Here is a 72089-nt window from a genome sequence, read left to right on the forward strand (position 1 = left end):
GCCGATCGTGATAAAAACAATCTGAGCACTTCTAGCTGATTCATTACACAGGGGATATTAAGTATGAAAGTGGTTTATTTGTAACAATTGTAATACAAGGACTGTACAATTTCAATATTCATCTCTCCGGTCTTAAGCTCATTATATACAATGCATGCACCATTAGCTTGAAGAAAAATAAAAGATTATTGGCTAGGTATCGGCCTATGAGCGGACACACACACACACACACACACACACACACACACACACACACACACACACACACACACACACACACACACACACACACACACACACACACACACACACACACACACACACACACACACACACACACACACACACACACACACACACACACACACACACACACACACACACACACACACACACACACACACACACACACACACACACACACACACCCCTGAGCATTCGAATACCAGTTGAGAACAATGATGTAAACAACAAAGTGCTAAATAGCACCCTGTAAGACAAGCCCCATAGTGTATAGGCTACATTAAGTTCCCTTCACACCCAAAACATGCTTTGAAATATATATATATATATATATCTTTAATTTTTTACCAAAAACCCAGCTACAACCACAACACTTAATATACCGGTATGCTTAATAACGTGAGCTTAGCTTTTGCGGTGGTGGAAAAGTACTTAATAAGTATCAATACTGCAATATAGAAATCCTCTGTTACAAGTAAAAGTCCTCAATTCAAAATGTACTTGAGTAAAAGTACAAGTATTGGCATCAAAATGTACTTAAAGTACCAAAAGTAAAAGTATTCATTATGCAGAATGTCCCATTTCAAGTTTTCAAATGTTTAAAAATATTTTGAAAATAGCAGATAGCAGCTATTTTCAAATGGCCAAAATGTATGTAGGGTTGAAGTTGTAAATGCATGTTTTGTAATAATATTCAATCAAAAAGTACAAGTACAATATTTGGAACTGAGGTTCTAGAACTTCTAGTGGAGTAGAAGTAAAAGTATTGGAAATTGGAAATACTCAAGTAAAGTACAAATACCAAATGGTACTTAAGTACAATACTTAAGTAAATGTTCTTAGTTGTTTTCCACCACTGCTCTTTTGGCACCAGGATGGAGCCTCATATGTCGTCTCTCCCTTCTTGTCCGTCTTCTGTAAGCTATCCGTCCGGTTAGGAGCAGAGGTGTAAGTAAGCTATCCGTCTGTTTAGCAGCGGAGGTGTAAGCTATCCGTCCATATAGCAGCGGAGGTGTAAGTAAGCTATCCGTCCTGTTAGCAGCGGTGGTGTAAGTAAGCTATCCCTCTGGTCAGCAGCGGAGGTGTAAGTAAGCTATCCGTCCGGTTAGCAGCGGAGGTGTAAGTAAGCTATCCGTCTGGTTAGCAGCGGTGGTGTAAGCTATCCGTCTGGTTAGCAGCGGAGGTGTAAGTAAGCTATCCGTCTGGTTAGCAGCGGAGGTGTAAGAAAGCTATCCGTCCTGTTAGCAGCGGAGGTGTAAGTAAGCTATCCGTCCTGTTAGCAGCGGAGGTGTAAGAAAGCTATCCGTCCGGTTAGCAGCGGAGGTGTAAGTAAGCTATCCGTCCGGTTAGCAGCGGAGGTGTAAGTACGCTATCTGTCCTGTTAGCAGCAGTGGTATAAGTAAGCTATCCGTCCTGTTAGCAGCGGTGGTGTAAGTAAGCTATCCGTCTGGTTAGTAGTGGCGGTGAAGGCCAGATGAGGTAGAGGTGGCGCTAGGTCGCCCTGCAGAAGGACCCTCCTCTATTTTAACAGGGACGACATTCGACACTTCATGTCACCAAACCACCTACCATTCACTCTCGGTCTCACTTATGTTCCCTATTTCCAGTGGCTCTGAATTCCTTGACGGGGTTCCAAATGGACCCTTTGGGGAGGGGTCCTTGAAAAAAAAAAAAAAAAAGAAAAAACCCACCTGTGTGAAGTGAGGGGTGCTCTCATCACCACACGTCATCATACGTCATCATACATCATAGTGTGAAGTGAGGGGTGCCCACTGAGGCTTGTTTAACTGCTGTAAACAGACATTAACTCTTCCACCGTTAAATGGCATTAGCAATAGTTAGCACAGGCCACCATAGATTTGTTCTATTTTTTAGAACGAGTTGTAAGATGTGTCTTAAATCATAATTGTAATGTTATCAATTTAAGCCCCTTTAAAAAGAAATTAAAAACGTCTTTGGCCTGGAGGCACTTTGTGAAAAAGAAGTCAAATCAGTACTTGACCTAGAATTTGTTAAAAGTCCATAGACTTGGCTGCCACATGACGTCCTGTTTAGTGCCCTAAACAAGTCCATAGACTTGGCTGCTACTCTATGTTTCTCAAAAATGCTCTAAACAAACATTAAAAGTCTATAGTCTTGGCTGCCATATGACGTCATTCCGAATGCCAGACATCGGAGGGGTAGCGGCGCACCTCATAATGTTTGAAAACCACTGCCCTATTCTACTCGTCCCTCCCCCGAATAATCCTGACTATCCACATTGCGTCACCGAGCCTACGGCGTTACGTTTCCCAGAAGGTCAGGCGTCAGGTAACCCTCTGGCGTGGGCATGGCTTTTGGCGCAATCTCCCGCTGAGGGGGGCCAGGGGTCAGGTTGGGTGTCAGCAGGAGACTGTTGTGCGTGTTCACACCCTCCACCACAGTGTAGACGGGGGCAGGGGGGGGAAGCGGGGGGCGCGCGGAGGCCTGACTCGAGTCCAGATAAGGAGGCTGGTAGTCCCCGAAGGCTTGAGACGCCGCCGCCACCAAGCTCGCGTCTTCTCCTCTCTGAAAGGGTTCGCCGCCGGGGTCAACCGACGCGGACAGTCTGGCGTTCATCTTGCCCACGTCCAGCTCTGAGGTGTAACCCGACGCATTCATACTGTTGACCCGCTGAACAAACCCTTTCTTTACGCGTTCTTTCTCCGTCTCCATCTTGATCTTCCCTCTGTCGGCGGCGGCAGCGTCCGCCATGCTCTCTTCCTCGCGTGCGAGCAGCAGCTCGCCGGACGCTCTCACCTCGCTCACCTGCAGTGTCGACATTTTGACAGCGCATTTTGATTACGTTTTAGTTAGTCTTTTGAGTAAAATTCCATTTAGTTTTAGCTTGTTGTGAGCTTGAAGATCGGCTATTTCGACTATAGAGAATGACACCTGCACACAACCAAACGATTTGCTGACGAAATTGTCAGTTTATTTAGTCATAGTTTTAGCTTAGCTTAGCTTTTGTTTTCGTCAGTGAAAAATAGGCAGTCGACTCGACTTTTTCGCCCCTAGTTTTTAGTCGACGAAATTGACACTGCTCACCTGGGTGTAAAGTTCCTCTCTTCCGCCAAGAATTGCCACCAGAGGCCACTCCCACGCAGAGGCAGGGTTCTGTGCCAGGGAGGGGCTGGACGGGTCTGCGGTGAGCGCCGAGGTTTCCTGGCTGGACATGCGACGTGAGAGAAGTGAGTGAAAGGGCAAGGTTTCCGCATCGCAGCAGGGCATGTCCGGGTCGCAGCAGCTGGCGTGGCCCGAGTCGTCGTCCCTGAAACCAATGGACAGGGGCGAGCCGTCAGAGGACGGCGAGCAGTCCACGAGACAGTCGGTATCCACATCCGACGTGAGATGGTCGTTGGGCTCCTCGATGTCCAACTCGATGAACTCCACCCAGTGGTCGTTGTACAGCTCCGGTCTCAAGTCAGGGTGGTCGCCCAAGATCGAGGTCAACTCTAACAACTTGCCTTTCTGTAAGATAAAAAGAAAAAATATTAGTGATGCACGATATAATTGGTAGCGTATCGAAATCAGTGTTCTGAGTCGTTTGATTCCCCCCGGACATATTTACGATGCGCATATACATCAGCCAATGAGAAAACCAGCTGGACTACAGGACTAGAGGACTACTGGACTAGCTTGCACATCGATTATAGACTCGGCTTGCTATTGCATAGCAGCTGGTAAAAAAATATTTGCCTGATGACCGTCTTGAATTGATCCAAGGCTACAAGTCTGTATCAGAAATTACGTTAGAACTTTAGTTAAACTTTCATATTGACGCATTACTTTACCTGGGTTAGCTTCCATCTTGTACTTAAATGTTGACATTATAATCCCTTGGTGTTTCATTAGCGCGGGGTGCCGAAAATGGGAAACACCTCGTTGAGAGAAAAAACACCACGCTTGAAATGCTACGATAAAGATGCAAGGATTTGGCCGTGATGTGACTGTTATGCAACACGGAAGTAGCACAGCAGCAGAAAGAACGCCATTATGAAGGAATCGTCAGTGATGTGATTCCTTGGGCATGTGACGGACTTAACTTGTCTCCGCTGTTGAGAAGCACCTGCAGCTGCAGTCTTGCAGTGCGCTCTGATTAAAGTGTTACCTGTCCGCATTTAGTTCAAATACCGCCCGTCCTCGTACCCGTGAACTTATAAGAGTATATTATTTCACCCATTTTCACCCGTCAAACTCGGGAAAATGCATAGAATGTATAGATAGATAGTCTGTAAAATACCTTGAGAAGTTCTGGGTCAATTCCTCTGATTTTAGGTCCAGGAATCGGAGGCAAAAAAATGATCATCAACCTGGGGAGACAAAGTTATAGCTCATTATGTCTTTAATCACTTTATTACAAAAGCAAATAAACCTATAATATTAATGGAATATGTGTGAGACAACAAAGCTAAGGAGAACTCGCCAGTTTACCAACTCACCGCAATGTGGGAATTTTAGTTTTACATTTAAATTGCATTGAATTGAGAGAGAGATGCTTAGAGTTAACACTAGAGAAAGTAGGAATGCTAAAAGTTTAAACACCAAAGTACTGAAACAATGCAATTCATTAGTAAACAATATCCTGAAATGTTAGGCCTACTTATCATTGGTATTCACATACTCACCTTTTTATCATCATCCAGCTGACCATTTAATTGCACAAAATAATTTGATCACTTTGGAAATGAACTGTAACATCTGTGAGTTTGACATACTACACTGATGAAGACAGCATGTTAACATAACGATGAAGACATTGATGAAGACTTGGTAAACTGGCGAGTTCTCCAGCATCCTTGTGGAGCATCTCTTCTTTGAACATAGGACTGATCTTTTGCCAAGGCTATGACTGAGATGCTATGGTTACGCCAACCATTGGATAATTACATTTTTAATTAAAGAACAATACACTACAGCGCACAAAGAGAAGATCAATAAGCAATTCATAATGTGGTGAATTAACAGTGTGATTTTCTGCAGTTCTGCTATGCTTACCCATTAAGACCTCAGGACACGATTCTACAAAATGTCAGTTTTCTGAAAAACCTATGTTTCTATATCAGTAGTACTCAACCTGTCAAGGACCCCAAATATTATATCGGTATTTGGCTGCCGACCTCCATCTGAAAATATGTTGTTCCAGGGAGTAGGGACCCCCCATAAGCAAAGATTTGAGTTAAAACGTTTTCTGTAAAACAATATATATACAAAGATTTTCACACGACTTTTCAAAAATAGCAGATCTGCACTAGTTTAAAAATAATGGTTAAAAGCTAAGGCGACACGGATGCGTTCCAGGTCTTAATATATATTGTTAGAATCTCATTCTATCCTTATCAGTACTTACACATACTGTAGGTACATTGCGTGGCAACAATAGAAGTTCAAGTGTCTTACTTTTGTTGCTGGGAGACAACGATCAGCATTAGGATGCCTACTAAACACAACCCAGCAAAGACCAGCAAGATCGCCACAGGAAACCTAGAAACTGGGGTTAATAAAACACAACCACACATGCAAAAAAAGGTGCACAGACACACACAGACACACACACAATATTGACAATGGCTTTCACGTTTCCTAGCAACATGTAACATTTTGAAACGAGGCATCTACTACAAAACATTAGAATGGACAATCAGAGAATTCTGACAAACAGTAAAATCCTCAGTGGCGAATTTAAACTCTGACAGTGTACACGCTAGAGCAGTAGAGCTGCTGTAAGTGAAATGTTTTAACTAAATAAACTATTGTTAAGTTAAAGCTCTGTTTTGAAAGTATAATCACTGCTAGACTGTGTTTGTTCAGTAATAGTCACACCTCTTTAGCAAACAGAATATACATTTTCAGGTCAGGATACCACTTTTATCCATTCAGGAAAGAGCACAACACAAAGATAATTTATCAGCTTCAATGTTATAGTGGTCCACTCCTGTTACTGAATAAACAACACTCAATAGTAACTGATTGCTATAGCAACACGATTTATGACAAATTTTAACAAATAATAAAGAAAATACCTTTAAATGAATACTGAGTATTTTGCTGTAATATGCTGTGTGTAGTTCACCTGAAGAAGGCACAGAGATGAATATGGACTCGCTGAAATTTCCAAAGTATCTGTATCCCAGCATCTTGCATCTCACTCTGACCTCGTGGCTTATGTTGGTCTCAAGGCCATAAATCGAACGTTGTGTCGTTTTCTCAAGGTCAGCCTGGGGAGTAGAACATAGAGTTCTCATATATCGCTCTGAGATGACCGCTCGGATGACCAACAACAACAAAGACAAACATTGCATACCAAAATAGGGTAAACAATGCATCCCCTCGCCAGTTGATAAGAAGCGGTCTGCTCACTCCTCACGCAATGGAAGGAAGCATGAGCTCAGTTCGGGGCTCTCCCCAGGTTGGCAAAGGGACAGTAGCGACCCAGGATTATAAGCCTAGGCAATTGGCACTAGGTGAAAAATGTCGTGGGATAAAAATTTAGAAATATCAACACATTCCTCCTTCCCGTGTTTTTCGTGACAAATTATTTTGTTCAAGAATTCTCTGCAAAGGGCAGCTAAACATTTTCCATGTATTTCAAGCTTGATTTGTAAATATTATGATCTGTATGTACAATAATGTGAAGTAAATCGAGTGAATAAAATACACAAGGTTACAATAAAAAGTTGAAAGAAAACAACTCAAACAAACAAGGATTACTGTTGAAACCGACGTGTTAATAAGAATGCTTGCATCTAATTTACCTTTATTTAAGCAATTTAATAAGCATAGTTCTCATTTACATGGTCTAGTAGTGTATAATAATGACCTGGGTTTTCTGCAAACCTACAGCTACGAAAGTTATCTTTACTTTGTACTGAAAAAGAAAAGCAAACAACCTTTATCTTTACCTGGGGCCTGTTTCACGAAACTTGGATTAACTATTCCAGGATTTAGGCCAAAGCTAGGCTTTTTAAATCCTGATCTTTACAGCCTGGTTTATTCCGTTCCACTAAAGCCAAGCGAGGCTCAGAATTGGCGGATTTGGCGAGCCGGGATCAGCAAGCCTGGCTTAATAGACAGTCTGGCTTTTTGTCTCTAGACCCATTATGTGGATCACAGATTTACTGATCCTTCTTCTTCATGGGGTATTAAGGCAGTTTGCATCCTTAATAGTTGCATTACAGCCCCCTTCTGTATATCTCATTATCTTTACTAATCTATTCAAGACTTACTGATACTGATACTGATACAGATACTGATACTGATAAGGACTTAAGCTTCTAAAATAAATACTGCTGCTGTAATTAAAGAGAGAACATACTCTCAATAGTGGATAGACTGAATGATTAACTACCCCAAAAATATAGTTTACATTTTACCACTACTATTAACTTAAAACAGAATTCTTAATATTGTAAGCATAATGATATTGTCGCATTGTGATATTTGGCCATAACTCCCTCCTCTGAGGGAGCTGCCTTTGGGGAAGGGGGTTGTTGTCCAGAGGGTCATGGGTTCATGTAGCATGCCAAAGTTTGTGCTATTGCCATTGAGAATGCATTGGGCGTTTAAGTTAAATAACTCAGAAACTACAAAACATTTCAAAGTAAAAAGTTCCAGCATGTGTCTCCACAGAGTCCACAGTAAGCTGAAGTGTGAATGGAGTTTCTAGGTGAAAGTGATTTTTTGAAGTGCCACTATCTGCCTATAAAATAAATGTCTCAAATTTGAAAGCACTATATTTCTAAAACTATGAAACATTTCAAAGATTCCTTTTCAGGCACACATGTCCACCGTAGGATGAACCTAAATAGGTTTGAATGGGGTTTCTAGGTGTAAGTATGTAGGACTAGTAGTGGGTGAAACGTTACAATAAAATATGTTGTAAAACAATGAGTAATGGTAATATTTAGTGGTTTTCACTTTTACAAAAATAAATAAAAAATAATATAATATAATAATTCTTCTTAACCGTGCACTTGCACGACAGCAAACCTATTCATGGGGAACATTCACCAAAAGCAGCTGATCTACAAGCTCACAAGCTGTCATGATGTTGTGCAGCCTATATATTTTGGTTATTTTATTTGATATAGTGCTTAAATTAGTCCTTTAATGCAGACCGATACAAATAAGGCAACATAAACCCATAATAATTTAATATATCTGGAAAACATCATTGGTTTGTGATGAGTTTGACTGCTTAATGAACAGTAAAGACATTAGGATTAGGTTAAACCTGGCTGTTAGCCTGGTCCGGAGCAGGCTAAATCTAAAGCATTAGTTTCCATGGTAACTAATGTAGCATCACTTTCATGAAACCGAATCAAGCCTCAACATATCCAGGTTAACTGGTTAAGTTAATCTGGCAAGATCAACCAGCTTTCATGAAACCGGTTAATCACTGATCCAGGATATATTAAACCAGGATATGTGTTAAAGCCCGGCTTAATCTCTAATCCAAGTTTCGTGGAACGGGCCCCTGGAAAAAGATAAACAAAATCAAATAAAAGTGAAGCTGTAGTAATGCAGATCTGGGGTTATGTGGGTGTTCTGTGAGGTTGACCTTACTTCATGTATTACATATTGAAGAATTAGGTGGAATAATCCTTGTTCAATAAATATGTTTTAATACATTATTGCGTTGCATGTGGAATTTTTTCAATGAATGATCTTAGAAAAAAAAGAAAGAAAAAAAAAAGGAAAAAGGAAACTATGTTGTTGATTTGTTTTTCTGCACTTGATCCAATGTGGCAATGTCTGATCTTACTTTGAATGTTTAACCAACAGATATGTTTCCTAGATGCAGACTCTGGGTGCCACAGTTTCTTTGGTAGAGGAGACACCAGAGTTTATCTGGGTGGAAAGGAACCAGTCCAAAACAACCTTTTTGACGTTTCACAGAATGTGCGCATATTAACAAATGATACGCATGTCAGGCTGACTCACACACGCTCTGCGTTCTGAGCCACCCCCCTCCCCCACATGAAAAAGGTGCCAGAGCACATGGGCAGTTAAAGCCCTTTTTTATTGCAGCTGTAGAACAACGCTTTAATTGTAATAACTTAATCAGAGTTAGAGACTCTGATGAAAATAGAGAAAATTGTGATCTACAAGTTGTACAAGCTCATAACATGTTGCATACAAGTATCTACGATACAAGCTATTTAGCTCATTTTCGCTGTTTTAATAATCTGAATTCCTTAAAAAAAAAAAGAATAGTTAAACAATATCACAATGTTAGATAATTTCTTTCCCCATTCAATTCCATTCTCTCCACTACATCTCAGAGGCAACTAGAAAAAGTGCCCTTCTGGGCACAGGTCTCCACCAGGAGGATAGGAGTGTATGTGATGTTTGGCCAAATGTAATATAAACATGTTTACGTGTGTGTGTGTGTGTGTGTGTGTGTGTGTGTATGTGTGTGTGAGACGTGGCTTGGCCTGTTGTAGCGCCACCATGAGGCTGATTTGAAAACTGTCAAGTGGCATTTCTTCCTCAGCCTAGTGGGAATATGAATGCACAGTTTCACCGCAATCGGACACTGCATTGAGGAGTTGTGGCGATTTGTACAAAACGGATACAAAGCGGGCTACTCTTGAAAAGTTTAGAAGCCAATTGTAGCCAATGAGGGTGGATTATGAGAAATCAAACAAACCCGTCTTGATCACATGACTATGGAGAGCATGTGTACCGATTTGCGTGAAATTTGGCTAAAATCTAAAGGAGTAATATTAGAAAATGTGTTTTACATATGTTGGCCTCCTGGTGGCGCTATAAAGAGCAGATGTTTTTCCTTGGCCTCTAGGGTGTTGGCATACAAAGTTATCCACAAATCCGTGCAGTTAGAGCCAAATACACTTTTCAAAGCGGCCTCCTGGTGGTGCTATAACAGGCCGTTTTGAAAATTTCGGGGCAGAAGTTCGTTGGCATCCAGGGAGTGTGTGCAAAATTTGGCATCGACTGGGTTATAAAAAAAAGAAAAAAGTACTTTTTCCACCACTGATGGTGAGACACCCACACACACACACACACACACACCAAATTAATTGACCCACCACTGTCCAGAGGGTGGCGTTGACCCCGCGGTACTGGACCTCGTACTGCAGGGTCATCCAGCCCATCTGCACGTCGGCAGACTCCGGGGGCTTCCAGTTCACCAGGATGTCAAAGTGAGAGCCGGTCAGACCCACGTTCAGCAGGGTCCAGTTCAACCCCGACGGAGGATCCGGCCTCACTAGAAGGAACAATAGATACAAATACTGTTGTATAATGCAATCATTTCATTTCAACCTTCAGTTCAGTGGTTTTCAATAGCCTTTTCATATCAAGGCCCATTATTTATTCAGCATTTGAGCCACAGACCACCATTTCATGAGATTTAGCCTCGCAGACCCAAAACGAAATTATATTTTGGTATCGGATTAGATTTTAGTCACAGTTCCATGCTGTATTGATGTTGGTACCATAGGAGAGATAACAGGCAAACATTGATCGAAATAACAATTCTTCTACATTCTCTAATTGTGTAGACTTCTTGGAAATTAAGTAATGCCCGATGTTTAACAATAATTTAACTCTTGGGACCACTAGTTGAAAAGCACTGCTTTAGTTAGTTCTCGGAAAACACACAGAGGGCTGGGACCCTAATGACGATGGCTTTAGCTTTAGTTCATTTACAGGAGAACGGTGGTGGTGCAGTCAGTAGTGCTGTAGCCTCACAGCTAGAAGGTCCTGGGTTCGATTCCCGCCGGGGTGCAATTTCTCTAACACTATGACTCAGACATATTGGTTGGATCAGCAGTGCGACATAGCTGTGAGGGCCTGAACCTCAATTTCCTCATTTGAAAAAAAAAATGACATTTTGTACCTTTTTCTTTATTTGAAAATGTTTGACATCGTTTGCCCAAAATAGAGATGCCAGGGAATAACAACAGACAAAGAAGTACCAGTAATTGTAATATTTTATGAATTCCAGTTGTTGTATTGTAAACTGATTATTGTCATACATTTACAGTGTTTCTTGGTTCGGCATATAAACAACTTTACAGTAACAAAACAAGAAGTTAATGTGGTCGCTGATTCACAATAGCGGAAGAAATTTGGTCGCTGGGTATGATTTACATGGTTTAATAGTTAATAGCCAATAGCGGTTAAAGATAATAATTTATCTTAAATTATTAAAACGTAAAATTACACTTTTGTTAACAACTTGAACCAACAGCATCCCTATTCTGGGAGGAACGTTTGTCAAAGACTTGGCAAATTGATTTGTGTAGAGTGAAATAAGAGGGTAAAAAATACCAGGCATAGAGGGTTTAAGTGGTACTGAATTTGCAGCTCAACAAAAGCCAATTACTAGTGTATGACGGAGGACAATGTCACGATTAATTAAAATCCCTGCGATAGGATTATCGTGAGTCTTTTTTGTCCCATGCCTAGTCACGCCTGCTCACCAATGTCTTGAATCAGGAAGTAATCCTCGTCGTACAGGACGGTCTCGTCTTGTGAACGTAGCCGGACGCTATATTTTGTCCAAACGGTCGTGTGGTTCTCGTTGAAGAAGCACTCATGGGGCCGGTCAGCAGTGTAGTGAGGACATTCACACCATTCATTGTCCGTTATTCTGAAAGGGCAGGAAAGACAAACACGGTCTGAAACAGTGGTCCTCAAACATTTTCATCTCAAGGGGGTCCTAAAATCTGTATGTAGTTGGCTGCAGACCCCATCTGAAAGGATTTCAGGTTGTTTTGAACATTTTTGTTTTTAAGATTTTCACAATTCTTCAGGGTTAGTATTTGGTGTTCTGAAATATTTTGTACCAGGGAACTCCATCGGAGAATATTTGTGTTGTTTGAATTTTGACATAAAAAATAATAATTATTATTAATTATACAATACAAAATTCTAAACTAGACATTAGAACTAGAAATTAAATAGGGTTTCAGTGTTTTTCATTTTGCTGGGGACCACATGGAACCCGCTCAAGGACCCCTGTGGGTCCCAGGCTGTCAGACCCTACTTTGAGAACCACTGTATGTGGGAGAGAGGAAGCAGGCGACAGAGGATAGCACTTCAGTCACTGAGGATGCACTCAATGGAATCCCACGCTGGCAAAATTGCGGAAATAGCCGTTATACAACGCATCACAATGTTTATAGTATAAAGTTATTAAATATGTCAGTCATTTCTTTGTATATTTAGGTTATTTGTCATATCTGCCCTGTGTAATTTCAAAGCCTAAAAGCCAAGCAGAAATGACATTTCTTTATTCATACGTTCCAGCATTCAACAACAAAAACAATAAACTCATTAATCACAATTATTTTGATGTGACAATAATCGTCATGTAAAATATCCTAATTCTGACATCCCTGTAGATCGGCTAATTTTGGTAAAGGGATTGGGTGTAGAAGAGGGTGAAAAGGCAGGGGTCTAGTATAGATTCCTGGGGGGAATTCTGGTCAACGAAGTATGTACGTTAACTCCTTCAGTGCCACCTAGTGGTCACCAGTTTAGGCTCTGAGTGCCAGATCTCCCATTATTAAAAAAAAGAGGGCGTTTAAAAAAAAATGTAAATGTTTTTATACGTCTATACGGGCATGGCAACCAGTGCATAGCTGATTTAGATACGGGATGACGTCCCTGGCACTTAAACAGTGATAACTGCAAAGAATGTATCATTACCAATTTCATAAGCAGAAACACTGCTAACTAAATGAGTGGCTTTTTGTTCAAATTCCTCCCAGGCATATTTACCCATTAGACTAGCGTCCGTAGATTTCATGTTGTGTATTGTAGCTGTGACCACTGTTAGATTTAAGTCTTAATCTCAACAATGCACACACTTGTAGTGCAAAAGCAGTTTACGCTGGAATACTGGCATTCATGCGTACAACATTTACTTGTTAGCAACAGAATTATTATATATTTTCATTTTGTTTCTCAATGTTTGTACAAAATTGCTGACCTTGTAGGTCAGCTATCTTCGCATGATACTGTCACACGACAATGGGGACGTAACAAATGAACAAATATGAGATGAAACACGAGGATTCTAGGTTTCTGCCCGACAGTGAAGATATGTTGGTAGTTCTTTAAAATACACACATTTGAAACAGGCCTATTTTTACGGCATGGTCAGGCCTCATGTATTTTTGTGTCTATGGACCGACAAAAGTAGACCCATCAAAGGCCACTCACTACAGTACATGAAACAGTGTGTGGGGTAGCTCTCTGTAGCAGAGAATAGCTACACCATTAAATGAAAGATTTATTCACAAACTGAACACCTTCAGAGTGATTTGTGGCTTGATTTATTTTGCATACTGCACCCGTAGACTAGCCTTGGTATCGTCCTACTGGTAGCTAAAGATAGGATAGGGAGGCCACGCCATTAGACGTTTGTCTTGTTTTCGTAGCTTTGTCTCTCTCCTGAATAGAGAAAGATTTATTCAACGAATGGACAAAATAAGGTTTTCAACACCAACAATCTTGGTTGAGGTATAAAGAACAATACACAATAGTGTGGGATTGTAAGGGGCTTTCCTACCCTCTCTGAAAACAAAAGTATTTAACCACTTAAACCCTAGTAAATGTCTTTCAAAACAATTACCAATCTAGAGTGCAAGTTTCTCATGTATCGTGAACTTGTAATTTTTCATTTAATTCTAAAATGACATGCCCAAAATAGGGATACCAGGGTGGGAGTGGTTAACACACATTTCTAATCTTAAATCTTTATACAGTATTTCAATGTAGGATCATGGAAGCCTATCTCGGAAACAAAATATGCAATTGTATATATCATAAATGTATATGATATCATATTGAAAATTCGTTCTCCAACTAAACTTTAAAGGCTACTTGGTTTATACCCTCACTTTTTATTTATGTAGAATAAGCGGAGATTGCCCGGCTCCGAGAGGTTCTGGAATGTTCCGACATTCCATCTGCAGCGGAAAGTCTCCATGTTCGCAGAGACACAGCCTGTGAGGTGGGGGCGCTTCTGTGGGACAGCTGTAATGAGATATGATATGGAGAGAGAGAGAGAGCGAGAGAGAGAGACAGAGAGAGAGAGAGAAAGAGAGATTATTGTCCTTTGTCAACTATAGGGTTCATGCTCACTCTGCTCAATTTAATCCAATCTCGCACTTGTAAATCGCTCTGAAATAAGTGCCTAAATTGACATTGTAAAGAGAGAGAGAGAGAGAGAGAGACAGACATAGATTTTGTTCTATAATAACACACTCTCTAATTAAACTAAATAATATCCTTATTTTCCTCAACGGTTGTACTGCAGGTCCACAATACACAATGTGCTGTTCACATGTTATCACATGTACAGCACAGATACATTTATCTGGCAAGGGAGCATGTATGACGTGTCGTGTGCACTTCAGGGTGGGAGCACTGCATATAACATTACTCAAGAGAGCAGAGTAGCATTGCCCGAGGGGTAGGCACTGACAGCTGCATTTTCCTGGAAGTCCCTTTAACGCCCCTTCACATGCATGCTCGGTCAGCTCACTACAGCGGCTTTCGTGGAAACAGTTTGTTCTCAATCTGTCCTCACAGGAACCCTTCTCGACATACACAGAAACCAGCCTTACTTGCTTGCACAGCACACACACACACTCACCACCACCACGTACGGTATGTGCAACAGATATCACAACTACAGTTTGAAGTCCAATTTATACATTGCTGTGCAACGGCACCGCTTGCCAAGAAATTATTGATTTTCAACTGCAAGAAAACACTCACACCTGAAAATCTGTAAAAGAAAGTCTGTCGGCGAGCAAGCAATGCACGCTGAGGTATATATTTGGCTTGTGTGAGAAAGCCGTAGGTTTAAAACGTTGCAACTGCGGCATTTCTTTTTCTTGAGCCAACGCGCTAAGCCCAAATGTGAAAAGAGGAGGCTGAATCTCTTTTTTTGAGTCTAGCAATGTTTAAGCCAGAAACACCACAAAACTAAAAACGTAATTTGCACGATCATTTTCACAGGAGCACACAACACTAGGCATGTAACGATATATCATATATCGATATTAATCCCGACGATATGAATCGATTCATTGAAATAAAAAAATCGATAAAAAAAAAAAAACACAACACCCAATCAAACAAAACAGGGGGGAGGGTTAGGTACCAAATACCTATGCATCTCCCGCAGCCAAGGTCTACTGGGAGTAGAAGGAAGGTGTCAAGTCAGCCACATCGACAGAAGTTCAGAACAGTGTATTCACCTTGGCTCAGTGCCAGCCGTGAAAAGTACCGTTACTCAAGTATAGTACTTTACTCGAGTATTTACATTTTTCAAAACTTGATACTACTACTACTACTACTACTACTACACTACATTTCAGAGGCAAATTATTCACTCCACTACAATTATTTTATTATAGGTAACTTTGTAGATTTAGATTCATAATATTATTACAACACATACATTAATTAACTAATTGAGCCCTATTTTATAGTTTGGCTACAGTATATATGGCAATATATATACAGTATATACATAGAAATTCTGAAAATGTTTTGCACTTTACTACGTACTGTAAGAGCATATTGTCATGCCAATAATGTTGTACTTTGTCTTTGACTCAAGTCACATTTTGAACACAGAGACCTTTTATTTGTAACAAGAGTATTTGTTTACATTGTGGCGTTGCTACTTTTACTTAGCTGCAGAGTACCGAGAAGTGAGAGGACAAGATGACTCCTCTCCACCACAGCTGTGAGGCTGTGCTCGGACATGATAAAAGACCTCTGGCCTGGTTAGCGGCTCGCCTTGTTGGGGGCTTCGAAAGGTTAAAAATAACCTGTTTACCAGATCCCCCCGCGTCTCCTTCTGAGGAGCCACACTAAATGGAGGATTAAGAGAAAAATCAATCTGACACTTAGCTATGCCCGAGGGTTTTATGTGCACAGTTTACAGCTACAAATGTCAGAAGTCAGCACATTTTTTGTAAAGTGAATACTTTCCTGTCGGGCAGAAACCTTGTATCCCCAAATTCAAACTACATGCTCAAGCTTGTAGATCTGCGAGTATCTGATTTTTGTCTTCTTTTTTTCTTGAAAAGCGTCTGGATTACATTTGCTACTTCTCTACTAACGACCTTAGTAGACACTTTTTCATGATTGGCTGCCTCTAAGCCAATGGGAGACTTACCCATAAAGCCCATAGTCTGAATAGCATAAAACCCATACTATACATGCTAATGTTATGAGCCAACTGCAGCTACAGGAAAACACAGTGAGTGAACCAACAAAAGAGCGTAGAAAGCAAAACGGGAGGTTGTGGCAGAGAAAGAAAGAAAAAATAAAATAAATTGAGAAAAGATGGACAACAGAGCAGCAGCGCAGCAGCGCTTTCTGCACCTGGCAGTTATGACTCAAGTTATTCTTGTTTCAAGTCAAAGTGGTTAAAGCTTGTATGTTTTATAAATATTGAACCAGTGAGAAGCATTAACAACAGCTTGTGGCTAACTACAGTGATAACTACTACATTGGACACATATGATTGGAACACAGGTTTTTCTTTTTTCATATCCTGAAAAGTGACTACTTGGACATAGAAGGTTTCCACCCGACAGCGACGATGTGTGTGTGTGTGTGTGTGTGTGCGTGTGCATGCGTGTGTGTGTGCATGCATGCATGCACGCACGCACACATGCACGTGTGTGTTTGTGTGAGAAAGACAGAGGTAGATGACTCACACATTAAGGCACATTTTTACTTATTATGAAACAATGGGTCTGGAACATGACGTAACCCATTTAGCGCTATCATTTATTGAAAAACTACGACCTAATTCACACCAGCATTTTTTCCAGTCGAGCTCTTATTTTGAAAAGCCACATTTTCAGTGGACCGGAAGTGGATTATCCCAGCAAGCTCGATGGAGCCTGGGGAGGCCTTGTTTACATGATCGATCTATGCCGGAGCTCCACATCGCCGGCTCTGTGCCGTCAAAGAAACACTGTTTTGACCAAAATGCCATCTGGGACAAGGAATAGGAGATACAGGAGATTGAAAGAAACGGATAGAATGGATTATTATGGCGACGTTGATCTAAGATGAACGATCCAGTGCTGTGCTAACAACATTGCTAGCTAACCAGCTAACGTAAGTAGCATTATGGCTCGATCCATCGAATGCACTATAAAAGCGAAATTGCCATTAATATTCGGCAATGGCGTTAAGCGTCAGCATCAAAATTAGGCTTCAATTGACAATGATCGGCAATGGCGCTATAGGAGTTTTAAAATGGATTCAGAATCATGAAAAACCCCTAGTTTGACATGTCACATGCTACTTAAAGATGGGAGTGCCACGATTTTTTTCCACCCTAAAACATGATCAGGTATTAAATTATATAAGGAGCAAGAACTTTTTTCCAAAAAGTGTACAGTATTTGTTAAATACCCGCGGGAGGCGGTCTTTTTTCCGACACCCTTTTAGCCGACAGGACAATGGTCCGACAGTTTCGGACTATTGTCTGAAATACCGTCTTTTTACCCCAACAGTTCGACACGACATTAGACAGACAGAAGTTCCCGCAATAGTCCGACAAACCGTAGGTTAGACAGGTTACCCTAAGGTTAGACACCCCCGGAGGTTAGACGGGACAATAGTCCGATACGGGAGGGGAGGTGCGTGCGTGCGTGCGGGGGTAAATGTGTCAAGTCACGTGACCACTGGCTGTGCTACGAATATTAATTATTATTATTATAGCTAACTTAATAGTTCCTGCTGTAAATCCCGTTTTGATTATTTCCCTAGTGAGAATAAATTTGATGCCTTCCATATACTTTCTGGAAATGCATAATGGGCGCTGATTTACGTCGTTGTCTGTATGCATGCATCTAATATGAATTAATATATTATTAAATATATATAGGCTCTGGGTGGGTGAAATCCCCCCGCAGGTAAGGTATACCTAATTCGAGATATTTAATGTGATATCATATCGTTATCTTTCTTCATATATATTTTTTCTGCTCTCGTTGCAAAAGACTGCCTCCCAGTGGAACGTTTCTTTAAGGTAAGTCACGGCTCTTCTTAGTCTAGCGGACTGTGCAAATGCCTCTCGATTTATTGCTGCGTGTGGCACCTGGTTCGAATCCCGCTCACGGCAAATTATTTTATAATGTTCTTTTGTAGCCTGTCTGTCTGTCTGCGTGAATGTCTGTCTGTCTGCCTGGTGTCTGTCTGTCTGCCTGTCTCTCTGCCTGCCTGGTGTCTGTCTGTCTGCATGTCTGTCTGCATGTCTGTCTGCGTGTCTGTCTGCCTGGTGTCTGTCTGCCTGTCTGTCTGCCTATCAAATAATTAAATATGTATTAATTCAATAAGTCTATTTTTTAAAATATAATATACAATAATGATACAGTCTAAAATGTAGCTATTGTGTCCATACACAATATAGGCTACGAAAAAACATTATAAAATAATAATATAATATATTAATTATTAGATGCATGCATACAGACAACGACGTAGATCAGCGCCCATTATGCATTTCCAGAAAGTATATGGAAGGCATCAAATTAATTCTCACTAGGGAAATAATCAAAACGGGATTTACAGCAGGAACTATTAAGTTAGCTATAATAATAATAATTCATATTCGTAGCACAGCCAGTGGTCACGTGACTTGACACATTTACCCCCGCACGCACGCACACACCTCCCCTACCGTATCGGACTATTGTCCCGTCTAACCTCCTAGGGTGTCTAACCTTAGGGTAACCTGTCTAATCTACGGTTTGTCAGACTATTGCGGGAACTTCTGTCTGTCTAATGTCGTGTCGAACTGTTGGAGTAAAAAGACGGTATTTCAGACAATAGTCCGAAACTGTCGGACCATTGTCCTGTCGGCTAAAAGAGTGTCGGAAAAAAGACATGCACCCAAATCATGCTTTTATGTGGACACGCCCACCAGTTCATTAAGTATGCCTGGTTTGCCTGGTAGGTGGTGATGGGTGGTGAACAAGGCACTGCTTCAAGCTAATTGCACCAACTTCAATCAATCAACATGCTTACATCAGCCATCGTGTTGTCTTTGTGTCCCTGAGCACTGGTAAAAAAAAAACCCCATTCAGTCTATTTCGGGAATAAAGAAAACAGCCTCCACAAACCATCCAAATACATTTCCTTTTAGATGCAATTTCCAAAAGAAAAACCAGGAGCCTTTTTTCTATCAGCACTCAATTCAATAACCTCGAATGGTTAACACAATAAAATAAATCCTATACAAACCACGGAGAATATGACTAATTATGTCTAACGGCTCGACGTAAAGGGGACTGGTCACTCGTGCTGTTATGAAAACATGTTTGTTCAATGTATGGGAGAAGGTCTTCCATTAACGCGCCCCATGTGAGAGCACAGCGTTCACACAGAGCGGTAACAGGAATTATTAATAGAGTTGAGTGCTTGGGTTGGTCTCCATCAATCAGTGTTATTATTATTTTTCCTCCCAGGGAAAAGCCTCTTCCTATGCTGTACATTTAGAGAAGCCATTTCCTCCCTTGGTAGAAGGCCAGAGACCCCTCACGTCTGTGGCTTCAGTACAGAATGTTTGCTTTCCTAATAACAGAGAACCACATGTACTAACTGCAAGTGATTAGATCAGTGGTTCTCCAGCAGTGGTCCAGGGACCACAAGTGGCCCTTGAGGGGGATTCAAGGTGGTCCCCAGCTAAATGATGGAGAGTTGGTAGCCAGATGGACCGCCTTATAGGTCTTTACTGAAACTGAACTGAACTGGTAACTGAAAATATTCTAGTTTTGGGTCTGAGAAGCTTTCTAGGTATCTTGAGAGCCGCCAAATCGACCTACTTTGTTCAAACATGATCGCCGTCAACCCGAGGGAATCCGCAAAATCCCCATATATGCGTTACAGAAATCTCTATATATGGGCATAAAAAGGGACACAGACATACAGACAGGTACACAGGTACTCTGACCACGGATACGACGAATATTGCATTTCATTGTTCCCATCCCTGCTTGCATCATTCACGAGTAGGGCATACTCGGGCATTCATTTATGACAAAATAATTTAAAAATATTAATTGAGACATGGAGAAACAAGGTTTGTGTCCGACATGGACATTATGGAACAGTGAAACCCTGACCAGTACTGGCCCTTGCTGGATGTGTATGTTATGTAGCCTAGTTATGGACCCCAGGAAGATTAGCTGTCGCCCCGGTGTGGGGATCCATTCAATAAACAATAAACAATGATGTCTTGGTCAGTAGAGACCTGTGAAGTATATGAGAGAGAAATACATTCTGAAGAAGCGTTAATCTATAATAGAAACGTTAATGTATAATACATCCTTGACTGGGGGCTTTTGCAAAGTTACAGTGTGCAGACTTCTATATCTATTCTTTAGAGAAATTAATTATGATTCATCCACTTCCGTGAATGAATCATTCAGAATGTTTTGCTGTTAAGCAGCGGACTCTTTCTCTTAAATTGCCTATAGCTTCTGGTTATCCTGGATAATTCAATTTTCACTGCTAGTAGTAAACCACAACTGGCTGGCTGAGGCACCAATCGATTTCTGTGAACAATCTGGTACAGATCGGTGGGCTCTCCCTCCACTTCGATGTGGTGTGAAGACGGGCTTATAATGACCACATAAAACAGTACAGGAGGATAGACAGTTACACAGATCTTTATTGATATACCCTGGGGAAAATGCAGGTGTCGTAGCAACAAAACAGTAAGCATGAAAAACAGGATAGGTAAAAGTATAGAGGAAACAAACTAATTAATCTGATAAAAAACAAAATTTGACTTGTTCTGACTGGGTTGAAAATAATGTTGGGTAGGCTATCTTCTATTAATAAAGCTTACGTATAATATACAATCTATGGTATCACTAATAAATATGAGCTTACAAACATATAGCAACTGAGTAAAAGGTAATGTGGGCTTCTTCACTTGGCCCTGTAACTCACTTATTATCTTATTGTGCAACAAGATGCGATTTAAGCACGGACTGTGCATGTGAACCGTGCATGCAAATTCATTGCCTATGAATGGGCCAACTTACTATCAGTGAATGACCGTGTATGTAAATAAACAGCGTGGCAGAGTGGCTGAAAAAAGGGAGGCCTCTGAATGATTAAACAGCTTCTTATTGTTCCCCAGTGTTCTGGTGGATGGCTCTGGCCATTCTCCAGGATTCCTGGGAAGCCACTTCAACGGAAACCCCTTGGCTTTCCATTTCCGCGGATTACTGGCAAGCGACTGTTCCCTACACTACTTCCCATAGCCCCCCCCGTTCCCCCACCTCCACACACACTTGTTATTATACTTAATTACAATGTCATATGAAAATGTATCTCTCTTCAACAAATGGGAGCCAGCGGCTGGCTTTTCCCCCCCATTGTGGTCCTTTCATAATGCTGTGTTTTAGCCGAAGCAATGTAATTAAGCATAATAACAATGATTCTTTTTCTCTTCAGTCTTCACAGTACCATTTCAAGAAGCACAACTCAAATGTGGAAATGTTGTTCAACGCGCACTTGTTCAACATCCATCCCTAATGCCATGTGGAGCTATTGATCTTTCGACAGAGGAACAGGGAGGCGCTGAGGCGGTGGAACGGGGTTGGTTGGGGGGTAGCTACAGGAAGTAGTGAACAGTCATTTGCGGATTACTGTGTAGTGTTTTGGTGTCATGCAATTAGCCCTTCGCTAAACCCCACCCCAAATGTGATTATCAATGCCAATCCAAATAGTTTAGCAACCGTTGCTAAGGATGGCAAGCTTTCGTCACCTCATAGCTGTCAATGTTATTTGCATGGCTGTGGTGCTGAAATCACACAGCTTAACGTCAGGAAAGTGACATGACTGACCCACCCAGGTGATGGCAATAATACTAATCACCATAGTCTTACTGTGCATTACACGAAAACTCCTGTCGGACGGTCGTAAGTTGATTCATGCATAGCCTACTGCTGGCCTGGTTGACTAGATTTAGAAGACATTTTGGTGAGAACAGCTTGCCATCGCAGAGTGGAGTGGGTGGGGCTTAGCGAAGGGCTAATTTGGAGCGACTAACGAGTAAACAATAATGTTTTTGCATCGTTTGCCAGTAGTCAGTTCCATCTGGTGGTGAACTTGTTTGTTTATTTTAACATTAACCCTAGCAATTCTGGGCATGTCACTATAAGTGAAAATAAAAGTTCCAACTATTTTGAATTCAGATCTAAAAGATTGTCTATTTTCAGATAAATTTAGATTTATTTTTCTTCCCCCTTTGGTCAAATAGCAAAATAGCAAATTTACTGTAATAATGTGACACTACATCCCCAAGAGCAATTCCACATTTGGAAAAGTTTATCATTTTCTGGAATTCACATTAATAAACATGCCAAGCCTCTGCTGTGCCTGGAATTGTCCTGCCTTACCATCACATAATAAAAGCTACATAAATGTAGGCCCACGCCAAAGCATATCTTTTTTTTAATATAATTTTTATCCCACGATTTGGAAAAAACTTTTTTCACCCAGTGTCAATTATCTAATTTAATCTTGGGCACTATACACTCCCTCCGCCAACCTGGGGAGAGCAAAGGACTGACCTCATGCTTCCTTCTACCGTATGCATGAGCGTCCAAGCCGCTTCTTTTCACCTGACAGGGGGAGTTTCCCTGGTCGGACGTAGTGCGTGGAAGGAACACACTATTCCAACCAGTTCCTTTCCCCTCCATCAGGCGCCCTAGCTGGTCAGAGGGAGGCAGTTTACAGACCAGTTTAGTTTTTTAGTGAGGGTACCTACCCTAGGGGACATGGGGAGAACATGCAAACTCCACACAGAAAGGCCCTTTTGCCAACCCCACCTATAGGTACACCAAAGCATGTCTATAAATCTGATATACTACATGTGTTAACTTCAAGTCCCAGGTTAGGAAAAGTAACACACATCCTCCGTTGGTGCCGAGCCAAAACTGTAGAAACAGTAAACAATAAAAAGAAAGCAGGAGCTCGCAACTCACTTTAAGATGCTCCAAACATTATTTAGCGCCTGCCTGTCGCTAAATAAAGTTTGGAGCATCTTAAAGTGAGTTGCGAGCCCCTGCTTTCTTTTTAACTTCCTCCATAATACAGAGTTGGCTGAATTGCGGCTGGACCAAATAATCAATTCAGTTCTTACAGTAGCCATGTTTTGGTTTTGTGCTATTTTAGTTGTCTGGTAGTACATTGAAATTGTATACATGTACCCATCTTCCACCAAATGCATGACACTCAAGGCCTATTCATAGTCTGGATTTTCGGTGGTGAGATGACCACCGCTCCGGTGGTGAGCTGACCACCGGAGCTGAAATAACATTGAGCGGTGGTGAGTAAAAACAGAGAGAAGGGCTGGAGCGGTGGCGGTGGTTTGCTCTTCACCGCGGCGCGTGACGTCATGTTGTAGTTCGGTGGTCACCCCACCACCGTAAAACCAGACTATGTATGAGCCTTCAGTTTACAGTACACACACATTTGTACTCAAATAAGCTTTTTTTGTTATATCCAAATATAGGTTCATGTATTATGCATTTCTTCAGTAAACAACAATCAATTAAGGATGTCAATTATCGATTAATTAATTAATCCGGTGAGTTGATAAGCGGTGTTCAAAAAAATAATTTCCCTCAATGTCTAACAAAACATATCTACATTTTGCTGATACAGAAAGAATACAAAAGGTATGCTATATTCCTTAATCAAATATATATTATTTGACCATTTGAGATACAGGGCCAGGCAATGGCATCTTTGTATGAGGCATTAAATTAAAAGTGCACCGTCTTGTCTGTCACATCACATGCAAAAGCAGAGACGTTTCTGTAGCTACCAATGTTGGGGTGGGGGGGGGGACTTTTTCTGACCCACCTGCATGCGCAGTCAGCATTACATTCACAGATTTTATTTATTTGTCTACTCTACAATATCGTCTATAAACATAAATTTATGAATCCACTTAACTTGACCAGATGTCGGTATTGAGCAATTGTTTCTATAGGGGTCTATACGTGACCATACCATTAACAACCTATAAGTCAAAAATGTAAAAAATATAAAAAAATCATTATGCTTAAGTACATTGGACGTGTCAAACTAGGGGTTTTTCATGATTCTGAATACATTCTAAGCATTAGTTTTGCACAAAAAGCACTCCTTGGGCTAAAAACTGCCATAGCCATCATCAGAAATGTGATGAGATCCACACATTTTGGGCACATTTGGGCAAGTGGCTATGGACGTTTTTAGCCAAAGGAGTGTTTTTTTGTGCAAAACTAATGCTTGGAATGGATTCAGAATCATGAAAACCCCCTAGATTGACATGTCACATGCTACATAAAGCATAATAAAATCTTGCCTTATATAGGTTGTAAATGGTATGGTCACATAATATCCCCCTATAAAAAGAATTGCTCAATACCGACAGCCGTTCAGCAAGTGGATTCATGAATGTATGACAATATTTTAGGCAAATAAAAAATATATAGCCTATATACTAAATGTCCCACTTTAAACAAAAGAAGCCTGTTGGCTGCCGGACTACAAGTTTAATTGAAGAATGTATTAACGGCAACGATGAACTATTAACATCCCTACAATAAATCAATCAAATAAATGACGAAGGTACCTTGGTCAGAGGTCTCCTGCGCTGAAATCATCCAGATATGAATGAAGAAGAGGACCATGGGGATGTTGGTGGCCATGGTGTTCCGCTGTGGAGGGAAGGAACAGAATATGTGGTGACTGGTGATTGAATGAATGTTACTCCGTGCAGTCCATCTAGCTCAGCTCCGCCAGCCCAACCCAACCCACCACAGCACCAATGAACAGCTCTGACCAACCACTCACTCCTTCACTTCACTCTGCTGGAACATACCAAACACACACTTAATTAGACTATGGCCTGTCACAATTATTACATAATTGCATTTATTTGAGATAATCACAATTATTTTTGCATAATCGTCAATTGGTTCAATTTATTTTCCTGCAATCTCCTATTTTCTTTCTTCCGAAATAGGAGATCTACAAGCTTACAGCATGCCACATGACACATTTTGTAATTGTTTTGGAAAGAGAAAATTATTTAAAAGAATTGGGTCAGTGATTTCTTCTTTGTATATTTAAGTCATTTGTCATATCTACACTGTGCAATTCTAAAAGCCAAACAGAAATACAAATTGTTCAATGCAAAAAATACAATTAGATCGATAATCACAATTATTTGTGACAATCGTCAACTTAAAAGGAGAATTCCATACTAAAAGGCTTTCTTACCTTTCTTTGTAGTTGTTACGTCCCCACCAAAGAGGTCCAGGTGTTATTTTGTGCAAAAGCTCCTTATTGGCTATTTCCCCTACCATAAGCCCTAAATGAATTGCATTGAATTGAATGGGAATTGAATGGGGCTATGGGGTGTTGTGCTAATTCGCTTATTTCCATTGCTCAAAATTATAATTTCTTTGTATATAATCCTCTCTTCATAATGTAAATAATATCCCAAGCGGCACACTTTACTACTTCTTTCGATGGAAATAAGCGAAGGAAGGAGTTTTTGCACAAAATAACACCTGGACCTCTTTGGTGGGGACGTAACAACTACAAAGAAAGGTAAGAAAGATAAGAAAGCATTCTAGCATGGAATTCTCCTTTAAATTTGAAATTGTGACAGCCCTGCCCCTAAACTAGACTTAATATTGAATTGCATCGCTCAAAGAAAAATTTTGTCATGCCCAATGTAATCCACACATTGCAGTCGAGCAGCATTGTCGAGCAGCAGATTTAATACAAGTGGGCAGTGCCAGTGTCAATGTCAACGCCTGCCTGTATACTACTCAATGTATTTCTATTGAGCTGTTGGTCGTATCCACATAAATACCATTTTTGTTTACACTTCAATGTACTTTTTGGAAGAAAATTAATTGGTACAGTAGTACGGTAATACAAAATTATCATTACCAAGAAGGAAATAGGCCTGTGGCATACCAACTTTAAAGCAAGGTTTTTGCCTAAGCTTTTTGAGACTTTTCCGTTTGTGCATGTGAATACTGTGCACTTGGCTGGTTCATTACTCTCTTGGGGCTATTGGGTTTACCGTGTGTCGAAACATGTCAAAGTAAACATTGGTGCACTGAACACAAGACTTCCACCAACAGCCAATTACAGCAGGCTCTTGTGAAATACATGATCCCTATTCCATTGTGTGGCTCCCAGAACCTGATCCTACTACACCGTAAAATCCTCATCGGTGTTCATTCAACTACACGTGTGGTACACATGTGTGTGTACACGCTGAGGTCATTTCGCTGTGTGTTGATAGAATATGTAGGACATCGACAACTAAAAAAGGTCAAGACTGGACTGCACTTGTGTTTTGTTTTTCTAGTGGGCAGTGCACTAGGCAGTGGTGGAAAAAGCCAATTACAGTATATTGTAATTATATATATCATGTCAGTGCCAGTGGACTACTCCCATTCAACAGCACCAGATGCAGAGGAGCACGATACGCTTAAGTTATATGCCTCGTTGCATAGAGAGAGGAAAGGTCATACAGTCATTCAGAGGTTATCCAATGTAAAACATGTGGGGGAAAAAAACACTTTTGAAAATAGCAGATCTACAAGCACATAATATGTCGCATTGTGAGCTTGTAGATTTCAAATGGCCGAAATGAATATAGGTGGTTAATGTATGTTTTGTAATAACAATCAAAATATAGTAAAAATAAGTCAAAATTGTACCTAAGTTCAGTACTTAAGTAAATGTACTTAGTTACTTCTTTTGACCACTGAGTGGAAGCGAGTATATTGAAAAGGATAGGGCAGGCTCAGGTGGTTCTGAGGGACCAAGATAATGTGTCAGGTCTAAATATTTTAGAATTTAACAATCTTCTTTTTCCACACAAATTAGATTTATTTCCCCCATTTGTGCTACATAATACATACAGCAACATGTAGCATACAGGGTCTACACTCTACTACGCCATGTAAATAGCAGTAATATATCAATATGTGAACCCTTATGGTGCTAAATAACTTTTTACAGTATTCAATTTGACAGCGAGTGAACTGAACTGAAATTTGGGGGATCCCCCAAAATAATCATATTTGAACCTTGACAAGCACTTGAGTTGAGGCATTACATTTAGTTGTACTCAGTTCCACAGATATTCCATAGATAACAACGCTATACTCAACAATGCACACTTGCACAACCAACTATTTTTCCAGGACCGTTGATAAATTCCAAACCATTTCCAGGACTGGAAAATGTTTTATTTATTTTTTCTAATTTCAAAATATTTCCAGGAATTTCATGACCGTAAGGAACCCTGCATGTATACTATACTGTGTGTGCTGGCCTGAACCACTAGGCTAGATTATAGTGGACATGCATATGCATTCTGCACCCAATTTCAACGCACCATGGGGCCATTTTCTTGACCGTAAGGCAGGAAGGCCTACTGCTCCTGCGGAACAAACATGTGCTTTTCACATCCTCTGTGGCCCCTTTTGCACCAGGTTTGAACCAGGGGGTTTTCCCCACCTAATATTGAAACAATTCAGAGCATTTCCACTGAAAATAAATTGGTTCAGAATCAGAAGAACCCTAAAAGTGGTTCGGAATTGGAACCAAAATTAGCCACCGGTTCCGTGAAAGCACCATGGTTCCAAGAATCCAAGCAAGGGAACCAGTTCTAGAACCAAAGTACTTTTGGTGTTGACTGGACACAGGAGGTGCGATCATGCTGATAAAACACTGAAGCAGGGTGGCTTCAACCCATCTTCACACATCAGCAGCAACACTTTTGATAAGAGGGTGTGAGCTCCAGACAGTCACACACACAAAGCCTACTGTCTGCATTCTAGTGTTGATTTCGTAGACTAAAACTATGACGAGAAATGTTCGTCGACTACCTTTTTTCACTGAGGAAAACTCAATAAAAAACTCAGAGAACGAAGCTATGATGACTAAAACCAAGACTGAATATATTGACAATTGCAGTTCCTATCCGGTCACTCTACCGCTGATCCACTGCCACCCCATGCTGAAAATAGCAGATCTACAAGCTCACAACACGTCGCAGCGTCTCTGTAGAATTTACAGAGACGCTTGCATGATTGATTGCATGCTGAAAATAGTCGATCTACAACGATCTACAGTGTAGATCGTTGTAGATCGACTATTTTCAGCATGCAATAAAGTTTGAAATCTGTCATTACGACACCTGCCAAAATACATTTTTGTTGAAAGTCAACTAAACTATAGATTCAGTCGACTAAAATATTATAATAGTCGACTAAAACAAGACACTAAAACATTTCACTTGACTAAAAAAAACTGAATGAAACTGTATTTAAAAAAAAAAGACTGACTAAAGCTACATAAAAATGTGCTGTCAAAATCAACACTATACTGCATGCATTGTACGTGTGGGAAAGAAAGATATAATGGCATTCTTGTTGTACAGAGTGTACTGTACTGTGTTAACAACACGCAATAACAAATTCCAATCCCCCCCACTAGGCTACCCTACTTTATTACATTCGTTTCAGAATTCCATTGGAATTACCCCATGGGTGGATCTTGTATCAAACTCTTCCCAGTACCACACACTGTCACTCACACAGGGTGCATATAGATATAGTAGTGTTTGAAGGAAAGGAACTATTATCATGACTAGAACAGTTTCAGCTTGTAACATTTTCTTCATAGCAAAGTTTGCCCAAGTAATAACGAACATGACACACACAAGTATAAAAATATGCTTATATGTCTGAAAAATAAACAAGTAGTTGGCTAACTAAATAAATACAATATAAACTTTTCCAATGTAGGTTGTCCCAGTCAGACCAGGTTGGAAACCATTGTTAATTTATCCAACTCTGAAACAAACTCTGTAGAAACCTAAATGAACATGCCATGTAGGGTCTATGGTTACATACTGTGTATTTACAGTCGAGAATGAACACTGATAATGTACTGCTGTTGAGTATTTATATTAAAACATGCTTACAGAAGTGCAGATGAAAACTAATCACACCCCAGCATTGCTTTTCATGCTCATACATGACACAAATACACACGTTATAATTGAAGCTCAGAGTCAGACTGTAATTCTGGTGGTGAACCACAATGTAAGCAACATGCAATAAAACGCAAACACCATAAAACTAGCTCTGACCTCTCAAGTTGAAAATCCGCCTAGCTGTTTCTTCTATCTTCTTTTCTTCTGGGAATTAGTCTTTCTTTCTGAAGCAAAACACGAACACACGCACATAGCCTATGGTCCGCATAGCCTCCCGCGACGCCAACAAAGTTCAGTTCATGGAGTGAGGAGAAATATTAAATTCTGTTTTCGCTGTCCAAGAAAAAAATTCTGTCTGGGCGTCGCGTGTCAGATCACTGCTGCTCTCTAGTACAACTACAACTACGCCCCCCCCCACCCCGTGTTACCAGATCTTGCAAGAGAAACAAGCAACCGCGTCTATGTAAACAAGTCCAAAAGATGCGACTATATTATGTTTAAAATAATAATAATAATTATTATTAATAATAATACATTAAATACACAAACTGTGATTGCATTTTGTGTGTAGGCCTTTTTTGTGCCTCTGGCACAAAATATGTTCAGATAGATTGTGGTCTTTGGTCTGTATAATAATTTGGGGTCCTTGGCATGAAAATTTTTGATAAAAAATCACACCAGTGTGAACCGAGTGGTGCAACTCCCGTCTATTGGTTCTCTGTATCATTCCAATTTGTATCGTCCAATTTCTTCTCTGTATCGTTCCAATTTCTTCTCTGTATCGTTCCAATTTCTTCTCTGTATCTCTGGTGCCCCCTACTGGTATAAATATTAAAATATGTAACATATCGTGCTATATATGTATGTATAACATACATACAAACAAACAGGTACACAGGTACACGGACGTTGCTGGATGTAGGAGTGGTTGGCTGGTTGCACCACTCAATGATAACAGTTGCTTTAAACAAGCCCAAATAACTTGTCTCCAACATATTTTTACAAGCAACCTCAGAAATAACAATCCCAAAGTTCCTTATAATAGTCAGACATGGCAACCCTGGACAGCCTAGTTGGATCACTTGTTGTCCCATTTGATTTATACCCTCCACACGCCGGTGTCGCGCTTCCAAAATTGCACACTAGCCTATACTGCTGCCAACACAGTTCAACCCTCAAGTAATCAAGGAAAAGGCGATAATGAGAAGACAGTGGACCCGATTTATAATTTAGGCATTTAGCAATGTAAATCGCTCTTAATCCAGAGCGATTTACATTTAAGCAAGAACAAAAACATGGCAATACAAAAAAAATACTAGAATTCAAGCAGTCCAATTATCTCAGTGGAAGCACACTAGCCCAGAATATAGAATATATTGGAAGTGAGCAAATTAAGTTAGGCTTTTATAATTACCAGGTGCTATGCCGTGCAGTTTCTGCAATGGGTGTCATCACTTACCTGATGTTTTCTGAGGCTGATTTGAAAACTGTCAAGTCAGCCTATAATGGGAATAGGCATGCACGGCTTGGGAAACCATGGATATGCACGGCTTGGGATATCCGTGGATATGCTCCTGAGGAGGAGGATTCTAAAAACGACTTATACATCCTATACACTGTGCAACGGTCCTATGCTGGAAAATAGCAGATATGCAAACTCACAGCACATCTCATTCAAGACACTGAACTTGCAGATCTGCCATTTTTGCCATCCAAATGCATTATGGTTAAATGGGCCCTAAGATATGCAGAAATTAACTAGAAAAAGTGTCTCCACCAGGAGGATAGGATAGGAGAGTGTGTGATGTTTGACAAAATGTTTAGGAGTAATTTAAACATGTTTGTTTGGGTTTGTGTGTGTGTGTGAGTGAGACGCAACTTGGCCTGTTGTAGCCACCATGAGGCTGATTTGAAAATTGTCAAGTGGCATTTCTTCCTCAGCCTATATAGGCATGCACGGCTTGGGAAGCCGTGGATATGCACGGCTTGGGATAACCGTGGATATGCACGGCTTGCATACACTGCCATGTCTTCCTTCTCAGTATGCATTTCTTTCATGTGGATTCCAAGGGATTCGATTTCCCAAAAGTTGCTAACTGATCTGACAGTGCCTGTTCCTCTCCGACGCTGATGTGCATCACTTCTAAATGCAAGTCAAAGCATCCTAAGCGCTTCGACAATGATCTCCAAGCTCAGCTGGGCAACCCAAAAACCCAACAAAACAAGCTAGCTAAGAAACATTGTAACTGCCATGACCAATTCTGCAAAAATAAACTTTATCAATAACTTTATCAATGATAAAGCAGAGGAAAACAAAAACAATCTTCGGGAGCTCTGAAAGCTACTGAAAAACAGGTTTACAATCATCAACATCAAATTGAACGACACTCTCATCACTGACAAGCTTGATGTGGCCAAGTACTTATACATCATCTTTACAAACACATGGTTAACAAACTGCCCTCAGACTCTGGGAGTTTTGGTGTAGAGCACATCAAAGCTTTCTACAGAAACCTAGGTGTTTGTAAAAAATATTTTAAACAGGTAACTGATGAGGTACTTAAAAAAAACGCAGTGCCGTGCAACCCAACAAGGCCACTGGCCAGTCTGGCCATATTCCCTCCAAATTTTAGCCATCTCTATAGCTCCAATCATCACCCACATAATAAACGTCTCCATCAAACAGGTCCCTCAAGATTTCAAACTTGCACCCGGCTCACTGATAACAAACTTTCTTTACACCTGGAAAAACCGAATCTTTGGATCAAATAGCAATCTCAGCAAGGCAGACAGCTTCTCAGTTAAAGTAGGTGACAATATTATCACACGAAAAGATGAAATCTTTCAACTGGTCAACAAAAACAAGACCCTATAACCGGAGCCATTCTACAAGGTTTTTTTTCAACTATGCATGCACCTCTTGGTAGCAGTAAAGCACAGCACATCAAAGGCCCTTAAAACAAGGCGCCAGATGTCCCAAACTGGTCAGGTTTGGCTACACTCCTGGACCTGAACCCACCTCAGCCCTGCCCATTTTGAGGGATGGCTTAGGGTTGACGACAGAGTACAGCATCTTGTAATGGGTCTGGTCTACAAGATTTGCTACGCTAACAAGATACCCATGTACCTGACTTTTGTCAAACATATTTTTTTATATTACTCTTCAAGATTCTGTCCAAAATCCCACAACTCATTACACAGTATCGCTATAGTCATGTGTTCAAGATAGATGTGTCCGATGTTTCATATTCCATCCTAATTAGCCAACATTGGCTTTCAAAGTTTGCAGGATTGGCCCGTTTTGAACAAAAAGCCTCAAATCATGAACGCAGAGTGCAATTTATGTGAAATCTTTCATGGACTTTCCTACTAGGCTGAGGAATATATCCTACCCTTTTCACATTGGCCTGTTATAATTATATTTTACAAAACACATTTTTGGAACAAATCATCCGAGGCGTAAGAAGAAATGCCACCCTTTTCACATTGGTCTATTATAGCGCCAACAGGAGGCCACAACCTGACCTGCCCTGGTGGAGACCAAATGCCCCGAGGGGGACTTTATCTAGTTTTCTCTGAAAACGACTAGGTCACATATTTTAAACCTATAGGCTAATGTAAAAGAAATGTGGGAAATATTTAACCTGGAATATGTTTGAAACATTTAACAACACAAAACCTGGTAGCCTATAGGCTATATGGGGGTCAAATAATTTCAGATGGGTTTCTGCAGTTTGGGGATCCTTGACATGAAAATGTTTGAGAAGCAACTTTGTTTGAATGAATGAATGAATTGACAGGAGAAAACAAAAGACTAAACTAGGACAACAAGAAACTCAGTCAGTCAGTCAGGCTGAAGTCAGTCACAACAGGAGGGAGTAGCCTATAACCAAACACACAAAATGACAAGTGAACCTACCTACAAGTTCTCTACAGTCTACAGTGAAAAGGTGGGTCATGCTTTTGAAAGTCCCTGGGGTGGGGGAGGATCTGATGCTTGTATCAATCAAGCATTTATTTTTTATTTATTTTAAGATTTGTTTAGGGCCTTTTATGCCTTTATTGACAGGACAGTTAGACTAACAGGAAATGGGGAGAGAGCACTTATTTACCTCTCTCTAGGATAAAGGCATTATTACAAAATACAAGTTGATTATTCTGTGACTTTTGTTTGTACAAATAGTGCAAACTCAACTACAGCACATGGAAAACAGCTATTGCATAACTAGTCATGTAAAGAAAAAAGGCAAGACAATTTCAACATAACTCATAGTCATGCGTAATGCGTTACACACTACAAACAGCGATACACTGTTGTTGGGGAAAATTATTGATTATGGAAAGCAAATAACAACTGGCTTTTAACAGAGTAGGGAAAAGGTACAATAAGAGCTCTATTTATGACTCAGATTGTGATGGAGGCGGTATAGAACAGAATAGTACAGCATTTCTGCACAGAGGACATTCCCGGACACGTGGTACTATATGGAGCAATCCCTCTCCACTGGTTATATCAACCAGGCTTGATAGTGCAAGACCAGAAGACATCAGTTTCTGAGCTGCACAACATGAAGGTAAGGTTTCATTGATTGTAAACGGTAAACCTGTGCTTTGAGAATTTTAGTAGTATGGTTTAGTATAATGGGTTGAGTGAAAAGGTTATTGATCATATTTTGACAATGGGTTGCTTGTTAATTGTTGTGAGTATGATCGATGTTAGAAAGGTTTATGCTGAAGCCAGCCAAGTACTACCCTCAATGTCTGTAGGAACAGGCAAAAGAGTCTATAGGGTCTACTGCTCTATAATCTTCTTTGTTTTATTGTAAATCTTTATTCAATTAAAAAATCTAATCTGTGGAGCCCAGACAGCCTTCATATGTCAGCATCTTGTAAGTGAATATGTATATGTGCATATGTGAATATGTTTTTAATGGAGTGAGTGACATTTGGGGATTTTGAGTTTGACAGTTCTTCTTATAACAAGCTGCTATTATGTAATTCATGAATAAAAGAAACCTCAATGCTTTGCAAAAAAACTGGCACCTCATATTAATTTAATAATAATGCAATATGACATTCTAGAATTCTCTATGGTAGAATATGAGATCTTTCCCCAAGTGACATATCCCTTCCCTGATGTTTTGCTGATGTTTTGATAGGTCGACTTGGCTGTACCCCTGTACTCAATCATAGTGCTGCTCTGCACCTGCTTTCCTCTTACTCAGTAGGTGCATTGCAAACATACTGTACATGTGTGCTCTCATTCATTCATTCATTGCTGACAATGTTTAGTTTTGGTGTATGAAAGTCATGAGATACTTCTCCTTTTGTAAACCTTTTATAAACTACAGCCAATTTACATTCTTAAGCCAACGATTAGCGTAAAAATAAAATCATAATGTACTACTTGTTATTTCTCCTCTATGTCAATCATTTTCAGCTGTCAAACGCCGGTGAACTGCAGATGGGGGCCATATGGAGAGTGGTCTGAATGTGACGGCTGCAGCCAAACAAAGGTAGACAGCACGCACGCGCACGCACACACACACAAGTATGCGCGCACGCATGCACACGCACACACAAGCATGCACAGGCACATGCATATTATGCACGTAACGCACGCTATGTCTTTCTTGCACAATCCCCTTCCACTCTATGTAAGGTGTATTTACGTGTTGAATCACGTTACATTACATGCCAAATAATGCGTTACCTTACATGCCAAATGTTACAATTAGTAATACAATTTTAAAAAATAGAACTGATTCCAGAGCCTTTTAATACATAATAAAAGTTAGCTAACTAAGTAAATAAAACAGATTCTCCATTACTCAGTTTAATCTGTTCCTGTCCAGGTTCGAACTCGGCAAGTGCAGGTGTATGCACAGTATAATGGCATGCCTTGCCAAGGAGCCGCCACTGAGAGTGTGCCATGTGTTGCTGAAAAAGCATGTCCCCTGGACACCGGTTGTGGAGAACGGTTCCGCTGCACTTCAGGTATAAGACCAGAACACATTAAAGGGTTATTTAGAAATGTAAGAAATACTTGCCATTAATATAGTGGTTGGAAAGTTATTAATTGATTGCCTGAGTCCCATGGTGGGGGTTCTGGTCTGGTTTTGGTGAATATTAAGTAGTTCTGGTCATTTGGTGGGGGGCACTGGAGGCCACATATTAAATATAAATGAATCCACAAAACTATTTGTACCATATAGCGCAACTTTCGTTCAACTTAGACCCCTCTGTCACTGTCACTTGGAACTATGGTTTTGTGCTGGCATAGTGATACTGGACACAACGAACGAACGAAAGTTGCTCCAGTCTATATGGTAGAAATAGGTCAACAATACAAATGACGCTAGTTTTGTGGATGCCCCACACCAAATGAACGGAACTACTTAATATTCACCAAAACCAGACCAGAACTTCCACCACGGGACTCAGGCAATCAATTAATACCTTTGCAGCTTTAAGTCCAAAAATCTGAACTAACCCTTTAAGCCTTATTGTGGCCAGAGGTCACAGTTTTTTATCACCTAACCCACCCCCTAAATCACGTGACATCAGCCCCCTGGTCACCCCAGGCAAGCCCCCAGGTGCCCAGGTCATCGTGACATCACGTGACATCAGCCCATATGGTGCCCAGGTCATTGTGATTTATTGGTCAAAGTTCATCCCATGCCAAATCGACCGCACTCACCCAGCAGTACGATTCATTGCAGATTCACTGCCACTAAACATGAATGAAGTGGTTATGTATACAACGAAACTAGTCACAAGATGTATTGGCCAGTATGGCCACATGACGTCTCACGTCGTCACGTCAGTGCCCTAAACAAACATTAAAAGTCCACAGACTTGGCTGCCATTCCATTTTTGTTAAAAGGGCTCTAAACAAACATTAAAAGTCCATAGACTTACTTGGCTGCCATATGACGCAATTTCAAAAGCCAGGCATTGGAGGGGATAGCGCACCTCAAAAAGTGTCAATATATGTTTTAGTAGTGGATATATCCATCTGGCTGGGAACATATTTTGAAGAGAAAACATGACAGTGATGACTCTTGCTGCAGGTCGGTGTATCAGCCCGTCTCTAGTGTGTAACGGCGACCAAGACTGTGAGGACGGCCTGGACGAGAGGAGCTGCAATGTGGACACCAGTCACCGTGTGTGTGACCTGGACAAAACCCCACCTAACTCTGCTGTCACAGGCAGAGGGTAAGTACAGTACACCAGTGTGGATTTTGTCGAGTAAAACTAAGATGAAACATGTTCGTTGACTACCTATTTTTCACTGAAGAAAACTAAATAAAGCTTGACATGACTAAAACTGAGACTGAATATATTGACAATGTCGTCAACAAATAAAAACTAGACTAAAATGTTGGGGAGAAACTAGTGGAGAGGGACTAGTGGAGTACTATAAAAGACAAGACAAGTCATTTCATGTTTGGTTGCACTCGGGAAATACCATATCTTAAAACGAGTCGCGATGTGAGCTTGTATATTTTCGTCGTATTATGTTATGCTATGCCATGCTATACAGTAGGTAATTTCACCTCTCCTCTCCTCTCCTCCAGATATGATGTGTTAACTGGAAAGATGAAGTTGGGGGTCATTGACACACTGAGATTTGGAGGCCAGTGCAGAAAGGTGTTCAGCGGAGACCATAGTGTCTTTTACAGACTGCCACAGAGCATCCTCAGATACAGCTTTGAGGTAAGTGACATTTTAGCCACATGAAAGTCCCTATTCTGCGGCGAACATTCTGCAACGGTCTGATCCGAATGTAAGCAGTTGAAGTGTATCTCAATGCCCCATGCAGGTGCAGGTGAACAACGAGGAGAGCGATGAGACCTATGACAGCTCCTGGTCCTACGTTCAGCACGTCCAGTCCAATGCTCTGTTCATACACGACCGACGCACCTTCCACAAAGAGCTCTCTGAAACCAAGGTGAGCAGCATGCAAGCACACGTTACCGTGGGCTTGTAGATCGGCTGTCTTTCGTATAACCGGTCCTCACTAATGCTCATTATAATAATTATGGTTACCATTGTTGTCTACCCTGTCTGTCTGTGTCCCAGTGACGTCACCGATGAGGAATCCAATGTAATAGACATTGCAGGCTTTCTATTCCTGAAAAGTTAGAACTTTATAAATTGTTCTCCCGTTAATATAACAAAAATCACACCCGTGTGAAGTGACTAAAGTGAGGGGCGCTCTTATCATCATACATTAATACATCATCTCATTCCGGCCAATGAGAATGTGTTTAGAGATGGTCCGATAATCGGCCATCGATTGGCCGTTATTCACTCCAAATGACTCAATCAGTCATCTGCAATTTATCTGTGATCGGCAATTTATCCCATGGAGTAATTGTCTTATACCATTTAAGTGGTATAAAAGTACATTTTATATATATATATATATATATAATTATATATATAATATATGAATTTCTGAAGTTTCCACAGCCCTCCTATATGAGACACAATATCATCATGAGCATTAGTGAGGAACAATTATATAAAGATAGGTGATGTCCTCCTTTACCGTAAGTATTCTATTCACTTGGAAATGACCATGCAGTGTCTATCCATCCCATAAGGCTCACAAGCTTCTAATCCTGAAGAACCAAGTGCAGCTGGCCCAGTTCCAGAACTCCGCTCCGCAGTACCTCCCGCTGGCCGAGGGCTTCTGGAAAGCCCTGGCTGCGTTGCCGCTGACCTACGACCTCTCGGCCTACCGGCACATCCTACAGACCTACGGCACCCACTACATGTCCGAGGGCTCTCTGGGAGGGGAGTACCGAGCTCTGCTGGAGTTTGACCAGAATGCCATGCAGCAATCCAGTAAGTATGGAAGAATGTCCTCTTTCACATCATGAGCAAGCTGCACCCACATCGGCCCGGTCAATTTATCAGCCATTTTTTTACTTTTCTTTTACAACATCTAACCACAACCTGACCTCCCTATTTTGGGAATGTCATAATAGGCGGAAGGTTTTCAACATCTAGCAGCTCTAAAAGGACACAACGCCTCGCAATGCTGTGTGTTGGGTGCTTGTAGATCAGCGGTTTTGCAATGTTCTTCAAATTGGTTAGAATAGATTATGCGCTTTTTGACAAAATGGTCAAAAAACAAAACATGATCAGACCTAATCATCTGACATCGGTATACCAGTGGACCTCAAGGAGATACATTTTTCAACTTATTTTAGTTTAGTTTTGACAAGACTAAACTAGCAGAGCAACTAGTGGAATGTGAATTGACTCAGTTTGGTGCTTTGACAGCTATGAAGTATGAAGGTGTCATACTTCAACTTGCCTCCTCTCTCTCTTGTCCATTATAGGTACAACAGACACAGAATACAAACGGTGCTGGAGGAAGGTGAAACGTAGATTACTCTGGAAGAAAGTGAAAACGACATGTGAAAAACTTACTCAGGCTCTGAAATCAAGTAGTGGTAGGTTACAGTTTTAAATTTAACACAGTACCTTAGAGTAAAATCTGATATAGATAGCAATTGTGGGACTTTGAGATTACATTTTAAGCTAAAACTGCTCTGAAAACCACACGGTCACTGGCATCTTTCTGCAGGACATGACTCAAACCATCTGTCTGTGAAGACCAGCACCATTGGTGGTGACCCAGCCTCCTCAGGAGGAGCCCTGAAAGTTCTGGACCTGGAGAACCCACAAGCTAACAGAGACTCTTATGACACATGGGCCTCCTCTGTCACAGACTTCCCTGATGTCATCAACAAGAAGGTATCACGGATGCTGGACACTTTAAAACCTATACCACTGTAACATCCTGACAGTGTTTATTTATAGATTTGTAACTCTAAAGGGCCATTCACACTGAGCACAATAACTATAAAAATATCTTTGTAAGTCAAGTGGTTCACACCACATATTAAAAAAAAGTGTCTATATAATAATAAATACTGTCACTCACAGCTGCGTCCTGTGTATGAGCTGGTGAAGGAGGTGCGTTGCGCTGGCCTGAAGAAGATGCACCTGAAGAGGGCGCTAGAGGAGCTTCTGGCCGAGGAGCACCCGTGTCACTGTGGTCCCTGTCACAACAACGGCCAGCCTCTCCTGACGGGCACACAGTGCTCCTGTGTGTGTAGGCCTGGCACCTCAGGGCTGGCCTGTGAGAGGGGGACAGTCACTGGTGAACCCCCAGGTGAAATACGCCACAGTTCTCCGCCCCACGAAGGGAGGGACTTTCCCCACAAAGGGGCTTTCGCCTTATATAGATCAAGCTCATACTGTATATCTTACAATCTTGTAAGATGGCTGTGAGATCAACTTGGACAGTGGATTTCAACCTTTTTCATATCAAGGTCCATTATTAATTTGGAATTTGAACCACAGAACACCATTTGACGATACAATTTATTTTGTCGTTGGATACAATTTATCGATGTGGTATTAGGAGATAACAGGCAAACGTTCAAATCATAAATAACAATTCTACGTTCTCCACTTCTTGAAAAATAAGTAATGCAGATGTTAAACATTAAACAATATTTTTTTGAGAGCTAAAATTAAACAATGGACCAACTCTCCAAAATGTAGTTGGGGACCACCTGGAACCCCCTCAAGGACCACTGGCTGAAAACCAATGAACTTGGACATTGTTCTTTCAGGAGTGGTCCATGGAAGCTGGAGCTGCTGGTCTTCATGGAGCTCCTGCTCTCGGGGTCAAAGGTCGAGAAGCCGTAGCTGCAGTAACCCCGCCCCCAGCAGAGGAGGACAGCATTGTATCGGCCTTGAGAATGAAACCTCGCCGTGTGAACACCCAGATGTGCACTACTTACAGTAAGGGAACACACGCTCTCTCAAATGCTCGCATGCACACGTGTGCACTCACAAAACAGTGCTATACTGCATTTAGAGGGTTACGTCAATTGTTAGAGCCAAGTATATCTAAAATACTACATAACATAACATGGAATTTTATGGCCACTGAATCTGGGATGTGTGTGTGTGTGTGTGTGTGTGTGTGTAGGATGATGGAACCACAGTGTTTTGGTCTTTCCGTAGCCCTACAAAAGACATGTGGAACGCCTCCAGCACTGAGGAATGGATTTGTTGTGGTAAGGAAAGTTTTCCCTGGGTTGTCATTTCTGTCACTGCACTACTGTACACAGTACGTGATTCATGACAATGTTGGAAACCATTAAGAATAATTACAAAAGAACCCAGTGTAAAAGAACCAAATGTAGCAGTAGTCTCTAATGTATTATCAATTATGTTAGCATTGTACTGTATAGCATTGCATGTAGATAAACAAAGGACGAAGAATAAAAAAGAAAATGAGGAGGATAAACACTCACAGCAGTGCACACAACATACCTAGAGGGGTGTCCATGTTGAGTGGGTGTGAGATGGATGGGGCAGCAGTGGTTCAGGAGGTAGAGACTATATTGGCTTTGTGTCAAAGTGTCCTTGAGCAACACAATGAACCTCTTAAACTGTCATGGGTCTGGAATCAAACCCGGGTCTCAGCACTAACCATCTGGGTGGGGACTCAAGTGTACAGACAGACAATTCAGTTTACATAATATAAAGAAAAGTTTATTACAGCAAAATGAAAACTCTTTGTAGTCCCAAAGAAGCAAAGCCCAGAAGATGAATCCAAAAGCGAAAAGTTAAGCAATATCCAAAAAAAAGGCACAATTTCTCAGCTAAAGTTGTATGCTGTGTTGTACCGTCTGGGCAGCGTGTTCGAGTCGTGCGTGTTCGAGTCCTGATGACACCCCCTTATCTTTCTCCCCATTTCCAGTCTACTGTATACCTATCAATAAAGGCATAAACCGCCCCCCCCCCCCCCCCCCCCCCCCCCCCCCCCCCCCCCTATTATATGCACCATTTATCATTGAATGCGTTTTGTTGTGTTTTGGCTCAGAACCCCCGAGACATCTATCGTGTTGCCACCCTCCCTCTCTCTCTCTCTCTCTCTCTCTCTCTCTCTCTCTCGATGTGTGAAAGTGTAAGACCCTTTCATTAAACCCTATATAATGTATCAACTATATAATGCATTCCCCCTCTACACCAAATCTGTTAGTGTCAAATCACAACAAGTTGTCTCTAGACCGGTAGAGCAGAGAACCGACAGAGACCCCACCCTGAGAAAGCAAATTTGCGACAGTGGTAATGAAAAACTCCCAAGAAATGTCAAGCAGAACCCGCCTCTAGGGTGGGCGGCCATCTGCCTCGACTGTGTTGGGTGAGAGAAAGAGAGGAGAGACAGAGGAGATACAGGCAAATACAAGTAGTATTAATAACTAGTGTATTATATAATATAATATGATTTGGTATAACAATGAAAATGATGTCAATATATAGTGGTACAGTATATAAGAATGTTAAGAATGTTATAATATAATATGGCAGTCCATGCACATCATCAGAATAGGGATGGTTAAAGTGGCTGATGTAGGCTATTCATCCCAAACGTACTCTTCCTGTGTCCTGTTCTTCTAGGTGCAACATGTGGGCCTCCTCCACTCAGTGGTGATGACGTCACATTCACGCCCACCAAGGCAGCCTATCAGATTGGAGACAGGGTGACCCTGTCCTGCCCCACGGGAGCAGCTTTACGGGGTCACGTGACGGAGAGCATGTGCAACCCTAGTCTCCAGTGGTCCCCCTCTCTGGAGGAGGCCAGGTGCATAGAAGGTACAGTGGTCTCTAGAGCAGAGGTTTTCAACGCTTTTGGCTGGGGGTTTTCAACCGCTTATCCGTAGTCAGGTCGCAGGGGGCAACAGCTAAAGGTATATAAACCTTGAGTGCAAGTAATGTTGAGTGCAATGTCAAAATAATGGTTAATAATAATTATATAGAAGCAGAATAAATCTCCGAATACATATCATTTTGGGGGTCCTTGACGTGAAATCGTTTTAAAACCACTGACATGATCATCAACTACTGTTTTCTCCAACAGTGCCAAAAGTTGCTGCCACCCCTCCACCACCTGCTCTGAACTGTAAACCATGGCAGACTGCAGGAAAGGCTCAGTGTGTGTGTAAAATGCCATTCCAGTGCGAGTGAGTATACAGCGGTGGTTCTCAAACATCTTAGTCACCCCCTGTAAATAACTTCTTTCATCCATGATATACAGTATGTCACAAGGAAAACATGCAAGGATTTCAGTTTCCATTATTATGACAGGTCAAAAATAGCCTACTGTATCTACAAGCTCACAAGTTCACAACGCATCATTTTCATCACAACGTACCGCGTTGTGAGCTTGTAGATCTGCTATTTTTGGCGAAGTGATTTGGTGTGGACTGAAAAGTACAGTGAAACTCAGGGCTGGTTTACAAAGTCAGGTATTATCAAAGTATTCCGTGGTACCCCTGGACTTGCATCACAGTGATGGCATGGCACCCACTTTGAGAAACCCTTGTATGTAGTACGTGTCGTGTATGTCTTGCAGGCCATCATCAGTGTTGTTGTGTGCTAGACTGGTGTGTGTGTGTTGTGGCCAGGTCATCAGTGAAGTTGTATGCAAGACTGTTGTTTGTAAACTAGAATTTTTGCGCGCCTTGCTCAGCATGCTCACGCTAAAAAAAAAGGTGTTGAAAAAACTGTGACCCATACAATTAGGTAATGGCAGTCCACCTTCCCATCATACACCTGTAATGCAACATGCATTGCACTGCATGACACATGCGTCATGTGATCGGGCGTAGCCAATCGGAACACGCATTGCAGTGCATGATGCACTAATATTGGCAAAAATAAAGTAAATAAAAATATGCAAGCACATTGAAGGTGGTGAAAGAAGCCTAAATTAGTGTCAGAGCACAGATCAATGGCGCACGAAGGGACGTGTAGCGCCACCGCGTTTGGAGATAGAACTGGGAGCAGTGTTAGCCTAGCGCAATGCTACGGAAGAGGGGGGCGTGGAATTAATACAAATGTATTTATGTGTGCGTGTGTGTCTTGCAGACCATCAGTGAAGTTGTGTGCTAGACTAGGCTCCAGGATACGCCTCCTGGGCTCCTGTCAGCTGGGAGCTCTGCAATGTGTGGGGCGGAGCTTCACTCTGGCCAAGGACACTGACTGTGATTGGCCAAAAGAAACGTTCACTTCCTGCCAAAACTGCAACCCGGGGGAAAAGTGTAACGGTTAGTTACCTTATTTGCAATGTCATAGCTAGTGCAACCCATGCACAATGCGTACACACAATTAATAATAATTATATTACATCACTTACTTCACAATATGCAATTAGATATTTTATTAAAATGGCTGCTTAAAAGCAGGACACTAGGGGGGCACTCATACTACGTATGTGTAGAATAGTTCAATCAGCTACGTTTTGACTGTGTTTAATCGCAGAATCAGCGACAGACTGCGTATGCCGGGAACCCGCGGAATGCCCAGAGGATTCCACCCAAATGTGTGTCACCCCGGCAGATGGGAGCGTCGCCGTGACGATGACAGAGTGTGAGCTGGGGGCAAGGAGGTGTGCTGGGGAGCAGGTCACAGTGGTCGGCCTGGAGGCCTGCCAGACATAAGGATTTTCTTCTGACTTTTGTTCTATTTACACCTGTACTGAGACAGGATACTGAGGCACGGTAAAAAGCCTCAGTATCAGTGTTGATTTCGTTGACTAAAACTATGACAGAAAATGTTCGTCGACTACCTTTAGAGGGCCGCTAGACCCTCCAATGCATGGCTTTTGAAATTTACGTCATATGGATATGGCAGCCAAGTTTATGGACTTTGTGAAACAAACATTGATGACGTGAGACGTCATGTGGCCAATATAAATACAGTGGGCGCCCCTCACTTCACTCAAGTGTGATTATGTTAGGGAGGGACTAACATGGAGAAGAGATCCAGTAGAACAGACAAAACTAGATAAAGTGCCAATCGGCACAGGTCTCCACCAGGGCAGGTCAGGTTGTGGCCTCATGGTGGCGCTATAACAGGCTGTTGAGGAAGATTTGGGCCGGAGGTTGGTGTTGGAGGGATGCAGGTACAATGTTTTTGTTTTGCACAAAGCGGCCTCCTGGTGGCGCTATAACAGGCCGTTCTGGAAAGTTTGGGGCAGAGGTTCATCGTTGGCATCCAGGGAGTGTGTGTGCAAAATTTGGCATCGACCGGTTGTGTGTGTGTGTGTGTGTGTGTGTGTGTGTGTGTGTGTGTGTGTGTGTGTGTGTGCGAGTGCATGACGCGACTTGGCTTGTTGTAGCGCCACCTTCAGGCTGTTGAAAACTGTCAAGTGGCATTTGTTCCTCAGCCTAGTAGGAATATGCGTGCACAGTTTCATCGCAATCGGACGCTGCGTTGAGGAGTTGTGGCGATTTGTACAAAGCGGGCTACTCCTGAAAAGTGTAGGAGCCAATCGTGGCCAATCAGGATGGAATATGAGAAATAAAAAAAACCTGTCTTGATCACATGACTATGGAGATCATGTGTACCGATTTGCGTGAAATTTGGATAAAATCTGAAGGAGTAATAATAGAAAATGTGTTTTACATATGTCGGCCTCCTGGTGGCGCTATAAAGAGCAGATGTGAAAAATTCCAGGCAAAGGTTTTTCCTTGGCCTCTAGGGAGTTGGCATACAAAGTTATCCACAGATCCGTGCAGTTAGAGGTAAAAACACTTTTGGGCCAGTTATAGCGCCACCTTGAGGCTGAGTTGAAATTGTTCATGTGTCATTTCGTCCTCGGCCTAGTGGGAATGTGCGTGCACAATTTCACGGAAATCACGCGATGTGTTCATGATTTGCAGCATTTTGTTTGAAACTGAGCACTCCTGTGAACTTTGGAAGCCAATCTTAACCAATCAGGATGGAGTCTGAGAAATGTGAAAGAGCCGTTTCGTTGAATGGCTCTAGAGAGACTGTGTAGCAATTTGTGCGATTTTTGGACAAAATCTGTAGGTGTACTGTGCAAAAACTTGTTTTGCACAAAGCGGCCTCCTGGTGGCGCTATAACAGGCCGTTCTGGAAAGTTTGGGGCAGAGGTTCATCGTTGGCATCCAGGGAGTGTGTGTGCAAAATTTGGCATCGAGCGGGTTAACGGTGGCCGAGATTAGCTGCTCACGGACACACGGACGGACGGACGGACGGACGGACACACAAACGGACGGACACGCGGACGGACGGAGTGCAAAACATACTCTCCCCACATGCCTTCGGCCTGGTGGAGACAAAAACAAGTCATTTTATGTTTGGTTGAAGGTGATGTGCTCTGAAAATAGCAGATCTACACATACACAGTACAAGAGTGTATGCAATATACTCAGAGTCCTCTGAGTTAACTCAATCGGCGCTACAGCGCCATCTGGTGGTTGGCTCAGAGCGCTGTCCATGTATTTAATAGGGCGAGACTCTTGGATTGAAAGCCAATTTGGCCAGAAACTACGAGTTAGGAAGTAAAAATCCACCATGTAACGGCTGCTGCAAATGTCATTTAATTCACCCAAAACATACTTTCTGTAAGCTAGGACCATATAGTTTAGAGAAATGAGCCACAGATCTATAGCTTGTTTTGAGCCAAAAAGAAGAATCCGAGATATTTCCATTCTAAAATATGCGTCCTCATAGACAGCATAAGCCAGCAAAAAAAATATTTCTGTTTTTCTTTTACCGCACCGGAAACGGAGTGTTAACTTATGAGCCGTACAGGACACAGTAATCAATTGATATTAAAATAGGCGCCGAAAGGCAATCTCGTTCCCAGGAAATTAATCTCAATGCATTTTCCTCAGACTTTTCAGAAAGTATTTATTTAAAGACCTTTTAAGTGTCGTACGAAGCTTTATATTTGTTTGCTTGCCATTGAGACCAAGTTCAACAGGTTTTATAACTTTATTAACCAGTTGACTTTTATTGCTTTAAATGCTAAAGCATTGGTGTAGGTTTAGGCTAACATGCATGTATAATTTACCATTCAATCATTTCAATCTATCTAGCCCAAATAAATTGGTGAAATCAACAAACTGTCCTTGTTCTTTTTTGACAAGTTGGTGAGTGATACATGTACAATATTAGTAGTGTGTACATGTATAAGTACATTGTACACATGTTTTCAGCGTTTAGCACCACAGAAGGCTTTAATTCTGCAAAGGCACATGCAGTGCACCATACTCTTCCCTTGCAAAGGATTGAGGGCTTACAGTATGCGGTTAACACTCACCAGAGCAGGTTTCCCATTCGTAACAGTGGTCCATTCCACAGGGCACGTCCGTTGAGCTGATGGTGGACATCTCGGCTCTGAACCGGGCCCAGTCCAGTTTGCCGTCATCACACTCGCCCTCGTTGACAAAGAAAAGGGGATCGCCGTGGCATCGGCCGGCGTGGAACAAACAGATGGACATGTGTACTGTGACGTTCACATCCCCATTTAGCACACAGATGACTTCCTTAAACGAGCTGAAATCATATAATAGGGAAGTGTCAGAGGTGGAAAAGGTACTCTGATTATTTACTTTAAAAGGTACAGTATGGTAAGTGATTTTCTTTTGTTTAAAATGAAATAAGTGCAAGGGTCCATCCATTTGATTCCTAACTACATTATTTAGCTAGGGACGAGTAACACAGTGACTCTCAGTCTCTCAAAGTACATTAGGCCAAATTAATTATTACCGGTATCTATGTATCCTATGAATTAAAAAATATGGGACCCACTGTAAAATCCTCTGTGTTCTGACTTCTGAGAGTATACAAAATGGAACTATATTATTTGGTTCCATTCCATTTGATTGATTGATTGGTTGATTAGATACTTTAACAGTTTGCAAAAAAGGCACAGGGAACTAAGTACAGTTCAATACAAGGTCTGTTTCCATTGGGGTCATTTGTAGCCTTTAATGACTACTACTATGTAGAAACATCATATAGATCATTAAGTAACAGACCCGTCACCCGGCCATAAGAGTCCATTTGGGCCACTGGTCTGGTGGTCCCCCAGACCCTAACATTGAGAACCAGTGGAATAACATATCCTAAAGCCACATATTTGTGGCAACAATAACTTAAAAGTAAACTATAAATGATGCATGGTCGAGGGATCCTGTATAATGGGCTATATTTAAAAGCAAAAGCCCGATGTACCGTAAAATACGGTAGGTCTACTTCTTAGACGGTGTCCCGCAAAAAATTGCAGATCTACAAGCTCACCGCGACGGCAGTGAGCTTGTAGATCTGCTATTTTCGGTGAGCACTAGCCCTATACGTTACGGTGGAATAAGACCCGTGCAGAGGGTAAAAGATCACAACAGATTGGTACAATAAGAACGAGGGCGACACGTCTTCTTCGTGCACACAAGTCAATTACCGGGGTGTTTAAAAGTAATCCTCCCAAAACCACCGGGAATCTAGAGAGAAAGGCTTTTAAAAAAACAAAACATCAAGTTGTGATCTTAAGAGTATATATGAATATATATTATCATACAATATATATTCATATATACTCTAAGCCAGGGATATTCAATTGGCGGCCCGCATCGCCCCCTTGTGGCCCCTGGAAGAATTTTGAAGAAAAAAAAAGATTATTATTATTTATTATTTTTTGTGAGAATAATAAGAGGGCTAATAAAAGTTACAGGTATGGTGTGTGCGATATTAATTGTGAGATTACCATAATGACGGTAATCATTAAAGGACCACTTTTCAACATATCTTCATATAATAGGTCCTCACTAATAATCATGATAAAATGACATGTTTTTTTCTACTCGGTCTGTGTCACATAGGAGGGCTGTGGGCAGTTCAGAAACCCACCCAACAGTGACATCAATGGAGAATCCAAGCTAATAGAAACTGCAGGCTTTCTAGTCCTGAAAAGTTGCAATGCGAAAATGGAAGCAATCATTCTCACAATAATAAACCCTGTTAGGGTCCATTTGGTTCCATTTGTACACTCTCAGAGTTACAGACCCATAAGGATCCATTTGGTTCCAAACCATTTCCCTGGGGACCCCCTGGAACTGCCTCAAGGACCCTGGGGGTCCCCGGACGCCGAAGACCACTTTGGGAATCACTGCTCTATGTAATCTGATCTTTATAGTCTGATAAACTATTCTCACGTAAATAAATCTCGTTTAAAAAACAATCTGCCTAACGATGATGTCACTGGTGGTCGTGGACGGGTTTCTGAACTGCCCACAGCAGAGTGAGTGTGTGTGTGTGTTTGTGTGTGTGTCCGTCCAGCTGATGGTCGTTAATGTCAAAGCAATGCTGTTTATGCACTGTCAAATAGGTCTAGGCCTACATCTACTCTAAGGTGGCATATACCTGTATAGACATTATCCTGCTCATTACTGTGCGGAAATATACATAAATCTTCTTGTTTGAGCACAAAAAGCATTTTTAGAAGCCACATATTTCCACGCTTCGCGCACACACATGTGCGGCCCCCCACACACAATCATTCTACAGTTGTGGCCCCCGGCCTAATCTAATTAAATACCCCTGCTCTAAGCCTTAGAGTCACTCTAAGGTTGTGATCATGTCCACTTCCACACTTCAGTATGCAGTCTTTTTAATAGTCTTAGCACCAATTCTTAATGATTTAATTGAAATCGTTTTCATCTTGCTTACATCTAGCCCAGCCCTGGATCAAGACGGTGCATAGGCCTTCAGACAGTTTTATCAAGGCTAGTTACACCCACAAGTTATGGAAAGGCTCCATTTGCAACCCCTGCAAGAGTCCCTGAACGGCTGAACCCCACTTTGAAAACATTGGATTAGGCTGACCAACTCCATAAATGAATATAGGCTTGCCAACAGCAGGTGGCAGCACGCTCGCACAGACTAACACCGGCGCTGACCATGGTGCTGATCCAAACCTCAGCATGGTAATGTATTGTACAGTATGATCTATAAACTATTGATAATTATATATAGATTCTGTTTCACATGGATAAGATAACAGACTAAACAGACTAAACCACACAACTAAACCAACTGTCCACATAACCAAGTCTTTGTAACCTATATTATGCTGTATATTGATAGCCTAAATGTAAGAGTTGACACGAAACATATTGCTTAAAACTATATCGCCCTGTATAGCCTAGAATACAAATTGTGGATATCGGATAATCTTCACTGTATTTGCCATTCAGTAGCCTATATGTGCAGTGAATTGCCCTTGGCTTGCACTGTTGTAGGCCTATACATATAAAAAGACTGCGTTGCAGGCAGTCAGTCAGTCAGTCAGGCAGGTGACGTATAGCCTATGCACCAAGTGGTATAAATACACACGATCATCACACAAAATAAGCTAATTGTGCACCTCCTTAAAATGAAATTGATTATTTTGGAAAAGAAAGTGCTTGATTGATTGGAACAAAGGGCTGTTATCCATCATCGCCAATATAGATGTCTGTCTATAGATACAGATTATTGGATTGAAAATCCACGCCACTCATCCTGCTTTTTCTGAAGTGCACCTTCAAATGTGGTTCATGGTGTTTATTAAGAGTCAACTTAGGCCATTAAAATCCATCAAATAAAATAAGTGTAACCCCTTAGTTATTATCAGGGTATAGGACTAGTTACTAGGTTCGGAAGAGCAGTAAGCAAGGAGAATACTTTAGACCACAGACAATGGATAAGGTATAGTAATAGCCTGATGGCTTGTATTGACAACAAAATAAAAATAGAATGGCAGATACACAACAATGATAATTGATACAAAACAAAAAAAAAACAACAACTGTAGGCCTACTTACTTAGACAGTTGTGAGAGACCAGATAGTACCTCCTATTAACCCTATGATCCCACAGGAAACCAGGTAAATACTTTTTATTCTATTTTAGTCTTTATTTTAGTCCTATTTATTCACTATCTATTTTATTTCCCTTTTTAGGCTTTAGATCTATTTAAGGTAAGTAACTAAGTTAAGTTGTTTAAGGTATTATTCCTCTTTTAGGTTCACGGTAAGTATTAGTTTTTAACCAATTAAATGTATTTTTATTAAATCAAAATACTTTGTTATTTATCAAATTACCTTCTTGTTTCACCTTTAAAGTATTCAAAGTAAAAGCATAATCAATTTCACTTAATCACTCGCACATGTACAAAATCAAATAATCACATTCACATTCCAATTCACATAAACATAATGTTCCATAAATCTCCTTTAAGGTACGTATTATAGTCCAATGAACTTCCCACTGTGTGGGGCAGTGATAATGAGTAGAAATGTGTGTAACTGAAGAGTTCACTGAGAGTCCGTCTGAGTGTAAGTATGTTCAGTGTATTGTGACTGTAAAGTTCACTGTAGGCCTATGTCCATCCAGGTATGGTAGGTGTGTGCAATGTGTAGGCCTATGCAGTGGAGGTGCACTACAATGGCTAGCACACTGAGAGTCTCACTGTGTGCTGCAGTGGTAATAGTGTTGAGTTCTACCACGCCACACTACCAAAGGCTCAATCTCTTATCTGTTTAAGGGGACAGCTGTGTTGAGGATCTTGATCCGGGGAATCTTGGGTAGCTCGCCAGAGTCATTATAATCACAAATTAGGATCACAGTTTAGAAAACAAAAATAAAACATCGTCTTCATCTTAGTTCAACTACTAACAGTACATTAACAATTATTCAAAACTGTTACCAGTTACTGTTACCAAGTTAGACAGAGTGTAACCGCAACCGCAAGCACGGGAGCAGTGCATGTTCGGACCAGGTTCGGACTAACGGGACTTCGGATCTATGGGCAGTTCCCCTGCTGCATGCAGTCACAAACGCAGTACAGCTCAACTCACCAAGTCAGTGATCACAAAGTTCACACAATTAACAGGTTCCAGGATCAAACTTCTCAAAAGGATCAGCACTCTTCTCTCAAAAAGAGACTGGATCAATCAAAACTATCTTTAAATGAAAACAATCTGTTCACATTCATCAAATCTTGTCTTTCCTCTGTTTGTCAAACTGTCTGCTCAACAGGCTTCTCTCTCCTGTTCTCTCCAGAACATTCTGTGCTCTGCAGCATGTAATTAGCTGAGCCGCATCACCTGGGCTGGTGATTATCCAAAGAGCAGTCTATTAATTGAGAGACCTCATTGGTCAATTGGTTCATTGGCTTGTTCAGAGCATTGCACAGCTCTCTCAAAGACATATAAGTAGATGAATGTGAATACAGAATAAATATAAACCCAAACCCCGGCCTACATTGTACTCTGTATAGTAAAATCGTTTCAGACAAATCCTATTTAGTTTTCATTATTTAAAGCTCTTCAGTAGAAGTTTGGTTACCTGGTTTATATCCTAAGTCCATTTATAAGTCCATTTGCAATACTTATTTTATTGACTTGGCTATTTTCACCTGGGTTACACCAGTGACACAATAAGTTTGTTCCATCCCTATACCATGTGTTCAGTGTTTTTCTTTCGGTTGTTGTAGCAATGCCCCCCCCCCCCCCCCCCCCTTAATTATTTACATTATATATTGATTTGAATTGATGATACAGCATATAAGACAGGCCAAGCAGCAGCATAATTAACAAAATACAATAACAAACCTGAATTATCTGCCTTGTAAACATGAAGGAGACTAAACTATAAATCACATTTCAAAAGAGATTTCAGATTTGTACAACAGAAGCAGATAAGTGAGGGGCGCTAATATATGAAAGTCTAACTCATGTTGATATGGTGATGTAATGGTGATATAAAACAAACAGTGCCAACACAAACATTAAATTATCTTTATTGTTAATGGCATTTAATGTTTGTTTGGACAATATTTTCCCTTCTTTGTCAATGGCGTTTTTAAAACAAACATTGAACTTAAAACAAACATTAAACCTGTATATAGGAGGGGCCCTCAAAAACATGTCGTTTTTCACGATTTCGGAAGATTTGAAAAAAAAGGTGAAAATCGCAGAAAAGCGAAAGGCTATAGATGATATTGTAGCAGTGGCTCACAGGCTGGGGCTGTGAGCCACTGCTACAATAGCCTTCAGGTAGCTCTCCATGTTCAAATCCCTGTTCGCCTATAATTTAATGCTGGAGTGTTTCAACTTTACTAACTGAAGGCCAACACACACAATTACCAGGAGACTTTGGCTTAGGGTGTCTGACTGATGGCGCAGTGGTCTAATGATGAGTCTTTCAGTAGGGGAGACGGGGGTAATGTGAGACACTTTTTACATTTGCTCCCCTGTAGGCGAGCTAAAATGATATATCAGTCAAATTTACATATTTCCCATTCATTTGGGATGTTTCCTAAAAATGGAAATGATTAGAATGAATCCAAGACAAAGGGCAGTGAACATATGATTGTTTTAAAAAAAGTGGTCAGGTGTCTCACTTTACCCCAGGGCTGGGGTAAAGTGAGACAGACCATCAAAATCAATGGGGTAAAGTGAACCACTTATTCTTTTCACTTTAAAACTACCATAAAAACACTTGTTTTAACAGTTAGAACACTGACAGCTAGCTTGACAACCACACATTCCAAAACTAATGTCAGACTAGTAACAGAATCATGGGAATTGGTCATTAACCACATTTTCTTTGTAAACACTTGAAAGTAAGTCTGAACAGAATCAAAGACAACATTCTGTAATTCAAAATGTTTTAATTAACATTCAAATGATTAGAACACAACACACACGCACACAATTCACATCTCTACAAAAAGCAACACTTGCTAAAAGAGATAAACGTTTCTCTCGGTCGAAGTTTCCCCCCATTTAACCCATTAAGACCGGGAATGTATCTGTGTCACTTTAGCATAGTAGACAGCAATTGGGTTCGGAACACTTGACCCTTAGAGCAGGCTAGTAGGGGCTCAGCACCATCAGAACCAGCTAGAACAGCTACAGCTACAACTAGGTCTACTCTACATTCCAGCCAAGGTTACAGTTTGTAAATACATCAACGATGTGATTATAATCCATTTCTAATGGATGAAGCCTTGGCCTGGAAGAGAGGTTATCAGGTGGTCTCCAAACGTCTTAGAGTGTTTCAACCCTCAACAACTACACTCTCCAGTTGGCGGGTCAGCAGTGATTTGGCCAAGTCACTGCCCCTCTCCTCCAGGCCCCCAGCTATAGACAAATCTGTGGAGGGGCGCCCCGGGCACAGCCATCACCGAGGTGAAACCAGCTATAGCATTGGCCACACCCGGCCAACAGGGAACGCAGTGACCTGCTGGCCAGGTGCAGCAAACCAGTGCTGACCACACCCCAGCGACCAGCTCGCCCAGGGAACCCCCCGAAGATCCGCCCACTGTCCTTTCTGTCATGCCTGAACCAACAGGAGGCTCCCTCGGCCTTGTGTGTTCTTGGGGGACTGCAGGCACTGAGGTCTCTAGGACTATGGTTTGCCTCATGCCTAGGGTTCTCCTACATCTCACCAGACTGTTCGTCTGTGCGGTGTGCATGTGTCCATCCTTGTCCAGTGTCCACACTTAGCCTTACTCTGGTGTATTTGAGTCAAAGAAGCCTTCTCTGAGTCGGTGTCACTTGTTGTTGTCGTTGAATCTGTCCTATCGAGTCTCCCTTCCTCCCCTCCTCTCGGGAGACTCTGGGGGTATTGCTTATTTGTACGTTCTGTAGCTTGCTTGGTGCCCTCTTGCGAGTGCTGCGACGGGGGTTGCTGGCCCCTGTTACCCCGCCAGTCTTTCCTGGAGGTCAGCTGTCTCTCCAGCGTCACTGACCTTCCTCGGTTGCCATCCAGACTTTCCTGGAAGTCACTGGTTTCTAAAGGTGAGGATTTGCTCTCTCTGTGTGGTTCCTCCACGCTGTTTAGGTTGTGGCAGCTTCTTCGCCACATCACATTTCAGAACATGTGCCACATCGTTTTCCTTTATAGCAAATGTGGGTCTCTCCCATGCTTTCGTGTTTCCCAGGATTCTTCTGATAATTTGTGCAATTGTGCATATATTTCTGGTGAATTATCTTCTTTTCTGCCTTGCTCTCAGCGGCTGCCTTCTCCATCTCTACAAAGGCGGTTCCACCCCAGGTTGTCTTTCTGGTGTATCTTGGCATTTTCTACAATGTTTATGACATAGAAAATAAAACATATGCAATGTAATATTAGATTAAAATATGTTTAAAACTGAACTTAACTTGTGCCTCATGGTGGGGTAATGTGAGACAGTGTCTCGCTTTACCCCAGAGCATTTGTCTCACTTTACCCCACACCCACATTTTGGTAAACAGGACCTCTTTTAGCAATTCAGGCTAATCTTTAGCTAGCAGCAATCTCATGGATGTATATGATGGTAGTTCATCAACGTGTATGATTTAAGTTTTTCTACCTGAATTAATTTGCTTTGACACAACAGCTGATTATGTTGACGACAAGAAAATTAACTTTTACATGCAAAAAACATATTTTTGTGAAAAGAACATGCTTACCACAGCACAATAAGGTCCTCTCCTCCATGGCAGGTAGGAAATGGGAGGGGCTTCAACATATAATGGTCACATGACACAAATGTCTTGTGGTCATGTGATACAGGGGGTGTCTCACATTACCCAGTGTCTCACATTACCCCCGTCTCCCCTACAGACTTTCTGTGTTCAAGTCTCATTCAATGCTGCAGTAATTTGAACTTTTCAAGGCTCGAATAAATAAATAAACTCAAAAGCACCAGGAGACATCTGCTGAATGCCCAAAGGTGTCGTGGCTCAATGGTGTGGTGCGCTTGATTGGTTGCCTCTGCTACAGACAGTTAGTGGTTTAAATGAAATCACGAGTGCTTTCCCGGTTTAATCTAGTTCTGCTGAGTCCCATATGAAAACACAGTGACCGGATGAACGTTTTGTGAAGTTTTATTAAGAAAACAAACCATTGTACATGATAAAAACCAAGCACTACTGATGGAATAAATAAGTCAAACCAAACCATAAATCTGTACAAGATCAATCTAAAGTGAAACGACATACATGGTCCCAAGGGAAAAACAAAACAAAAAACATCATACACATATTCATATCTCACAGATGGTTTTACACACAATTATGAGCAAACTATAAGCAATCGGTTCGATCAGGTGAGACTCACAACACAAGTGAGATTTCTTTTAAACTGAGCGTACATAATAATGCTGTTTGTAACGGTTAATGTCAATACATAGCATTTTAAGTACCAGCACTGCTGGACTGGGAATGAGGTATATGCTAATCCATCCTCTAAACTGAGACAATTCTTTTACTTATTTCATTTTCTCTCCATCCATGATGACTGCTTAAACAAACAAAAAAAGAAAAGAAAACCCTTTGATCAAGTAATTCCGTGTAAAAAAAAAAAAAAAAAAAAACTCCCATATAGCTCCCACTGTATGAAGTCATTGTTGGTTCACAGGAATTTAATTGATTTCATGCCTTATTTTTGCAACTATACATATTACAAGGTTTGAGGTTTTACACTGGATGTCATAGCTCTGAATTCTTCCTCTTAAATTCAAGTAAAAATCGCATATTGACTCAATGAAAAGGCTTTACAAAAAAAAGAGCTAGATGCCACATGTATGGATTCAGCCGATAAACAGCACCTTGAAGGAGGATTCTAACCGATGCTCATGGTAAAAAAAAACTGGACCCTCTACAGTGAGCTACAGGAAATGTATGCGTCGTTCAAACAGGGATGTAGTGATGCACAGAACATTTTCCAGAAATGGACCAAACAGGACACTAGTACCTGCACTAGTCTATCTCAACTTTAGACCTGAACACACAAACCTATACAAAGAATCAAAGTGTCAACTAAAGCGGAAAAAAGATCAGTAACCAAGGTATAGAGTAAACTGCTGAAATTCTTAATTTGACTTCTTGTTGATACTTGGTTGCACAAAGTGTCTGGTGGCAACAACAAAAAAATGGCAGATCGACAAGCTCACAACACGCCGTGGTCTTGTAGATTATCTACTTCCGGTGTGCAACTACATCTAAAATCAGGCTTAAAAAAATCGTACGTTTAATTTGTCGGAGAAAAAAGGTTACATGTGTGGCTAGTGTTTGAACTCAAGTCTCTAATTGTTACAGCCAATATTAAACTGATACGGTCATAGATGGAAATAAATATCGAGTAACTTCAATTAGTGACACTTGTAAGGCAAACAAGACATGGCACCAAACAAGATGTCTATTAGGAACTATTTGACCTAAGCAAAAGTATGTTTAATCATTGGAACACAAGGCACGCCTTGCTAGTTTTCACCAATTATGGAACAGTTGGAACTTAACCAATGCCATTGTCTTCTTTCTCTACCTATGTGAGAACAAACTCATCAAAAACAACCGATGAAGAACTTTAAAATGGATAGAGAAACAAAAACAAAAAAGACACATTCACTACAGCAGCAAATCTATCTGTGATCGATTGTGATTATACCATAACAGTGCATTGACCCTCCTGAGAAATAAACCCTAAACATTTCCTAAATTAAATGTATTAACATTAGTCTAACAGGAGGCGAATTGAGAAGTGATGAAGTGATGTTGTCTATGACAGTGGTTCCCAAACGTTTTAGCCTGTGACCAAAAGAGAGATTACCAGATGTTTGCCTGGGACCCAAACTAGTGGAAAATAGCTGATCTACAAGCTCACAACATGTCGCTTTGCACCGTGTTGTGAGCTTGTAGATATATTTTCACTGCTTCTTAAACATTTGTTTTCTAATTTAAGGAATTTCTTAGATTTCTTTATGAAATTACTGAAAAGAATCATTGAATCCGTTTTTAATTCATGGAAATGTTTTGAAATAAATAAAAACTGTAGAAAAAAAAAGAAAGGGACCTATAAAAATGATCCACAAATGGGTCCCGACCCAATGTTTGGGAACCACTGTCTATGACGGGTCGAGGCTTCCTATATTGTACAGTGATTCTCAAACTTTTTTATTTTTTTATTCCAAGGAGCCCCCCCCCCCCCCCTCTCTAACTCTGTGAGTGTACAAAACGGGTTCCGTTTGTATGCTCTCGGAGTTAACGACACAAGTGCCAGGGGTCGATTTGGAACCCCATCAAGGAACCCTGAGGGTCCCAGGAGCCCCCCCCCCTCTTTGAGAACCACCGGTAAAAGTCACTGATCTAGGACCAAGTTAGCCTCTTTTGTATCCTGAGCTTAGGATAAAAAAAATGGAAAAAATCCAAACGGGTTCTCAGACCAGAGTCTAGGATCAAACCTTACCCTTTTTTAAACACACCGACGTGGACATCAGCGCAAAAAAAATAAAACCCAGTGTTAATTCTTTTTCTTTTTCTTTCTTTCTTTTTTTTGTCACAGATGCAGGTCAGTGTATCTCGTCTGGGCTGTGGAACTGGGCTGGGTTTAGCAGCACTTATACTAACTCCTGGTCCTGGAGGCTGGATTTTGCAGCCGGGGTTTCAGAGCTTCTCTTGGCATTTTGTGAAGAGTGTTGGGAGCATAGACATAGAAAGGTAGACAAGACACCTCATTCGCCGCTGCAGTTCATTGGAGTGACATGTAGGCTAGCTTATGGAGGAGGCCGTCCATATTGAGCTAAAGACATGGCGGAGGCACAGCACGCTGCCACTCAAAAGTGACTATAGTGGTCAGCGTGTATTTCTGGGACTTGGAAGTGATGTCACTGAGGAGGACGTGATGTCACTGAGAAGGAAGTGATGAGTCTGACAAGTCCTGGAAAAGACATGCTGTGATTGGCCAGTAGTCAAAATAGATGCCTCATTGGCCACTGCAGTTCATTAAATGGAGCGATGCGTCTCCAGCGAAGGCGGAAGTCAAGCGGAAGTGCTGAAGGCCCTCTCCGTCGCTGTCACACAAGTGACTACTTGGCCAATAACTTATTTGTCTTTTTCGGGACTTATAAATTCAATCCAAGGGAGCTTTATTGGCATGAGAAAACAAATGTGCCTCTGATTGGCCTACCGAATGTCCCCTTCTGTGGCGCACACGGAACCTTGGCAGGCTTCCACTCGTGCTTCCGCTATGCTTCACAAGGAATCTTGGGAAAGCTTGCCTACTCTCGAGAAGCACACGCCCCAGAGCCGAAGTAGGCGTCCGTCTACCTTTTTATGTTGGCAGCGTGCCGTGCCTCCGCCATGTCTTAGCTCAATATGGCGGCCACCATATGATAGTTACAACAGGCCCCAGATCCGGAGGAAGCGTCTACCATTTTATGTCTATGTTTGGGAGAGCTGTGTGAGGGAGTGCCGAGGAGATGGAGGAGGTAATATCCATTCTCCCTCTGTGGGCCGAGGAGGAGTGTTGGGGAACAGGGTTGGGTAAAGGCCTGTTCATATTCCAGTTTAAGGTGATGACGTGACCACCTTTTCGGTGGTCACCTCATCACCTAAAACTGGAGTATGAATATAGGCCTTAAATTGGGGAGGGTTCGTTCAGAGGTTAGAGAGGAAGGGGAATAGAGACGTCCGTTCTCCCGTCGGTATTAACCACTTGAACCCTACATATACTTAGTTGACCGGGGTTCCATAGGGCTCTATACTAGGTCCGCTAGTATTTCCCTCTATGCCAAATCTTTCTCGTCACAAAATATAGACCCATGTGTAGGGTTGTCACAATTATTAATCGTCTAATCACATTTATTTTAGATAATGGCAATGATTTGTCATAATTGCCATAATCATGCCCATGTTGAAAAATGTTTGTAATTTCTTTTTTTTTAAGTTAAAAAAAAAATAGAAATAGCAGATCTACTAGTTTAAAGGGTAAGACCACTTTTTTTAAGGTTTGGGTTGTGTAGTTACTTTGCCATGATGCAACTCCAAATGTGGACAAGAAATAAAAAATAACTGCTCCAGTGATTAGAAATTGATAATTCAAAATTTGCTCCTCATTGACTTACATTGTAGCTAAAACGGCTCTCAAAGTCACTCTTTTAGTACGTAAACAAACACAAACAATGTTGATTCAGACAATATAGAGCATCACCAAAACTCATGCTGTTTTATTTTTTCATAAAAATGTTTTCTTCCTGTTGATTTGTCCATTTTATTGGGAAGAAAACCCGGACTGGATCCGTGGATCTGGATCCAGATCTTCAAATAGTAAAATCAACAGGAAGAAAACATTTTTATGAAAAAATAAAACAGCATGAGTTTTGGTGATGCTCTATATTGTCTGAATCAACTTTGTTTGTGTTTGTTTACATACTAAAAGAGTGACTTTGAGGGCTGTTTTAGATACAATGTAAGTCAATGAGGAGCATATTTTGAATTATCAATTTCTAATCACTGGAGCAGTTATTTTTTATTTCTTGTCCACATTTGGAGTTGCATCATGGCAAAGTAACTACACAACCCAAACCTCAAAAAAAGTGGTCTTACCCTTTAACGTGTCACTTTGTAAACTCATAGATTAGCTATTTCTGCAAAAAGAATTAAAGTATACAATTTATAAAAATGTCAGTAATTTCTTGGTATATTTCAGTTATCCGTCATATCTGCGCTGTGCACCTTTTCATTACGAAGCCTAAAAAAGGCTCTTCATGAGCTTGATGCGCATCGGCTATCTTCGCCAGACGTTTCGCCCCTAAAATATTAGGGACTGTATAGGTTCACATGGTTAACAGTTATCAGACAGTACGGAGCGAGGGAAAGAGAGGAGAGGGAGGAGAGGCGGCACGGTGTCCATCATCCCCAAATGATCTAGGGGTCAACGACGGAGAGAGGTACGGGAGGTCAGAGGAGACAAAATGACCCAAAAGCATGGAGCATTTAATTCTCCTCAAAGTCCTGAGAAGAGGAGTCCAGTTTGCTTTTCTTGCTGGGCGGGGTCTCTTCATCCAGATCCTGACGAAGAAAAAACAAACGCAAAGATCGTGATCATCATATTTGTTAAAATGTAGAAGAAGGAAGAACGCATGCTAACAAATGTTCAAGGCCATTAGTAGTAGATGTAGCATCATCGTAGCTGTTGAGTGCAGTTGTGGAAAAAGTACATATTTTACTTAAGTAAAGTTAAAGTATCAATACAGCAATATTGAACTACAAGTAAAAGTCAGAACAACGCTGTTGTACATGATGAAGTAGGGCATTAATTTACAAAACAAATATGGAGTTACAAGGTTTCTGCCAGACAGCAACGATACAAGATAATAAAAAAGGACTAACTGCCTGCAATTATGCAAATTGCATGAACTCCATCGTGGCAGTATTTGTACAATTATTAATTACTAATTAATCGTCTAATCGCAATTACTTGATAATCTAAATTATTTTGTCATAACCGTTTCCATGTTGAAAAAATGTCATGATTTGTATTTGTATCAATGAGAATAGCCATGTAATGTTCCTACATCATCTTGATTCTGAAGAGGAAGGTGAAGAGACTTTGGACTACCCATAACTATGATACTCCATAAGTCTTGTTCCTAACAAGTACCCACAGATGTCCAGAACCGCTCTGGACAGGGCCCTGCTCTAGTCCTCGTGCAGGTTTTTATTAAGTGTAATTAATAAAGCTTGTGTGTGTGCACGTCAGTGGGTGCTGTGTGATGAAGGGGGAGCTGTGTGACAGCCCTTTCTTCCGTTTCTTTTTCACCTGAACATATTAAAGTGGAAATTCTTGAAAAGTAGTTTCAGGGGTTTTCTGGTGACACACAGGAAGTTCCTTTAAAATAAACACCTCTGCGTCAATGTGTGCGCGTGTGTGTACGTATGAGTGTGCGCGTGTAAGGGGATATCTGTGGTGAGCACTTCTACCATGCCCATTTCCCGGGTGAAGCTGCCTGTCATTATATCTGGGTACCTTGATTTCATTGTCTCCACCAGCCGAAGGCATGGGGAGAGTATGTTTTGCACTCCGTCCGTCCGTCCGTGTGTCCGTGTGTCCGTGTGTCCGTCCGTCCGTGACCAGCTAATCTCAGCCACCGTTAACCCGGTCGATGCCAAACTTTGCACACACACTCCCTGGATGCCAACCATGAACCTCTGCCCCAAACTTTCCAGAACGGCCTGTTATAGCGCCACCAGGAGGCCGCTTTGTGCAAAACAGGTTTTTGCACAGCACACCTACAGATTTTGTCCAAACATCACGCAAATTGGTACACAGTCTCTCTAGAGCCATTCAACCAAACCGGTCTTTCATATTTCTCACACTCCATCCTGATTGGTTAAGATTGGCTTCCAAAGTTCACAGGAGTGCTCAGTTTCAAACAAAATGCTGCAAATCATGAACACATCGCGTGATTTCCGTGAAATTGTGCACCCACATTCCCACTAGGCCGAGGACAAAATGCCACATGAACAATTTCAACTCAGCCTCAAGGTGGCGCTATAACTGGCCGAAAAGTGTTTTACCTCTAACTGCACGGATCTGTGGATAACCTGGTGGAGACCTGTGCCCAGAAGGGCACTTTTTCTAGTTACATTTTGTTTTTAACCCATTTAGGCCTGAGGCCGATTCTAAAAACGCCTCTAAATCGTGACCTAAGTTTTCTGAAAAACTTCAAATATTTATATAGCAGCATCAACATTTTTACATTTTTGAATACTGTACAGAACCCCAAAATGGGTTCCCGGCCTGTGGGGGTAAAACACCAAAAGGGGTTCCCACCCAGAATGGGTTAATTAATATTATTTAAAAGAAATCCAAGTAATTTCATCAATAAAATTTGAAAACACAAGTAGTAGTGAAAATAGCTGACAACATGGCTGCAAACAGACACATTGCGAGCTTGTAGATGTGCCGTTTTCACTAGTTTGGATCCCGGGACAAACTAGATCTACAATGTGTTGACATATGATATTTTCACTATTTTTTTTATGGGTCTCCCATTGACCTAGAGGCAGCCAATCAGGAAAAAGTGTCCACTACAGTTGTCTTTACGGTCATCAGTAGTGGTGGGTGCAAATGTAGTCCAGGCGCTTTTCAAGCAGCAGGCAAAAAGCTAAATAAAATGACATATTATATAAGTAATTTATAGTTGCAGCCCTAATGACCAGTGAATGCTTGTCTCACTGTCTGTCCATCTAGGATAGAAGTTGACATATAATTAGAAGACAGTGCCAGTTTGACTGGTAAATATCGATGGAAGAATCACCTTTGACGTCACGTGCGACGTGCGAGTGACGTGCGAGTGACAGTGTGCATAGACACACAGGTATCTATAATTCCACCGAACGATAGTCAGAGCGTAGTAAGGAAGCGTGTGTGTGTGCGCGTGCGCAGGCATGCATGCGTGTGGCACGGCTCATCAATTCTGTGAATTTCGTTGATTTAAAGGAAATTCTCCACAACCACAGTTTTCACACCTCTCCTTCTCTCACTAGTATAAGTAGTACTGAGACTTTACTAAACTAGTAAACTCAATCAAACTTCCCTTAGGAACAATCAAAGTCACACTACAGACAGACTAACTGGACCTCAAGCAACCACCGGAGCCAAGTGGAGTTCATATTCATTGGACCATACAAAGCATCATATTTGAAAACAAACTAAGTTTTAGGAAGAACTTTATAGAAGAACTGTAGTGTACAGAAGACACTGGACTTGTTTTCTAGGGCATTGCTGGCCAAGTGGAGCTTGTGACGGTACAGAGGAGGGTTCATTGGTATGGCATCGGTTGTAATGCGTGTATTGTGTCTCACAGCGTGTCTGTCGGTTGGCCTGGGCAGTGTGAATGACGTGCAAAGCGGGATGAACAAAGCTCTGAAACATCTCTTTCTGCACTACGTGAGTACTTCTGCCACTACTATTACTGCTAGTACTTGCATGCTTAATGAGTCATCATAAGTCATAGTATAGGGTATGTGAATGCAATTAACAAATCAATATTTTCCCCAGTGACCATTTGCGGGATGAATAATGGATTGAAGTTGGATTTATCTAAATCAATTTCCACTTGAAATAGTCCTTACATATACTGTACTAAAAATGTATGGTACACTACGGCTTACTCATAAATGTAACAAGTGTCTAACAAACAAGTTACATGTTTTTGTTGACTTTGCAGAAAGCTGACAAACGGGGAATTACTGGATTTCCTGTGTTCTCCATTGACTTCCTACTAGACAGCAACATAGAGGTACACCCCCCTCCTCCCCACCACCCCTCCTCCCCACCCCCTCCCAACACAAAATCCATTTACTCTATATCTTTCTCTCTCAGGATAATGAAAAAAAGGTGCTAATGGTGGGACTTTTGGAGGTATACGAGAAGATGATTGGTCAGATGTTGGACCAGAGTCTTGGAGGCCAGAATGAGACCAGGGACTCGCCTGACGGCTCTGTCCAGGAAGGAGAGGCTGAGATCAGGCAGAACCTGCGCTATGTGCTGGGGGAAGTCAGGGGTCTGCTGGAACATAAATACCATGACTCCAGTCTGTTAAAGAAACAGATGCTGGATCTACAGAATATAACGGTAAAATACATGGTAAACACAGACAGACACAGACTACAGCTGTCACATTTATAAAATATTACTTGCCGATTAATTTTCACTAAAATAATTGCGATTAAGGATTTAACAGTGTTTCTGTTGTTGAAAAATTGGAACATTACGAATTAGAAATGGTCATATCTGCCACATGCACATTATAGCCAAATAACATTTAATGGCGACACAATTTGAACTTGCAGATCTGCTATTTTCACACAAAAATCTAAACAAAACATGTGAACATTTTTAATATCTCTCTCACACTCTCCCTCCCTCCCTCCCTCCCTCTCTCTCTCTCTTTCTCTCTCAGACAAACAGTACACTGATCCAGAAGAAGGCTTTAGTGGAGTTTCCCTGGCTGTATCAACAAGCCACCAAGCTGGTTGAGCTAGATTACTGAAACTCTAATTAGATTTATTCACAGATATTTCTTACTTACATTTAGGTATTCGCCATGTAATTATAATATTTCTGTTGGTGTGTGGACTGTGTAAGGCAGGAGTGGGCAACTTTGAATATGGAGAGGGCCACTCCAAACTCACTCCAGAGGGCCACATTGCATAATACTGTTATATCTGCTATTTTTGCTATATTTGAATATTTGAATCTATTTTTTTTCTTTCTGTTTATTTAATTTCAAATGCATTTAGTTATAGGTTACTCATGTTAACTTTATGAACTTAAATGCAAATACATTAGAAAAGTCATTCAGCTACTATTACTGAAGTAATTAAAGCGGTTTAAGTGAAGGTTTGGGCTGCATGTGGCCCTGGGCACCAGTTGCCCATGTATGGTGTATGGTAACGTTTAATTTGTGAAATTATGTTTAATTTGTAATATTTATTAAATATTTCTTAATTCTCACAAAAACCAAAGGTTTTATTTGTGCCAGACAGCAGGCCAGAGTTATTTGGCCTGCTGGCAGCGTGCGTGCACATGACATACTGTATGAAGTTTAATATCTGTGCAGTTTGTGATATTAAGAGTGGAGACACGCACGCACACACACACACACACACACAGTGAAAGCAATAATCAGCAGCCTGGGCAAAGATAATCAATCACTCTGTGCTAGTCGATGATGTGCAGACAGACAGATAGCTTTGTGAAAAACGACGTGCAGATATTATCGGCTCCCTTCGGACTGGAGACTTGCCAACTCATGTGGTCCTACTCTACCACAGTCAAGACCAGGTCCTGTTTTCTGGAGGTGAAACAATGCCCCAGCTCACATAGATCAACATGTGACAGGCAGACAGTCTGACACAGTAGATAATCTCCATTATACCACAGGTAGTTTTGAGGAAGCAATCTGATATGGTTGAAATAGCCCTCTACCTGTGCTTCAAACGAACATCACCGCCTACCTAGTCAAAACATACAAAACAGCTGCACTGGGCAGTCCCCGCAGGCAAGCTAGGGGTTTACAAAGGACAATTTCGTCATTCATTTTTTAATCAAATATCTTAGTTATAATGAAATTGAGTTGATGTGTTTTTCAGGGCAACTTAACACCTCTGCGCTGCCTATGGAACTCGCCTATCGGCTCATTCCTGCAGCAATGCAGGCGTGCCGTTAATGACAGTAACTCACAGCCTTGTGTAATATTGCTTAATTTTACCCTTCAGTCAGGCCCCTTTTCCCACCGGGGTTGAATTTTTCTCCCCGCCAAATATCGAACCAGTTCAGAGTGTTTCCACTGAAAATGAATTGGTTCAGAACCCTAAAAGTTGGTTCGGAACTGGAACCCAAAAATGTCAGTTCCTCGAAAGTACCACGGTTCCAAAAATCTAGAACGAAACGAGTTCTAGAACAACATTCTTTTGGTGGAAAAGGGGCCACGGTTTGACATGCAGTGTTGATTGGGGCGGCGGTGGCTCAGGGGTAGAGTGCCTGGATGGTAACCGTAAGGTTGCCAGTTCGAACCCGGGCTCCCCCAGAGTTACTGTCGAAGTGTCCTTGAGCAAGACACTGAACCCCTAATTGCTCCCGATGTGCTAGTTGGTGCCTTGCATGGTTTCCGCTGCCATCGGTGTATGAATGTGTGTGTGAATGGGTGAATGTAATGCACAATCTCTGTAAAGCGCCTTGGATAAAGGCGCTATATAAATGCACCATTTACCATTTACCATTTTGATTTCATCGACTGAAACCATGATGAAAATTGTCTGTTTTTTTAGACTCAAATGTTATGGAGAGTGTGAGGGACTAGTGCTCTGAAAATAACATCTATTTTCACCATGCCAAATGTAAAATCAGGCATTACGACATCAAGTCCCGACAAAATAAAAATGTTTTGACAAAATCATCTGTACACTTATTTGACTAAAACCGTAAGGTATTTAGTTGACTATAAAGACAAATGAAAGTCAAAACTGATGACCTGTAATGCATGTTTAACCCATTACGACCCGAGACCGATTCTACAAATGACTTCTAAATGATTAGTTCTAAAAATAGCAGATGTACAAGCTTGCAGTGAGCTTGTCCGTCTGCTACTTTTAAATGGTAACAAGAAGACTCACCCCGGTGCGTGCCCGTTTTTCCTCCCGGAATTTTCCCCAGTGAGGGGGATAACTTTGTAATATGCTATTGGCTGTTTGTATTCTTTTTGGAAAAATATAAAAAGATACTCCTGTGGAAAGGCTATATTATATTACTTATATTGACCCTATAAACAATTTTGTATTATTTAGTATATGTAAGGTTTTGCCCCCTCAAATGGTACCTCGTCAGATAATCCCCACATATCCTACAACAACTTCTGTGAACAGACTTCACTGTAGTAGCTTTTCATAAATTATATTTGTACTTAGGCTGTCTGCTGTCATGAAAGTTTATAGTTAGAGAAATTCAAAATCCAGCCGTCTGCTGTCCAGCCTCTCCCACCCCTCACTGGGGAAAATTCTGGGAGGAAAACAGAAACGGGGTGAGTCTTCTTGTATTCTTTTAAATAGCCAACGCAAAAACCTAAAATGCAACAGATTCTTTCCCGGTTTTAATCCCGGGGATAAGAGGGCCAAAGCCATGCAGGGACCTTAATGTCACATAATGTTCTCTATATGCCGCTCCTTGAGCCCACTTTATACTTATACAGCAACAATATCTACATATTAGGTGTATACTTTGTTAATCCAAATCTACAGTGTAGTGTGTTTATTACAGATACATGGTATATTTTAACAGGCTTTTAGCACCCTCACCTGGCCAACATTGTAAATGTTTCTTGGGAAGCTAGTGCATGAAATGTGGTAACTCTAGACTGCAAAAACTGAACTTGCAGAGGGCTGTGCAGATATTAAAAACAGCGCAATCAAATACGAATAATGCCTCAGCGATAAATACTAAGGCATTAAAGAGTAATTCCACAATAGTAACAACAAAAAATGGACTTCCACTACGCTGAATTGACAGTAGACTTTTTACTGCTACATCTGAGTCTTTCGAGAGGAGAGCACACCACTTTCCGAGAGGGGGGCATTCAATTGCCTGGCCTTAGTCAGTCATACATTGGACACACCTATTGAATGTTCATATTGTGAACATTCACTCACAGCTGCTGGTGTGAATTCAACTTAAGTAGTTAGCCACTTGAACCCCAACACACATTCTGGCCCTTGGGGGAACAATGACAGATCTACAAGCTGTAGATCTTCTATTTTTGGCGAAGACATTTGGTGTAGCAGTAAAAAAAAAAAAAAGAGCGTCCAAGTACAGTTGTAACTCAGGTCCGTTTGACTAAGGATAGAGGGGTTTTTAAGTGGTTAAGAGACATGCAAGGTTAATTGAGTGTTAGGCCTCTTTTCCACTATGGGGTGGAACAAGAACTAGAACTTTCCAGATCCCAGAAGTTCCAGAACCACGTTCTGCTTCCGTTTCCATATAACCAGAACCCAGAACTTTCAAGAACCTGTTAAGTCTGCTGCCCCCCTATTCCCCCACTGCTGAGTAGCTCGGCCGGCAGGGACCCCCCTTGACACGTCCGGGAGGGTCCCGCAATACAGAGATATTTATGTTTAAATAATATACCTGAGTGGCTTTGCTCTCTGAAGGAGAGTCCTTCTCCCCTGAGGACAAGCTGTCTCTCTTGGCACACGGTGCTCTGTCTGAGGTCTCTGAGGCTGCTGGGAGGCTCTTGCCTGAGGAAGACAACATATGGCACGTACACACACACCCACATGAATAACTGCAACACACGCACACTTATTTGTCAATTATTTTAGAGGACTACATCCAGCTAAATTAATGTAACCTGTAGAAGCAGACCATTTTAAAGGGTGTTTTTTATCACTTACATTTTTTTATTTCAACTTATCAGTTAAAAAGAAAAAAGGTCAACACATCGATAAATGCTCCTCAAATGTCAACACAAAAATACTGAGTCGTTCACATCCCTAACCTCTTCCTGGTTTTAGTTTTATACCGTTTCAACAATAGCTAAAAAGCTTTCCTTTTCTCTTTCTTTGTTTTGGGGGGGGGATTATCTTCAAAATATCAATAACAAGAGATTTTTTGTGAATCGTGTGTGCGTCCGTGCATGAGTCTGTGTTTGTGTGAGAGAGTGTGTCTGACCCCGCTTGCTGTCAGGACTCTGGTCGTTCTTGGCTTCAGTGTTGTCACGGTGAGAGACGGCGGCGGGCTCAGGGGTGGGGCTGGTGCTGCAGCTGTTTTCCTGCTTCACTGGGGACGAGTCGGCGATGGAGCTCTGGTTGCTGCATTCGTCTGGAATGGACACAGGTGGACCATATTAGTCACTAATCAACAGGGCTGTCACGATTTACACATTTAAGTTGGCGATGAATTGTCTTAGAAATAATTGAGATTAACGATTTTTAATTGTGTGCATTGAACATTTGACAACATATCAAAAGTTATTTCAGATAACATTTTTAGGCCTCATAATGAAAAATTGCACAGGGCAGATAGGACTAAGAAATTAATGATATATTTAATCATTTTATAATAAAAATAAATTAAAAAGTGGAAATAGCTTGTAATTTCAGCTTTTTTTTCAACAATTACGACGATTATGCGAAGATTATTTAGAATCTGAAATAATTGTGATTATACGATTATGCAATAATTGCGACAGCCCTAGTTTTACCAAATAAGAGTATGCCAGTGATTCTCAAACATTTTAATATCAAGGACCCACACAATCAGCACCGGGAATGTTTTTCAAAATAGAAGCTTGGGGTGCCGGGAAGATATAAGCCCCCCCCTTCGTTACCATAAAGTCGCTATATAATCCCTCGCGTTCATATTTTGAACGAGAGGCAGGTCAGAAGTCAGAAATTAATAGCTTAGTATATCCATCTGGTCAAAACCACGGAGAGCTCCCTAGATTAGGAGATACAAGGGATTCTTTCTGAAGCGGTAAACAGGGAAGTGAACGGGACCGTGCAAGTGCAAAGTGCAAGGAGTATGGTGGCCTTGGAGGCCAACAAAAAAAGAAAAACAATCTGAATATTTTTCTCTCGTTTGACAATGAAAATGCGCTAGGACGTCCTAGCAACCTGTCGGTTGGATTAGTTATGGCGTTTCCACACATCGTACTGTCTAAATGGGTTAAGACATACAAGGTTTTCTGCCTGACACATTGGGAATTGGGATACGTTACACGTGGATCACATGACCGGAACAAAACCACTGACGCTCGCTTCTCAGGGCTGTTGGGAAATCGAGTCTCAATGCAATCCTATTGGCAATGGCAGTGCACTACGGGTCGCTGTGTTGCTATCGACGGCGCTTGTGGAATATTACCCGACATTAGGAAAATCGACTACATTATTTTAAGGGGGGCGATCGCGAAATGGAGGTACCTTCACGACTGGGTGATTCTTCAAAGGTTAGTGAAAAACTGAGTCAGTGAAGTTATTTTCATGATAGAAAACTTCTGCACTAAACGCGTTTAAGTTTTACTGGTTAACCTGAAAGTGATTCCACTCACCGTGCATGTCCATCATCCCAGGAGAAGAGCTATTCTCTGGAGTGGTCACCTCAGATCCATACTTTTCATCCTTACCCTTCTTCTTATTCTTGTTCTTCTAAAACAAATAAGGAAGAAGAATATTTAAGTTATAGAAGAATGTGTGGAGTCAGACATAGGCTAGCCTTTGGAGGGGATATAGGATACAAAAAAGGGACTCCTGCACATCCAAAAACCCTGTGGGAGGTGCAAGTCTAGTTAGCAGGCATAGACTTCAAAAAGAGAGATAAACCTTCTACACAGGGAACAAAGACGGACAACTTACTGCATCATCAACTTATTTATTAGCACTAATATATAAATTGTGACGACCCTCTCCTACCCTGCCTAACATGGTAGGGCTGATTGGCAGGGAGGAGTTGGATCGTCAGTGAGATTGGACCACACCTGAGTCTGGTGTGTCCCACGCCTATATAAGTGTCATACTGCCTTCTTTTTTCCTCTCTACTGGTTTGTTTGTGTGCCTTGGTTTACACCTTACAACATTCCCACTGCACATACACTCGCACGCATTCACTGTTTACACACCGATGATCATTCTTTACTGACCTCTTATACATCAACTGCAGCGAGCAAAGGCTAGCTCTGCTGCATCCAATAATAAATATATCAGCCTACTGGTGATTTCATTTGTATTGGTGCCGAGTGCAAAGCACAACCGATTGTTTGTGAAAGTGGTATATATTCTGTGTTGTGAGCTTGCAGATCGTCGTTGCCCCACTTGCCATGAATCCAAGCAGAGGTCCTCACAAGTATAGGTAAAACACTGCCAGTCCTCAGCCCAAATAGATTTTACTTGTGCGATATTCAGATAATCTTCAACCGATTGTTATAATTCAAAGTGGTATATATTCCGTGAAGTTTATATTTTCATTGGGTGTACTGTACAAGTCATGTTTTTATGCCTTTATGAAATGATATAGAGAGATGGTAGGGTAGTGCCCAAGCCCTGTTAGCCATGCAGCCTATATGATCTGTGGTGCGCTTGCTAGGCCTACACTCTCTCAATTAGGGATTTTCCCAGAGGTTAATTTCACTGATGTGTAATTGTGTACAACCTTTATTCAAATAGTTTCATTTGTATTGGAGTGCGAAGCCTGAACAATAGGTTAATTGCGGACCGCTACAGATAAACTGTGGATATTAACCTATACCAATAAGGACCCAGGCCAAATGCCATTGCGCAGCAGCCTACACCAACAAGTCTATGCGTGGTGTGTGCATAGCCGCATGTGAAACTATATCGTGCTGTATTTTGCTCTCCATTTCATGGTCATGCAAGGAGAGAGAGAGAGAGGTGTGAATGAAATCACATCGTGCGTGCGCATATATGGCACATCTCTCTCATGTTTAGGTAATTAAGGGCGCACCATTGACTGCATGTCACTGTGCCTACATGCTGACAATGTGCGCGCGTGAATTGTATTAGCCTACATTATAATTTATTATAATGTAATTTATTATACAGCTCGAAGATATAGCCACTCTACAAGCTCACAACTGGTTGTGGACACTTCTATAGGTCTGACTCTGCATGTTATTATTTGTGCAGGACTTGCCAAGTCGCCAGAGCAATGGTAAAGTGTCTATAATTCTTTTATTATTCAGTTCAAAAATATGATTGGCACCTCATAAGTGTAAATATAAAATCAAATATAATATAACCTACAATTGAAAACTGCTACTGCAGTGATTTTATCCTGTGTTCAATGCGTTTCTGCGTTTGCGTGTGGACTCCATCTCTGTCATATGGGCAGGGATTTTTTCTAAAACGAAAATATCCGTTTTGCAAAAGATCCAGAGTAGTATGGCCTGGGCCTTAGTTAGTTAACCTTTAAATAAATGTATTTTTATACACTTTTAACTGTGCCTGTGTCTCCCTTTTGTTGCATTCCTGAGTCAGATTGTAACATGGAGGCTCGCCTAAATTGGTAGGACAAAATGGATTGAATGATCCGGGACGCGCAGCTAGCCACTCTCGGTGCGGGAGGCGGTACAATGGGAAGTCAATAAGGAAGTCAAGGAAGGAAGGAAGAGAGAATTTCAGTGCAGCCAAAACGGTCAAACAAAGAAAAATACTTAACGGCTTCTGCGCCAAATGAAAATTCTCTCACGTCTCCGTTGTCTCCTATAGCCGATTTATGCTTATTTTGAAACATCTCACCACCACCAAATGCACGGATGGTAGGCCTATGTACATCTGTGTACCACAGCGCGTGGAATAAATGCATAGGGACCCTACGTAAAGTAGAAAACGTTACGAAGGGTGCCGAGAGGGGCTAATATTTGGCATACAATTTGAGGTATGATATTTTTCATCACACGTTGCGCCAGAAAGTAAAAAAATATGTGTTAAATTGAACAGTAATAATTCCAAATTTACCTATCATTTTATAATGGACGATTTACTTTCCGGGCAAATGGGCATAGCGTGTGGGCAAGTAGAACATGAAC

At 41.3% G+C, this 72089-nt stretch overlaps 4 protein-coding genes across 6 annotated transcripts in view; 2 read left to right on the forward strand and 2 right to left on the reverse strand.

Annotated features, from left to right (window-relative positions):
• Positions 1–953: 953 nt before the first annotated feature.
• LOC310879388 (growth hormone receptor-like) lies at positions 954–29684 on the reverse strand. The gene is made up of 10 exons (XM_083794013.1): positions 29480–29684; positions 24923–25007; positions 14139–14274; positions 11712–11881; positions 10314–10492; positions 6335–6479; positions 5662–5752; positions 4505–4574; positions 3310–3732; positions 954–3030 (listed from the first exon to the last, which is right to left on the reverse strand). Exons 2-10 carry the CDS (start codon positions 24996–24998, stop codon positions 2518–2520), a joined length of 1803 nt encoding a protein of 600 aa, XP_083650139.1. The 5' UTR covers positions 24999–25007; positions 29480–29684; the 3' UTR covers positions 954–2517.
• Positions 29685–33891: 4207 nt separating this feature from the next.
• LOC310878896 (complement component C7-like) lies at positions 33892–44131 on the forward strand (the record flags this gene model as incomplete). The annotated part of the gene is made up of 18 exons (XM_083793313.1): positions 33892–33897; positions 34483–34547; positions 34764–34839; positions 35179–35320; positions 36397–36541; positions 36904–37042; positions 37149–37277; positions 37936–38179; positions 38680–38793; positions 38928–39097; positions 39290–39518; positions 39985–40156; positions 40347–40434; positions 41247–41265; positions 41825–42019; positions 42285–42387; positions 43295–43473; positions 43688–44131. 18 exons carry the CDS (start codon positions 33892–33894, stop codon positions 43864–43866), a joined length of 2394 nt encoding a protein of 797 aa, XP_083649439.1. The 3' UTR covers positions 43867–44131.
• Positions 44132–59651: 15520 nt separating this feature from the next.
• The window catches only part of bcl7a (BAF chromatin remodeling complex subunit BCL7A), a 16184-nt gene continuing 3746 nt past the window's right edge, over positions 59652–72089 (reverse strand). For both annotated transcript variants that reach the window (XM_083793602.1, XM_083793601.1), the window contains 4 exons: positions 69597–69693; positions 68219–68368; positions 67676–67785; positions 59652–60057 (listed from right to left, as the gene is read on the reverse strand). In XM_083793602.1, the coding sequence (XP_083649728.1) occupies positions 59983–60057; positions 67676–67785; positions 68219–68368; positions 69597–69693 (432 nt within the window). In that variant the 3' untranslated portion in view covers positions 59652–59982. The remainder of the gene's footprint in view (positions 60058–67675; positions 67786–68218; positions 68369–69596; positions 69694–72089) is intronic.
• LOC310878745 (interferon gamma-like) lies at positions 62459–64403 on the forward strand. Of its 2 annotated transcripts, none has more exons than XM_083793121.1 (4): positions 62459–62941; positions 63222–63293; positions 63377–63640; positions 63957–64403. In XM_083793121.1, the coding sequence occupies exons 1-4, from the start codon at positions 62822–62824 to the stop codon at positions 64044–64046; spliced, it is 546 nt and encodes a 181-aa protein (XP_083649247.1). In that variant the 5' UTR covers positions 62459–62821; the 3' UTR covers positions 64047–64403. The 2 variants fall into 2 exon arrangements, with proteins under 2 accessions (XP_083649247.1, XP_083649248.1); XM_083793122.1 differs by having other exon boundaries at positions 63428–63640.

The sequence above is a fragment of the Protomyctophum parallelum genome (assembly GCF_964188405.1).
Source record: "Protomyctophum parallelum genome assembly, chromosome: 21".
NCBI classification, from domain to species: Eukaryota; Metazoa; Chordata; class Actinopteri; order Myctophiformes; family Myctophidae; genus Protomyctophum; species Protomyctophum parallelum.

What these genes read in the sequence shown, in the direction of transcription:
- LOC310879388 (XM_083794013.1), bottom strand. Translation starts at nt 24,998, where the DNA reads ATGGCCACCAACATCCCCATGGTCCTCTTCTTCATTCATATCTGGATG. An exon ending in ACGCCACCCTCTGGACAGTG is followed by an intron (nt 6,480 to 10,313) that starts GTGGGTCAATTA and finishes TCTACTCCCCAG; the next exon opens with GCTGACCTTGAGAAAACGAC. An exon ending in GTTGTCTCCCAGCAACAAAA is followed by an intron (nt 4,575 to 5,661) that starts GTAAGACACTTG and finishes TTGTCTCCCCAG; the next exon opens with GTTGATGATCATTTTTTTGC.
- LOC310878745 (XM_083793121.1), top strand. Translation starts at nt 62,822, where the DNA reads ATGGCATCGGTTGTAATGCGTGTATTGTGTCTCACAGCGTGTCTGTCG. An exon ending in AACATCTCTTTCTGCACTAC is followed by an intron (nt 62,942 to 63,221) that starts GTGAGTACTTCT and finishes TTGACTTTGCAG; the next exon opens with AAAGCTGACAAACGGGGAAT. An exon ending in ATATAACGGTAAAATACATG is followed by an intron (nt 63,641 to 63,956) that starts GTAAACACAGAC and finishes TTTCTCTCTCAG; the next exon opens with ACAAACAGTACACTGATCCA.